At 39.3% G+C, this 72,089-nt stretch overlaps 3 protein-coding genes across 3 annotated transcripts; 2 read left to right on the top strand and 1 right to left on the bottom strand.

Annotated features, from left to right (window-relative positions):
- Positions 1 to 18,780: 18,780 nt before the first annotated feature.
- On the bottom strand, positions 18,781 to 32,161 carry LOC110722393. Its single transcript, XM_021901660.1, has 6 exons — positions 31,789 to 32,161; positions 30,906 to 31,404; positions 28,697 to 28,840; positions 24,734 to 24,974; positions 20,164 to 20,664; positions 18,781 to 19,582 (listed from the first exon to the last, which is right to left on the bottom strand). Exons 2-6 carry the CDS (start codon positions 31,392 to 31,394, stop codon positions 19,134 to 19,136), a joined length of 1,824 nt encoding a protein of 607 aa, XP_021757352.1. The 5' UTR covers positions 31,395 to 31,404; positions 31,789 to 32,161; the 3' UTR covers positions 18,781 to 19,133.
- Positions 32,162 to 35,875: 3,714 nt separating this feature from the next.
- LOC110722465 lies at positions 35,876 to 41,750 on the top strand. The gene is made up of 6 exons (XM_021901736.1): positions 35,876 to 36,181; positions 36,320 to 37,009; positions 37,066 to 37,550; positions 40,482 to 40,770; positions 40,878 to 41,081; positions 41,298 to 41,750. The coding sequence occupies exons 1-6, from the start codon at positions 35,876 to 35,878 to the stop codon at positions 41,748 to 41,750; spliced, it is 2,427 nt and encodes an 808-aa protein (XP_021757428.1).
- Positions 41,751 to 64,607: 22,857 nt separating this feature from the next.
- Positions 64,608 to 67,142, top strand: LOC110722466. The gene is made up of 3 exons (XM_021901737.1): positions 64,608 to 64,758; positions 65,158 to 66,095; positions 66,243 to 67,142. Exons 1-3 carry the CDS (start codon positions 64,608 to 64,610, stop codon positions 67,140 to 67,142), a joined length of 1,989 nt encoding a protein of 662 aa, XP_021757429.1.
- Positions 67,143 to 72,089: the final 4,947 nt, after the last annotated feature.

A 72,089-nucleotide genomic window follows, 5' to 3' on the forward strand; every position in this document is an offset into this window, starting at 1 on the left:
CCCGTCTGGGGCCATGTAGGTTTCGACCTCTTGCGTCGCCACTGTCTCGGTCCGTATGGACCTCAAGTTCGACCAGAGGCTGCTTCTCGTTATTAAGGGGTACAGACTCGTGGGATGCCATTCTGGAAGTACTCTCCCCACAGACAGCGCCAATGATTCGGGGTCTTTTGATGTGTCCTGCGGGAGAGTTACAACACCAGAACTGGTAGCCGACCGCCTGTACCTCCAAAAGCACGAAGATTCCGGTTGGTTGGAGTTTTGCCTCCGACGATCAAGTTAGAATACGTCTGAGTGAGTAAGGATGCGGAAAGTAAATGTTCTCTCGGATTCCGGGAGATTCTACAATTAATATTGCTCAGTATTTGTGTTTTGTATTTATGATTGGGCATGAATGAATAATAAATGAGGATTTTCCTCTATTTATAGTAGAAGAAGAGTTGTCCCCTATTAGGGTTACTCTACCACATGTCAGCATCTGATTGGATCCCATTGGGCCTCTAAGGGGCTGACACGTGTCAGCATGCTATTGGGCCACGTGGCGTGGGTAATTTCACCCCAAACAAATCCCAAAGTATTATCTCAAGTGTCCACAACTTTTACAGCAAAAAACACAAGCGATGAGCGGTGATCATAATTTAGGAGCCAAAAAGTTCAGAATCATTTTTCATCGTGTACACGCTATGAATATTTAATGTTATAATTAATTATTAATAGAGACCCATGTTTACTTTGTTAGTGTTATAGGGGTTCTCGGTCAGGCTTTGTAAAAAAAATCTTATTTCTTCAATTTATCTAAAAGAAATTAAAATAAAATAAAAATATTATAGAGAACAATAAATCAAAATAATTATAAAATTAAAAAAAAAATCATGCATCGCACGGGCTTATATCTAGTCTCAACTATTGCCGATTTATTTCTAGTAATCCAACCGCTTGCCTGATGAAAGGGTAGAATTAATTTTTCTTTAAACGCCACATGTCAGCTCATGATTGGCCTAATATTAAAAAAAATTGAAAAAAAAAACAAAAACCCGATTTAGCAGCCCTCCCCCACCATGAAATCCCAGCCAACCGGAAACCAACCGACCACTGCCTTAACCCCCAAAAAATGGTCGATCGGCTCTCCCAATCCCCAAACACACACACAGCCTCATCGAGCTCACGACGATATCGAATAAACAATGAAATTGGGGCTTTTGAGGGGTCGAATGGTGGCGGCTGGAGCTGTTGCACGAATTGGTGGCGATGGTGGTATCGGTTGCTGCAATTTGAGGCCACTGAAGATTTTGGCCTGCTCTAATTGTTGTGTGGCAATGGTGGTTGGTGCGGCAGCGTGGAGTTTGCGGGCTGAGAGGTGGAGTTGCGCGGATTGCTCTTGTAATACCCTGGAAATTTCCTTCTTCTAAAAATACTCACTTTACTCTAATTAAAACACTTTTTAGGAAATAACCAAAATATTACCGCCACCGTGATAACGTCTAAGGTTAATTCTCAAAGTTACAAAGCGGAAGTCTAAAACATAAAAACCAACTTTCAAAAATAAAACTTGAGTTCACAACCTCAAAACAAATGTAGAATAAAACATTCACAAGTTGGAACTGTTTCGGGGTTTTTTGATGTCCTTCGGGAGAGTTACAATTCCAAGACTGACCTCTGCATGCCTGTACCTGCAAAACAACGGAGACTCCGGTGGGTGGGAGCTCCGCCTCCGACGATCAAGTTAGAACGTGTTTGAGGAGTAAAGTGCGGAAAGTAAAAAGTCTCTCTCGGATTCCAAGAGAGGATCTGCAATGTGTAATTGCTCGGTTTGGGGTGTCAGGTGTCTGACTTACTCTGATGTAGAGTTAATGTGTATGGAATTTTCTGAATAGATGTTCCAAGGAGGGGAACATCTCCCTTTTATAGGGTGTTGGAAAACGTGTCTAATACTAGGTTTTAGTAAACCTAAGGCTGATTAGGCTTTGCCTGGAACTTTGGGCCGTAGGAGGCCACTTGCTTAGTTGGCAATTCTGCCTGCCACGTGTCGTGACCTGATTGGTCCACCTTGGACCTCTCACGAGGTGACACGTGGCAGACTCTAATTGGTCCACGTGGATGACATGTGGCAAGATATCATTGGTGCACGTGGCGGGGAAAAATCCTCAAATCAGGAACCAATTCAAACATGGCCCTTCTTAAAAACCAATTAAAAATAAACACAATATTGTTAGTCCATAAATAATAACCAATAATTCAAAAATATTAAAACTAAGAAACATAATAAGTAACTCTCTGCACTCTATCCCATCATGCTCTTCATGCTTCAAGTACCTGTTACTTCCTCTTTATTTAACCCTCTACTCACCATATATGGGTCATAGTAGGGCTAATCTAAAGGAAAGCCAAACACAAACACAAAGTACATATGCACCACACTAACATGAATATTCTAGCATCAAAATAAAATAATTAAAACATGCTCGCCATACAATCACAAGTCAATTTACCTTTGACTCATAACTAGCAATATTAATTATTAATAATAATTTTGGATTACGCATCATACAGGTTTCCTTCCTTGAAAATAGCCCATTTAAATATTGAGCTTCCAATCAGGGAGCTACCCCAATTGGCACCTACTATGTCACACTTGTGATGGAATTCCAGCACATAAATAATAAAAGAAAGTACAACGTCATGTACCCCTGTAGAAGCTATGGTTAAATATAAAACCCCATAACTCCCCCCATATGTTCATACTCAAGGTATATACATTCCAAGAGTTTTGGTGCGTATCCTCTTACACTTTACGTAATTTACCAATTTAACTTGTGCTCACTCCAACCAATCAATCAAGAATAAACATAGCAACAATCAACACATACTTTAAATTCATTCTGGAATTAATTAGTGAGCATATATTATTTATTTTAATTAGGGTTCCTTGCCTAGTTTTGTGCACAAAATTGCACGATTACTACCTTGGTGCATAAGATGCACTACTAAGATTCCTTGACTCAAACTCAACTTACATGAGTGAGTAAATAAATAAACTAACTTCTTGACTCAACACCAATAATAAATGGGTGAGAAATAAATTCATGAATCATGCTCAATAATTCTAACATTAGCTCTTTAATTCATAAATAAGCCTTGCTTATTAAATACATGCCTTCTTGATACTTGAAAATAAAACATATATACTTCCATGATTCATACATATTCAACTTGTATCATGCCTCAAATAACATATTCACATGCTTGCATAAAAATTCATGTTCAACCAACATCAATTCCAAGCATATAATCAACCAAAAATGCTACTAATTCATCACTTAAATCATACTTTACAATCCTAGCATGATACGACGCATACACAAATATTCTTGTGCACATACGTACCTTGAAAAATGCCTAAACTCGGCCACACTCGCTAGAAATCACCTAGCTCGGAGCTTCCTAGAAATAAGAATACATAACTATAATTAATCCATTATTCTCACAAATTTCCGGCAACTATAATACACTTTAAACCTTAATAATCAACCCAATTTAATGACATAAAAGCCATAAAACCTTTTCTGTAAGCGGGTACCTTAAATCCTAGACTTCGTTTTTATGACTTAAATAAAATTCCAGCATACTTATTTAATATAAAACATCACTAATAGACTAGGAAATCATATTTAAATCATTAAAACCTTTTTCCCTTTTATGGTTAATCAAACCCTAACTCAATAATTAAAAAGTAGCGTGCATAAATAAATTCCAGCATTAATTTAAGGGATTTAAACTCATTAAAAACATGTTTAAACAATTAATTAAACAACAACAACAACCTAGGATCAAACCCTAACCATAAACAATAAATTCCCAAATTCTAGGGTTTGTAAATTGGGGTTTTTTATTGAATAAAAATCTGAACAATTATAAAAATAATTTAACAACATCAAATACCCAAAATCAATACCAAAACATAATCAAAATCATGCATTAAATTAATAAAAAAAACTAGAATTAAATTAGGAAGAGAAAATAGTTTTTTTTTTAATAATACCGAACCACGAAAAGAGGAGAGAGAAGGAGGGTGGCCAGCGGTGGTCGCCGGCTACTGCTGCTGGCCGCCGGTGGCTGGTGGTGGCGCTGGTGGTTGTCGACCGTGAGGGGGAAGAGAAGAAGGAGAGGCGTGGGAAAGAGAGGAAAAAGAGAGAGAAAATAAAGAAAAAACTTTTGAGATTTTTGTGAAATCTGACAAAAATGATTTTAGAGTGAAAAATCTTGAGATTTTGGAATATTTATACTCCACTTTTAAAACAAAAATTCATATTTACAAAATTGCCATTACTAAATCCTACTCCCCCTTAACTTCTTCCTTTGGGGCCAACTTGTTGGGCTCTTAAGTGCTCTTAATTTCCCAACAAGTTGATCCAACTATTTAAATAGAGATGACCCAATTCAAAACACTTTTATTGCTCCAATTAATGACTCATATTATTTTATACACACTTACATAATATTTAAATAATTAATTTCTTTTAAAATGAAATGAATCATTTTAATTTATAAAGATAAATAAATAAATAATTTATATATATAATAATATTATAAAAATACGGAGTATTACAACTCTGTGTTGTGGGTTGTGGTTTGGGGGTGGGAGTGGGCTGACTAGGGTGGTTTTTGGGGTTGGGAGGGGCCAGCCGGCCGTTTTCGGAGGTTAGTGGAGATGGTTGGCATTTTTTGACGAGATGGGGGTTAGCCCTGCCGTTTTGCAATGGCATAAGGGCAGGGATCGGCGACTGTAAGGGTTTTTAGTTATTTTTTTTCTTTTTTTTTTTTAATTTTAGACCAAACACGTGGTGACACGTGTATTGGTTACCTGTTACAACAAGTCGTTGACTTGGTGTTGACCGCTTGGGATCATTGAGGCAAAGTCAAGGCATAGTGAGGATTATTAGGAATAAATCAGCAATAGTTGGGATTATTAAAGTGTATATTTCTAATAAAATAGGCATTTTTCAAGAGTTTTTAGAGCACCACATAACAAAAGGTATTATATCAACCAATGATAAAAGATATTTACATTTTATTTTAAAATTTAAAATTTCAATTCCACGTATGCATAACATAGATTCATATATGTGGCTGGTCACATGTGCCCAACCATAATAGTGGTTACTTCGTTAGTGTTATAGGGGTTACTTGGTCAGTGTTACAAGGATTAATTTGTAAATGTTATAGGGGTTACTCGGTCAATGTTATAGGGTTACTCGATCACTGTTATAGGGATTACTTTGTTTTTTTTACAAGCGGTCGCACATAAGACGGGCCGCAAGCATAGTTAACAAATTAGGTCTAAGAATTTTAATTCAATTGCACGTAGGATAAAGAATAACAAAAGGTGATTTACTACGAAGTATTTAACTTTTTTTATTTTTTACAAAATAAAATTATCTTTCGATTTTAAAAATTGTATCTAAATATATAAATGATGAATGGGAACACGTTAATTTTTTAATAACTTACCCAATAAAAAAAAAATATTTTTTTCCTTTCATATAAAACCTGGATAGCATTTTTGTGGACCTATTTTTCATAAAGGCTAGAATTTTTCATTAATTGTTATAAATTAATTGCAAAAATAAGAGATATTCATTATAATAAAATCTTATACTTTTCTATTAAAGTCTATCGCAATTTGATCAAATTATTATAAGGTTCTTTTTTAGAAACGATTAAATAGTAAAATGAATAAATAATTAAAAATAACTTAGAATCAAATAATATCTTAGATAAATGTATTAAAAGCTCGTGCGGTTTTTTTCACGATTAAAAGGCGTTCCTAAAAACGTTGATGTGCCATGTAGTCCCTTTTTTTGTTGCGCCTACGTCATCTTCCCAATATCTCAAGACGACACATTATCACTCAAACAATGCCACATCACCCAAGCAACCAACATTATATTACTCCATATAAAGATGTTTGGATAAGGAGGACCGAACCCTCAACCAACCTTTTATAAGAGCGATAACTAATTCACCATCTAAGCCAATTATCAAGTATGTTATTAATATATAAAAAATCTATATAAGTGCAAACCACAAGGTTCAATTTAAAAAATATACTAAAAAAAACTCAATTTTAGTTTGACAATGACAATTACAAATTTTAAAAGGCCTTTAAAAAAATTTATCGATCGTCTACAACAGTAGCAACCCGGGGCAACGTCCGGGGTACTCACTAGTTTTATTTTAAAATTAAAAATTTCTATTCCACATAAGCATAACATAGATTCATATATGTGCGTGGCAGGTCACACCATGTGCGCCATAATAGAGGTTACTTCATTAGTGTTATAGGGGTTACTTGGTCAGTGTTAAAGGGATTAATTCGTCAATGTTATAGGGGTTACTCGGTCAATGTTAAAGGATTACTCGATCACTGTTATAGGGATTACTTTGTTTTTTTACAAGCGATCAACATAAGACGGGCCGCAAGCATAATTAACAAATTAGGTCTAAGAATTTTAATTCAATTGCACGTAGGATAAAGAATAACAAAAGGTGATTTAATACAAAGTATTTAACTTTTTTTTTTTTTACAAAATAAAATTATCTTTCGATGTTAAAAATTGTATTTAAATAAATGATGAATGGGAACATGTTAATTTTTTAATAACTTACCTAATAAAAAAATTATTTTTTTCCTTTTATAAAAAACCTGGATCACATTTTTTGGACCTGATTCTCATAAAGGCTAGAAATTTTCATTAATTGTTATAAATTAATTGCACAAATAAGAGATATTCTTTATAATAAAATCTTATACTTTTCTATTAAAGTCTATCGCCATTTGATCAAATTATTATAAGGTTTTTTTTTTAGAAACGATTAAATAGTAAAATGAATAAATAATAAATATAACTTAGAATCAAATAATATCTTAGATGTATGTATTAAAAACTCGTGTATCGCACGAGCTTTCATAAAAAAACTGTTTTTTTAGACAATTACACACGGTAACCTGCAAGTACAATTAGTCAATGTATAGTGACAAACGTCAGTACACATTTCTAACAGGCGTTACGTTGACATTAATGTCGTCACCTAAATCTCTCACTTACCTTTCTCTCACCTACAAATTAAATTTCCTCCTCTTCTAACCCACTGTATTAGCTTAGCTTTTTCAATTTTCACTAAAATTTTTTAAAAATATATTACTAAGGCACTAGTGCCCTATACTTGCAAGGTACTAGTTTTTAATGAACCAATGCCTTTATAGGAAACTTTCTGATTACACACAAAACAAAAACCCCAATATACACAAATCTGACAAACAAATAAAAAGCTATCAATTACCACGCTAAGGATCAAACTCTTGATCTCCAAGACCAATAGTTAGGATGCAAAGTAAAGGTAACCACTGAGTTCTGCTTCTACATCTATCATTCTATTTTCACACAAATATATATATATATTTTTTTTTAACCTTCATTTTCTTTTTTCTTTAAAAATAAAAAATTCTTTTTAATATTTTTCAAAAAATTAGTGGGTTCAATGTACCCACTGGAACCCACCGTGTATCCACCCCCTAAACCACCTCAAACCATGATGTGGAGTATAGAAATTTATATCATCTATACCGCAATACAAATTAATCGAGATAAGAGGCTAGAGTAATTGGCTAAGGAAGTTAGAGTAATTAGCTAGTTCTCTAACTTCCTTAGGTAAGGTTAGGAAACTCGTTCAATGAGTTATCCAAATTATATTAAATATTAATTGAGTCAAGTGAATCAAGGTACGTGTGTGCATTTTCAATTGGTGTATATGTACTCAATTTTCGCAAATATGTACTTTGTTATTGTGTTTGTTCTTGTCTCTGAGAAGCTAAGTGTTTCGGGGTTTTTGGAGTCCCTTGGGAGAGTTAAAATTCCAAGAATGGATGTCGACCATCTATACCTGCAAAAGCACGAAAACTCCGGTTGGGTGGAGTTCCGCCTCCGACAATCAAGTTAGTATGTGTACGGACGGAGTTAAAAGTGCAGAATGTAAAGAGTTTCTCTCGGATTCCGAGAGAGAATATCTGCAATTAATATTGCTCTGATTTGTGTGGATATTTCTGAATGCCCCCATAAATGAGGATATCTCTTTATTTATAGGGTCTGAGAATCAGCTCCCCTTCTTGGTTATGAAACCCAAAAGCCTGGTGGGCTGATTCATGGATTGGGCCAAGAGGGCCACATTTTTCCTTTGGAGTGGGAGTGCCACGTGTCAACAGAGGATTGGTTCATTTTGAACCCCTTTGAGGGTGACATGTGTCACCACCTAATAGGGCCACGTGGACCTAGGTATTTTACCCTAAACATTTTCCACTCACAGGTGTAACGTGGCAAGCCACGTGACACCTGTGATAGGTGTCACGATCTGAGAAGGTGACGATTCGTCTCTTCTTTTTTTTTTGTTTTTTTTGGAGGCGATGGTTCGCCTTCTGGGGGGAGACTCGTCTATAAGTAAGACCCCCCCCCCCTTTCCTTCTCCTCATTTACATCTTTGAAAAAATTTCGGAGAGAGAGACAAGGGAGCTCTGAGACCGGCTGCTATTATATACGTAACCGTCTGCTTCTTCTTGACTTAACCGGTTACCGCCTGGGTACTCATCACTCAAGGCTCATTAGGACCGTCTGAGCATACTCCATCTGATTTCACTGCATTCAACCCACCTACAGCTGGTCAACCGTCTTGGGTATCTTCAAGCAAAGCTTCAGAGAAACGTCTGGATTCTTCAACAACCTCTCTTGCTTTCCAAGTGGGTACATCCAGGCAACTGTCTAGGTATCTAGCAAGCAACTGATAGATTTCCGGCTAGTCAACCTTCTCCACTTTTAAAGCATCTTTGAGGTACCGTCTCTACCTTTTGCAACTTTTTTGAGCTTTTCCGGTTGTTTACTTTGTAAAGAATAATGGACTCACCCAACACACACACGGAAGGGCCTAGGACAGTTGTCAGCCGGTCTCCTGAAACGGCTGAGTCTAGGACTGGGGATGCCGTCTGGGTTGTTTGGACTACCCTTTCTCTTCCACGAATCCAACCGTCTCCGTACATGTGCAGGACAGGATGGCTCGGACGAAGCGGACGGTTGTTGACCCCGACTACAGATCATACGGCTCAGCTGAAGCGCCGGCTGTCATAGAATATTATGATCCTCCGGGTGCACCCAGCACACACCTAGTGACGACATTTTAGAAGAGTCTGAGGATGTAGACGGCGATGAGACCGTCCAACAATCAGACTCAGAGGAGTCTTCTTCATTACAACCGGATGCCCTCTAGGAGGATGAGGAGGCATACAAATGGCCATCCATCACCAATCCTACTGAAGCGCACATGTCCGTCGCGGACATCGTTACCCTGAATGCCACCTTCCCCGCCTTTATAAAGAAATTCCAGGTTGGGGACAAGTGGGAGGTCCTAGTACCGCCCGCAGAGGCAATCGTCGTCTGGGATGATGACGTTGATCACACCGACAACTATTTCGGCTGTTATAAGGCAGCATTTAAAGCCGGCCTCTGGTTCCATCTCCACAACCCCATCAGAGCTATTTTAAGAGGCTATGATCTGCCGATCTGGGCGTCTGGCAGTTAACACCCAATTCTTGGGTGAACATATTAGGATATATTGCCGCCTGCGAGATGCAGGACATAACGCCTAGCTGGGAGGCGTTTGCACATATTCATTACCTCAGTCGTGCCCTAGGCGGTTGGAAGGCGTGGTATACATTGACCACACACCCAGAATATATGGTGACGCTTGACAAGCCGTCAAAGTGGAGAAATTGGAAGAGCAAATTTTACTTAGTCTCCTCTCCTTCCCTTCGCCTGAACCGTCAGCTCCGTCATTATAATAAACAGCTGGCTCTCTTAGGGGAAAAGTGCGCCCTTCCCCGCGTCCCAGAGGAGGCCTGGACGCAAATAATAGAGGTGGGGTTCTTCAAAAGAACCACCATGGGTCCAAAATAATTGTACCCAAGAATTGGGTACCCCATCCGGACTGGCTCAAGGATGAGGCTTTCCTCTCCGTCTGTGGCCTTAGCACCCTTTTTAGCAGATGTATGTAAAATAATTAACCGGCACTTTTATGCCGTCTCTATGGTTTTGTGTTAATTGTATTTGACTTGTCAATTTTCTTGTTGTAGAAAAAGGCTTGGAAATGGTGCCGCTTGAGAAGACGCCGGCTAAGTCTGCATCCCAGATCCGGAAGGATCAGCTGGAAAAGAAAAAGGCGCAACTGGCGGCCAAGGATGATGGGGTAAGCTCCGGCTGTGCCTTTTCTTTGCAAAGATTTGATATTAAAATACAACTATTAATCGGTTGTGGTTATTTTGCTTCTTTTTCAGGCTGGGAGCAAGAATGTTCCTCTCTCTCTCCAAAAGATGCTCAAATGGAGGGCTGAGGAACCCTCCCAAGCTCCTTTCAAATCAAGGAAGGTGGCGTCTGCCCATACTACCTCCACAAGGGCGCCTGTTGTTGACCGTCCGACCTCCGCAGGCAAAAGCTTGAAAGATCTCGGTCTAAACACCGAGACGGTGGACCTTGAGACGGGCGACGCTAAGACGCCCTTGAGCCGGCCTCTTGGCTCCAATGCGGCTAGGGGTAGGGTGACCCCTCAGCCTGAAAATCAAGGTAAAGCTTTCACCTTTGATCCCCCTTGGCCGCTTGGGCCTATGCGAGTCAAGTCCCAAGCTACCCAATCAGGGGATTCCTCTGGCAGCCGGCAGAATATAGGCTCCGCCTATGCTGGTGACTTAACCAATTGCTCTATTGGTGTAGATGCCTCTCCAAGATGGCCTGACCTCCAGCAATACGCGAAGAGGATGTTGAGGACCCACACCCGGTCTGAGAAGGAGGCGGTGCCAGGTGTGCATCAGGTCAACATTGACCGCATCAACTCGCTGCTTGTTGAGGTAAGTTGCCGGTTGGGATAGCTGAACCAAGTTGGCTTTCCACCGACTGGGGTACTGTTATATAATTTATTATTTTGCCGGATGTGTCATCATATAGAAACTAACACTTTGCCTGCTGATTTTGCAGGTCTTGCTGAGAGTGGATGGACATAAGGTCCCCTTGAGGAAAAAAATAAGAGGAGGTAAGGGACGCTAATAGGCGGGCGTCTGAGACAATAGATGTTGCTCACTACAACACACTTATGTATGAAATAGAAACTAAAAGTCGGGAGATGAAACATGAGGAGCTGGTCAAGGAGCTCACTGTGACTGCGGAGACGGCGAACAAGAAGGCGTCTGACTTTGAGCTGCAAGTAAAAACCCTATAGTCCGATCTTAAGGAACTGGAGGATGCCGATAAGGAGAACACCCAACTGATGGCAGACGTCTCCTGGATGAAGAACGAGTTGGCCCAGACGCAGACCGATCACAAGGCTGAGTTGGTGGCTGAACAGAATCGGCTGGTTGCTTAGAACGAGTGAGACTGTGAAGCTCGTATGAAGATGGCCTGGTCTCTTGTTCACCCGGACTACGAATGGGAGTTCTTCGACCTGAGGTATAAGTATGCCATAGAGGTTTACGATGTGCAGGCTCTCGGCCTTGAAAAGTCGGCTCCCTTTGAAGAATGGGATGGCCTTGAGGTCTCTGATGAAGAGCAGGAGGAGCCGAAAGATCAAGCGTCGATTGATGCTAGTCAAGCTCAACCTCGGCAACATGAAGACGCTCCTCCATCCGGCGAGGGCCAGACGTCTCTCCCTCCTCAGCAGTAGTGAACTTATTTCAATTTCCGGCCTGCGTGCCAAGTATATCAAATGTATCTTCTTTTTACCCCGGACGTAGTTCCGGCTGACAATTATTTCTGGTCATCTGACCAAGTTTCAATACAATTTGCCAATTATGTCGGTTTTACTATATTTGCCTCTGATATATGTTGCTCCAAAAATTTTTCAACTTTTGCAATTTTAGTTATTTTTGGATGTGCACGAAATTTTGAGAAGTAATTTACCACATACGGTTTGCCGGATGCAATGGCTTTATCTACCCCTAGACGGGTGTTTGCTTGGTAATCGCCCCACTCCAAGCAGGAAGTCATCGAACGAGCATCCGGACAGAAAGTCAGACGGTCATTGACCACCTTAGAAATCTTGCAAATTAATTTTCGAGTCGAAATAGCAGACGGTTTTGGCTAGGCTTCAACCTAAATTACTCGATTAACCGGCTGTGAATTAGCCCTTAGGGTAATCAGTATTTGCCGGTTGGCCATAACCAAGCGGCATTGGCCGGGTGTAGGTGCCATAACCAAGTTATGTTTTAGCTGCTAAGGTTTTGACTTAGCTTTATTTTTCAATTGTAACCGTCTGTATTGCTTTTGAATAATGATCGGTTATATCCAACCAAGATATCAAACACCATTTTTGTTGCTTTAGAACAATGACGGGTTGTATCTAGGTCTCAATTGATTATTCAAACGGGTGTGAGTTATCTTTAATCTAGACAGTCGGTTAAAGCCGTTTAAGTTATGATTTATAGAACAATGTACCACCCAAATGGGAGATGCTCTCTTCGACGAATTCACCCGAATGGGCGTCGCCGGTTGCCTGCTCATGTTGGAGCAGGCGGTAGTTTGAAGGTTATCCGGCCATTGGCCACGTAAATAGCTGCTAAGCTTTTGGACTTAGCTTATACCTACTCATGCTGGAGCAGATGTAAAATTTTACATTCCCATTTGTGCATTGCACAGATGTATTTGTACAAAAATAAATATGTGAAAATAAAGCTTCTTTTCATTGATAAAATTTATCTACAAAACATTTACAAGTCTTAGAAGTAGTACTTTTTCAAGTTATCTACATTCCAAGTTCTGGCTAGCTGCCTGCCGTGTGGAGTTTCTAGGCGGTAGGTGCCGCCTCTCACTTCTTCATAGATCCGGTAGGGGCCTTTCCAATTGGGAGTTAATTTTCCTTGCTCATTGGCCCTACTGGTTGCCTCCATTTTTCGTAACACAAAGTCCCCCACTTTCAAGGGCCATTTGTGTACTCTTTTGTTGTAGGCTCTCGTCATTCTCAGACGATAAATCTCATGACGCAAGGCAGCATAGCCCCTGCGCTCTGGGAGTGAATCCAATGCTAGCCGCATGGCCTCCCAATTAGCCTCTTCATCATAGAGCATGATTCGAAGTGTTGGCTCATAGTGCTCAATAGGCAGGACGGCTTCTACACCATATGTCATGAGAAACGGGGTTTCACCGGTTGCCCCTTTTTCAATTGTTCTGATGGCCCATAGGACATGAGGCAACTCATCTGCCCATAGACCACCAGCCCTTTCAATTTTCTTCTTAATGCCGTCTGAAATGAGCTTGTTAAAGGCTTCAAGTTGGCCGTTTTCTTAGGGACGGTCGATTGAGGCAAAGCAATGTGAGATCCCTTGATCCCCCAACCAGCTCTTGAGGGTAGGCGTTTCAAATAGAGGGCCATTGTCAAAGACCATGGACATAGATACCCCAAACCGGGTGATAATGTTCCTCCAAATGAAGGAGATGACATCCTTTGTCTTTATGCCCTCGACCGCCTCTGCCTCTACCCATTTGGTGAAGTAATCAACGGCAACTAGAATGTAACTCCGTCCGCCTGTAGCACATTTCAGCAGCGGCTGGAGGTAACCCTTCTTAAAGAGTTGTCCATTATGGATCTCAAAACTTGCGACTCGTTTCCTCAATGCAGCCGCTTCTGAATATGCATCCGGCAAAATGTCGTCTGCCAGATAAGCTCAAATGCCATCCATCCCGAATGAACCCGGCATCCATCAGCTTCTTGCCTCGGCGGCAGTCGCCTAAGATCTCTCCTCATCGTGGTTTCTTTTCTTTTGCCTAACAGGCTTCTTTTTTGGATCCACGGCAAGTTTGTGGACAGCAAGATCGGGGCTGACGCCTGACATCTCTTCCACTTCAAAGGCAAAAATGTCTTTGAATTCTTTCAACAGTTGGTGCAAGTCTGCACCCAACCTTACAAAAGCAGCCGTCCCAACCTTAACAATTCGCTCCGGACGTGCATCGTCTAGAGGGATATCAATATGTTCACAAGAAGGCTGGGGACGGAGATCATTTGACCTTTCCCCGATCAGTGATTGCTATTGTTTTTCCTTTTTGACGGCCACCAACTAGTCTGCCTTCCTCTATTTGCCGGCTGCCTTTGGAGCAGGCGCGGCTTCCTTGAAGTCCTCAAGGTCAATGGGCTCTTTGCCTTGGCCGGATGCAGCCACTGTAGGCTTGACGTCTGAGAGATAACACTCCCTTGCCGTCTTCTGATCCCCATTTAGGGAACCCACTAACCCATCATCCCTCTCAAATTTCAGCAGCATGAGGGATGGGATGATGACTGCCTTGGACTCGTTGAAGGTTGGACGGCCCAAAATCAGATTGTAGGCTGTCAGTTCCTCAACTACTAAGAATTTGACAACCATATGGCGTCCTTCCCCCTTCTCTCCAAGCCGGGTGGGTAGGTCAATCCTCCCCATCGGATGCACTACTCCACCACCAAAACCGACCAGGGGGTGAGAGACTTTGTGCATGCTGTTGTACTTGAGCTTTTCCAATCACCTGCAGCTGATCAGGTCAGACGAACTCCTAGTATCTATAAGGATCTGGACCACTCTTTGGTTGGCCACGTTACATTCAATTACCATGGGGTCATCATGCGGCCGCCTGACCTTGCCCCGGTCTTTCTCACTGATGATGACCTCAGGAAAGGTGTCTTTCGACGCCTGACCTTCATCAACTGAGTTGACCTCCAGCCTTCTGATATAGTCCTTGGTGCCCCGGATGGTAAGACCCCCTCTAGCGAAACCGCCTGCTATAGTATAGATCTGCTCTTGATTAGTGTCAGAGCTAATAGCAAGCGATATGTTTTTTTGGACTGCTGTCCACTGTTTGTTTTGAAGGTCACCCTGGACTTCAGAATGTAGGACTTCAGTACCCCTTTATCAGCCAGACGGTCCAACGACCGCTTGAGGCTATAGCTGTCATTGGTGTCATGGTCTATATCCTCATGGAAGTGACAGTATTTGTCTTTGTCCCGACTTTGACGGAACTTTTCAATGCAACCGGTTTCTCAATGGTCACTCGGTCTTTGATCTCCATGAGGATGGAGTAACAGTCCTTGTTGAACTCGTACTTGGGGACGTACGGTTTCAACTCTTTCTTCTTCTTCTGGGATGGCTGACAAGAATTGTTCGCCACCCAGACTTCTTTTCTTTTCTTGCTCTCTTCTTTTTTAGCCGGCTGAGCAGACCGACTCTCTTTTTTGTCGGACTTTTTAGGGTCCGACGCTGCTTGATGGCACAAAGCTCAGTCGCTTGTACATAGGCTTCCGCCTCCATCAGAGCCTCTTGGAGGGTGGCAACCCTCTTTCCGACGAGGTCGAACTTAAAGGTCGACCCGTCCTTCAGACCTTTGAAAAAGTCTGTGTAGGCCACTTCGTCAGACAGCCCTTGAATCTAAATTCTCATCAGATTAAACCGCCGGACGTAGGACCTTAGCCCTTCTCTATCTCCCTGTTGTATCGCTCCTAAGTCGAGACTTGTTTTCTTGGCGGGAATGTTCAAAGAGAAGTTGGAAGCAAACAAGTACGCAAGCGTCTTGAAGCTATTGATGCAACCGACTGGCAGGTTGCCAAACCATCGTTTGGCTATGCCCTTCAATGTTGCTGGGAAGCATCGGCACCAAGTGGCGTCACCCCACCCCTGTAAATACATGAGGTTGGTATATGCAACTAAGTGGTCTTCTGGGATGGTGGTACCATCATAAGTACCTACCAACACATTTTTAACCTTTGCCGGCTATGCCACCTCGGTTATCTCCTTGGAGAATGCCGATGGCTGTTCCCCAAGTTTTAGCAGCCGGAGCTGCCAATCCATTGGCTGGACATTCTGCACCGCTTGACCCCCAAAGAGGGCCGGCTGCATGTATGGAGATCCATAGGGCATGTATGGCTGCTGGGGCACATACGATGCCGGCTGGATAATCTGAGGGCCAGTATTTGCAGACAAGCCGGGTGGCTGGCTCTCTCGGTTTGTTTCCGAATACCTCATCGAGGTATTCTGGAAACTGTCTGGATAAGTCGACGTTGAAGCCGACACACACAATTGTTGACTTCTCTTCTGCTGGAAACAAAGATTCAGTTTGCTCCAAACTATTATTAAGGTAAATTGATTGAATGTTAGTGCAACATATAGTTCTAAAATATTGTGATCACTTGATTAAACAACAAGATTAAAAAGGAACCTAAACCGGTCGTCCAAATTATCTTATTAAGCGTTATGTTCAATTACATATTCCCATTAACATGCAATATGGTGAACATAAATATAATAAAAATCAACATCAACATTGGAAGCAATTTAATTATAAATCCAACAATTAGTATAAGACAAACATAACAAAAATCGTGAGTAATATAACAGGAACAAAAGGAACATGATTCCTTACTTTGATTGCGTTTGCTTGCAACTATAAAACAATAAACGTGTTAGTAACTTCAAGGAAAATTAATAAACAATAATGGAAATTAAATTAAATTAAAGTAGAGTTGATTTGGGGCCTAACCCTCAAACAGTTCTACCTTTCACGCCTTGGTTTAAGTGTAGAACTTCGGATAAAGTACGAACTCCGGGGAGTGCTTTGAGGAGGAATTTTGTGAATTAGAGGAAAGTGTTTAGGCTAAAGCATAAGAGAGAAAGAGAGAATAATTTTTGTGCCCCGAAACTAAGAAATCAGCCTCGTATTTGTAGAAGAAATGAGTAGGGGTGAGGTACGAAACCCTAGAAATGAAGAACGTCGCGGAGAAACCCTAGAAAATTGTCACGTCCCGGTAGAAATTGTCGTGCCAAGGTGCAATTTTCCTTGATACGGCAGAGACTTCCGTGGTGCAGCATTTCTGCCGTGACAATGAAAGGAATGGTTTCCTTCGAACAAGTGTATTATTCCGATAAAGGGTTCGGAATTAATAAGGAAAGCTAATTATTCAGTAAGGTCAAGTGATCGGAATGCCTAGCTAGAGGCCGCTTCTGATCAGTAATATTAATGTATAATTAATATTGCAGCTTCCTCTTCACTGAACCCTTCGGGTCACACCCAATCGTGTAACCGAACCGAAGCGACAAATTAATTCGAAGGATTAAATGAGTCGATAGTGATTTTACGAATTAAGACATCGGATTGCGAGCTTAGAGCATCGAAGCCGAGTGTCGGAAGTCAAGTCGAATTTAAGAGTCGACGAGACGGAAAAATCAATCAAGAAACAAGTCATCGCGCGCAAAAATCCTAGCCTCGAAATAGCGTAGCCAATCGAGGGCTAGGTGGGCTAGCATGGCTAGCCAAAGCCCTTGCCGCAAGGCAAGGCTTGGTCGGAAGCCCAGCATGCATCGCATGGCCGGGCATGCTAGCCGAGCAAGCCTTGCAGGCAAGGCAGGCCAGCAAGGCCTAGCACCCATGGCGCTGCATCGAGGCCAACAAGCCATGGGCGCATAGTGCACCAGCAAGGCCAGTAGCCAGCCAAGGCTTGTTGGGCCTCGCTGGCAGATAGCAGCCGCCAGCAGCAGCCCGCATGCATGCGCAGCATGCTTGCTTGGCCGCGCGCACACGCAAGCCAAGCTGGCAGGCCCAGCCGAGAACCAGGCCACCAGCTAGGCATGCCTTGGTGCCCAAGGCCGGCGCCAACTAGCGCGTGTTGATTGGGGCCGAGTGTGAGGCGATTTGGCTTGGGGAGCAAGGGAGGTGTGGTCCTCCCTTGTGGTCCTCACCTACCCCCTTGCTCTCCTTGTGCCACTTGTTGTTTGGTGATTGTTTTGCCCTTTTAATTTAATTTAGAACTAAATTAATTTTTTCTTTTGGCATTTTCCCAACTGTCTCACATTGAAAGATGATGGGAATTCTTGGGATCATTTCCTTATAAATACCCATCATTGGGTATTAGGAATTTCACTTGAGTTGGTGAACACAAAGGGATCTCCAAAAGCGAGAATACCTTAGTTCGTAAACTCTAAGTTGTTTTTGGTCTAGTCCCGTCTAAGCTACGAGGTAGGGGTCGGTTACGGTTCAGTGAGTGAGGGTGTGAACCGTCGGAGGTTTCGCACTTGCGGAGCTTGAAGCTTTCAAGTCTGAGCTCATAGAGTGAGCGAAGCACGCGACTAGGGTGAGTTTCTTTCTCTCTCTTCTCTTATGTGTTTGTGTTTTGTTTATTTGCATGCTTTTGTTTATGTTGTAATTATTATGCATGCGATCCGTTTATCGAGTTTTGTTTCCGCGCGGTGTCGAATACTGCAAAACCCAACAAACACGACAATTCTCTTTTCCAAAATTCCGTCCAAATTCATTTTATCTTTCTATTTAACAATTAAGCACGTGTTAATTAGACGTCGTTTCAGCTGTTTCAGATATATTTTAGGTTTAGGGTTTTAATATTATTAATCAAGCTTAATTAATACATAATACGAAATGAATTAAAAAGGGTTTGGGCTAAAATGTGAATTGGACTGATTTGTGGATTGAATATGTTTGACTAAATATGGATTTTAAGCACTCCCAAGATTAGATAATTGACCCGACCAATAATAGCGGTGAAAGGTTGTTCATCGTCGGGTTTGATTTTAGGGAGACATTTTTAGATGTCTAAAATATCAAACACAACAATTATAATGTATTTTTCTAACATAAGACACCGAAATCCAAATACATTCACCTGCAACACCCTCACTGAAACAATGGAGAGAAATGGAGCAAAAGAGAAGAAATGACTAGGGAAGACCAATTAACTGCACTAATTTCCTATAACCACTGATTTTATTTTGAATTTGACAAAGTAATTATGTTTACCTTAGAAAATCTCAAAACCTAAATCGAGTTGAGAAAACGTACACATTCAAGCTATAATGAATAATTCCCAATAATAAAAGACCATTTCTTATCTAAGGTAGTTGGGCATAACATAGCCAATTTACACTAAGATGCATGCTATATGACATGGATAAATAGGGGAAATTACCAATCATGATGGTGTTAGCATAATTTATGCATTAGCCACCAACACCACCACTAGATCCGGGATATAGCTTGCAGAATTATTCGCATTACAAACACTAAACAACTCACAAACAACAGCAACTAAAGCTCTAACTTTTGTTTATTAGGTTCATCAGAACTAGTTGAAGCATCTGATCGCCTTCTCTTCAACTCATTGTCACCCAGTTGCAATGATACACAGATATCTTCATCCGAACCATTCCTCAACGCAGAGAGATTTTCTGAATGCTTAATCTCTTCTTGATCAAATTTATGTAGCGGGGATTGTCTAACAAAACTAGGAATAAACTGATGCTCAACACTTGGGCCGGCCTTCTCTTCATCTTCCAAATTCAGGTCAGTTTCCATTGCTGATGAATTAATATCAGGGCCAGGAGGTCCATTCTCTAGAGGACGATGCTGAATTTGGAGTCCCAAGGGCTGGAATTCCTCTTTGCTTTTATCCAATGGAAGTCCATCAGGAGGAGAGGAATCACCAACTGCAGAATTCATTGCTGTTGCTGACGCAACAATTTGTTCTTGCACTGCCTCTGTAATTATAGGTAGCTTAATTGCATATAATAACAAGATTCAGGGATATATAGTTCTTGTTTTTCTAGATAGCAAGAAAACACACATTATAGCAACAGAATATATATAGCAAATCAAATCCATATTGGTTGAAAATCTAACTATAATACCATAGAAATATATATTTAGTATTGACTAAGGCAGATAAGGAAGCTGGGTACATATAAGCTCTTCTAAATATTTTAAATAGTGTTAGCCTGCAATTAGGTATCCTTCGGATAACAAAGAACACTTCTGTCAGACAAATGGCAAATAAGGAAGTCCAAAAAAATAAAAATGAAAAAAAATCAAATCAAAACACCACCAAAGTGCATTTAGATTGATTGCTAGCTCTTCCAAAATGATATTATGTCTTCTTAAAATCTATATGTATTAGCATGCAATGCTAGCTATCCTTCAGATAACAAAGAACACTTCCGTCAGACAAAGGGCAAAACAAGGAAGTCAACACAAAAAAAAAAAAAAAAAAAAAAAAAAAGGTGCATTTGATTGATATTAGCTAGAGCTCTTCAAATTCATAGCAACATGGAAAAGGAAATACCTTTAAGCCCTTGGCTGGTTGTGATGAGATCAAGCTCAAGCAGATTGAGAAGCCTTCCTAAATCAACCCCACTAGTCCAATTCTCAGGCGCAAAGCCAACTTTTAATTTCAGACGGCCACGATTGGCAGTTCCGCCCCATATTATGCCAATTGGGCGTGGCTTTTCCCCATTTTCCCCTACTAACATAATGAGGCTTCCACTGTCTCCTTCAAGATCAAAGGTTTGCTGATTCTCGCCAACAACAAGAAAATCAGTCAAGAAGCATATTCCCTTCTCATCATTGTACTCAAGTGCATAAGCTAATACAACACCAGTTGTCAGGCCAGAACTTCGACCAACTTTCATTACTCGTTTTCCAATTAAGCTACTAATAGGAGACTGCAAATCTATATGCTTAACATCTCCTATATCCCCAACACCTTTTACAGATGTACTTATGGTTGACATATCAAAATCATCTACAAATGGAATGAATGCTCCATCTGCTCTCACAAATGTCTCTGCGTATGTTGGAAAAACGTATGTGAGGACCTTATCAGCATAATCATACCAAATGAAATATTATATCAACATCCACATAAATAGCCATTGAGGTAGCAACAAAGGACATCAGCATCAGACAATGAGGAACAAACTAAGCCTCAAGACTCTCAACATTCAAAATTTAGGATTGGGTTGAAAATATAACAGAAAATGTATTAATATAATGCAAATCTGGGCAACATACTGAATAAGATTCAAACTTTTGATTAGTCTAAAAACCTTGATATAAAGGAAGAATTTACTTAAAATCTGAATCATTTGTCTTGCGCAATTAATAACATGAGCTCAACGTTTTGGCAGAATTAACAAGCTTTTAAGTTTTAACATTGCTACAATATTAATCCCATAAAAGAGAGATTCTACCTTAATTGGGTGATATACACAGCATCTCCCAATCCCATACTCTTCTGATCTGAAACATCATAATTCAATTTCCAAATTTTCACCAACCAATAGCTTGCTAAAAATTAACGATAAACTGTTGCACACTTCAACCCCTTCCTTCCCAATAATGTGTTTTGGTTGGTAAATATTAATTACTAATAAGTTTTTAACTAGTCAAAACTTAAAGTTCCAAATCCTCTCCCCTTCCCAATTTAATCTTTACACTAGGGATTCGCACAGAGGTTAAGGAAAGCGAAAAGGTAGGGTAACAGTGTGGATAAGTGTGTAGGGGCCGACTTTAGGTTAAAGTAAAGAATATATAACCTTACTTAAACAAGATTGTTGTATATTAGAAAATACTATACGAAAACTGCATAAATAATATTTCTTCTTCCTTTAAGCTTGCAACATGGCAGGGGGTGGGAGAGTGCAGTGGATAGTGGGTAAACTGATAGATGGAAGAAAGAGAAACAAAATTACGAACTTGTACATGTATTAAATAAAGACTAAAGCAACAAGTATTAATAATTAAGGGAATTTACAATGTGAAATGAGATACTTCCTCAGTTCCAAATCAATTGAAACGCTTATACCCTCATACGGCCTATCCTTCTCCTTGCCCAATCAACCGAATCGACGGCCTTAACCACCTTTAATTACTGCTTGAGACAACCCAAATCCTTCATGATCCAAACATTCCAAAGTTCTAGAAGTTTGTACGGGTTTGGATGTGAAATTCATGAGCCATTTTTCTCAATGGTTTACTTCCTCCCTTTTCCTAGCAACAATAGCCATTAGTGTTTAGAAATGCCGTGTGAGTTGCCAGATTGAAGAGGGCTTAAAAGGGGAAGTGGGTGGAGAAGAAGTTTGTAAATAGGAGAGAGAAATGGGGTTGGTGGTGGAAGTGGTTGCGAGGGGGTTGGTGGCCATACCATCGTAGTAGTGGCAGTGGAATTAGTGGAAGATTGTCCTTTGGATTGGAGAAGATGATGAAACAATAAGAGGGGAACTACGGTAAAAGGAGGAGAGAGAAGCAGAAATAGAAAAGCTGAGGTTAAGATTGACAATTCAACGCATAAAAATTACCCAAAATAGACATGTTTACTAAAAAGGAATTTCCCAAAAAGGAACATAGGAAGAATCTGTTTTCCTAATATGAGTTAATTGCGATATTTTTAAAACTTCCTGAAGAGGTAAACGTTGCAAGAAGAGGACAAGGTGTCCTCAAAAAGAGATAGGTTATCAAGACAAGCTAAGCCGATTCCTTAGTATGTTTCCAAGTGTAATTTGGAAAAGCCTCATCAACCTTTGCCAATAAAGAAGCTAATAAAATTATATATCCCACAATAGATCACGTGAGACGCAACACCATTATAAAAATGGCCATTCCGCTCCAACCAGATACACCAAAAAATAGCTATTGTCAAGATTAGCTGAAGCAACTTCTTGCTAGCACAAAAGGCTACATAGAGAATTTGCAACCGCTCTTGTAAAAAGGTCTGAATTTTGACCCAGTACTCTTCATAGACTACAAAAAGTATTTTCCAAAAGTAGCAAAACATATAACAATGAAGTCAAGCAGGTATGGGTCATTATTAGTGCAGCAAAGCAAGCAAATGTAAGGTGTTTTAAAATTCCTGGCTGCTGCTTTTAAAGCATATTGTTTGTATTAACCCTTTCCAAAGCTGAAGTCCACCGAAGGGGGACCTTTGACCCCCAAATGAAGTACGGAAAAGAGAGAGTGTAATTTTAGAACAGCATATATAGGGTACTGCACTCTGCCTTTCAAGTTCCACAAGGAGATGGAGTAATTAAGCATTTACTAGTAAAATTAAATGATATGTCAAAAAACCAAGTTCATAAGGAGTATAGATTAATTGTTGAAGTTGCATAGTACAATACATCTTAAGCAAAATGCAATCATCAACTATCTAAAGTCATTATTCCAGCATTAAAGACTGACTAAAAGGGGAAAGAAACCTACCCTTGCCCTTTCAACACCCACTAAATATAAGAAGGATACAAAAATCCAGGAATGAGAGGCTTCCTTGTGTAGCAAGAGTAATGTTGTTCCATTATAGAAACCATTTTCATGTAAATCAGCAATTTCCTTTACATTTGCACCCCTAACCACAAAATGCGATGGAGCCAACAACACAAGAATCGAAAATGGAAGATCTCAGAGGTAGGAAATAATTTAAAAGAGCAACTGTTTTAGCTTAAGGGTCAAAGTCAGCATTATCCACTATACAAGCTGGGTATTGTTGCATACATGATGCCCTACCTCAAATAGAATGCCTTAATGTAGCCATTGTAGACATCTAAATTGTGTATCCCTAATTTAGCATTCGAAATTACATTGTAATACTTCCTCCGTTCCACAAATATTGCAACAATTCAGGCAATAAGGTTAGGCATAATTGTTCACAAGAACAAAAATCTAAACCTTTTAAAGCATTACCATTTATGGAAGTTTCACAAATATTGCAACATTTCCCAATTTTGCACATGTTTTCTCTCCTCTCTCCTCATCACATGGGTCCATATATTTATTCCTCTCTATCTCTCTCTTCTTCTTAAAATCATGTCCCCCGCCCATGTTGCAATTTTAGGGGAACGAAGGAAGTATTGCTAAATTAGTTAGATTATGTGATTCATCCCCCTGTCTTGTTTGGCCTAATTTCCTAGCCAATCCCATAAACCTTAGCCAGTTCCCAAGTTAGCCCACTTTCCCTATCCCTAAACCCAAAATTAAACTCAAATTATTCAAAAAACATTGAAATTTTCCGTGATCTTATAAGCTTGGATGGCACTTCAAATAAGCTTTACAACAATATATAAGCCTTAATCATGTTATAACAAAGAAATATGAGCAAAATACTAAAATTGAACTCAAAATGGGTACCCCTACACTCTTTTGGCTATGTCTCAAAGTCTATAACTAATATTCGCCAAATATCAATTGGGATGAAAAAAAGACTTTCATAGCTTTCCAATGATATATCATAAGCCCCATTTGTAGTTCATGATCAACAGCTTCTAGGCTCTTTTGCAAGGCAATGAGTTCTCAGGTTTCTTTAAAATTCTTTGGCTGTAGCTCATTAAGAAATGGGTAAGTCATGCACAAAGCTGTCTTGTATAGTGATCAACAGCTTTAGCAATATATTACAAGAAACGAGAATCTGAAAACTTGAAAAATATTTCCTTATAGCATCAAAAGTCGCCCCCCCCACCCCCCCCCCCCAAATAAAAAAAAAATAAATAAATACTTTGCCTAGTATATGTTTCATCCACACTAACATAAAAATTGGTACTGATCTTCAAACCAGGCCTTCAACTTAGAGTTTCAAATGGTCAACTGATTTCTTTGGAAATTTCTCTATGTCATGCAGCTAGTAGAGATATGACAAAAGTGCAATTGTACTAGGTCCGCCGCAATCTTCTGTCATTGCATTAGCAAAAGTCCAAATGCCTCAGTCAGATTGACTGTCCAATATCTCAATCAACCTTTCACATTACAATAATGCCAGGGCTTGCAGTTTTGTAACATTATCATTTAAAATCTTTGTCCAATATTATAAATTTGATCAATTTGTACTGGTACACAATAATGTAAAATGAGGGGACACAAGGTCGCATTACCTGGATTTATTCCAGCAAAGATGCCATACCACAGGTCATCTGTGATGAAGGATGTAGCCCTCTCCACAGCACCCAAATATACACCAGGGCCAAGATTTGGTGGCAGAGGATGAAACATCTTCTGACTTGGATAATCCAAATCAACTGCAACATGCCGGTTCGTCAGGAAGCCCACTTGTCTGCTTCCAGTTTGACTCCTCACAATAGCACCCAGGGTTCCATAAGTCTCTTGACTTGCCACCTACGAATAAACAAATTGTATACGGTAATTATCCTAGATAGCCCGTCATTGTAAAAAAAAAAAAAAAAAAAAAAAAAAAAAAAAACAAAACAAAAAAAAAACCCTCAGAATATCTCCTAGAAAAACATAATTACCAAAAAAAAGAAAAAATGATGAAATCAGAAGACAACCTAACATATACAGAGTAACATTATTATGATGACAAAGGATCTGCAAGCAGGCAACTTTAATAATGCCTCATGTTGACCTTATGATTTTGATAATGACACAACTTAACTTATTTACAAACTAATAAGTGCTTGATTGTTTAAGTGTGTGATCAGATGCATTGACTAGGAGAATTGAGTTGTCTTGCGAAGATTCCATGAGGAACAAGATAGCACAGGACAAAGTAATCCAAAAGAGAAGAGTTCCCTCACCCAGGAACTGTGGGGCCTTGAGAAGAGAAGTTCCTGTTAAGGAAGAGAAGCTTCGGAGTAGAAGCTTCACCAGAGAAGAGAAGTTCCTCTATAGGAACAGAAGCCTCGGAGTACAAGCTTCATCAAAGAAACATGAAGACTAAAATATTTTATGTTTTAGGATTTATGTAAGTATAAGAATTAGGTTTACACTTTAAATTAGTTGTGTGGAATTGGTCTAAAAGATAAGTTTGTGTGTTGCTTAATTTTAGGAAAATAATCTTATCTATTTAAATTATGAAAAAGATTTTATTTTCTTTTATTTCGAAATATCAGTTATAAAATAAAATCTGATTTTGATTTCCAAAACTTGCGGACTACTCTCCATGACTTAGTCTATGTCATGGTCTTGCACATTAAGGAGAACATGCCCTTAATTTTAGGACACGTTCTGTTTAGTGGGTTGAGAGTAGTGGCGATATGGGTAAGGAGCACAAGATGTTTTTCCAAAGCAAAATCGGTCTATAAATAGCTAGTTAATTTCAGTTGGAAAAACTTACCCTTGCTCAAATAGATTTCATCTTTTGTTTTCTTTAATCGAGTCAAGAGTCCAATTCCACATTAGTGAATTAGATTGTTCTTATGTTCTTATACTAGAGTTAAATTCTTTCGAGTTGTATTTTGGGGAATTGGGAAGTTTGAGTGAACTTTTGTTTTAGCTTTGAGTGAAGCTAGGAGAAAGAGAAGAGAGAAAGAGAAGAGAGAGAGAAAGAGAAAGAGAAGAGAAGAATAACAAGTTGGGTGACTTGTTGCTTGGGGCTTTGAGTTCGTTGAGGAACTCGAAGTAAGAGTCTTTAGCTTGTAATAGGTCATTGCCCTGTTCTAGTGAAGAATCTTTTCCTAAAATCCCTTGTGGTCGTGGTTTTTCTCTTTGTTGAGGGCCAAGGAGTTTTCCACATAAAATCTCTCTTGAACTTTAAGTTCCTTAAGCTTGATTGTTTTTGTTTCCGCAAAAAGTTTGACAAATCTGTCATACTACAATTCAACCCTCCCTTCTTGTAGTATTCATTGAAACAACACCTTACTGCAACCTCGAGGCATATGATTATATATTGAAGAAAATTATCAAAACAACTAGGTAAAAGCATCACATCTTAGCATATGCAATTCCATTACTGCTTTTTGGGCATAATTTGCCCATTAATCTGTCATGACAAGCAATATGATTTAATATGGTACATAAACAACCCCACCAGAACAAAGAAGGGTCCAATTGGATAGTAAAGTCAAGCAACACTCCTCCCCCCCCCCCTCCCCCTCTCAATAAATCCCAAAAATGAGAAACTAAAAGGAGAATCGCTGGAGGAAAAATAATCAACATTGAAGACGAGCAAATAAAAGATTCACATCAAAATAATGAGAACATATACTCTTGTTCGCTTAAAATAAGATATTGTGAATTGTCCTTCAAAAGCTAGAGGATCAAGTTGAAGAATCTCAAAAGGCTACAGAAATCTCTTGAAAGATAGAGTGATGCTTTATCTGTGAAAAAATTGGAGTTGACTCCAACCATATACACTACTTCCTCCATTCCAATAATATTGCAACAAGGATGAAATTACACATCACAAAGCACATTTTATATGTTAAATATCTATAATTGTGTAAGAGTAAAAATTATAAAAAGTTAATATTGTGAAAGTATTTTATGAGACGAATCTAACAAGATCCCACATGACTATATTTTGCTTAACGTATAAATCATATTATATGGTCAAACAAGAGTGATGAATAGTGCAAATAGTCCATCGTTGCAATATTAATAGAACGAAGGAAGTATAACATAAGAATGCATAATACTATCAATACTACTCTTTAACATCATGAGGAATAGCATATATCTGATGCACTAATGCATTTGCTTCATCAAGCAACCAGATAGCTTGTTTCAAAGCAATATGGAAAGCCTGGTAGATTGGAACAAAAATGGTAGGACCCCCCCCCCCCTCCCCCCTCCTCCCAAAGACTGCCAAATTGCCCTCCATCATTGAGTATTGTGAGCTTAAGTTCAAAATCCTACCGACATTTTTTGACATGAAAAATTTACAGAATTACAATAAGTATGATCAAGCTATAGCAAAGCATGTGGTAACAATGCGAATGGGATTTGACCAAGACCATAAGAACAAGAGCACCCACAAGCTCAAGCTTAGGAATAATACAGTGCGAATGGGATTTGACCAGGACCATAAGAACAAGAGCACCCACAAACTCAAGCTTAGGAATAACTACAATGCCAAAATTCAGGTAGCATATAAAATTTAACATCAGCCTTTCATCTACATTGATTGAACTCGGATATTGGTATTGGACACAGGTACACAATTAAGTGTCCAAAACTTAAAGACACAGGCCCTGCCTCCATTTGGGCATGATTACAGAGACACCACATTGGAATTTGTAAGATATGTTATTTTAGCTTATACATATACAATTTTAAAATTTTATTCAACTTTAGAACCATCTTCCAGGCCCAACTTGGTAGCTACTGCCTACCAAAGCACAGATATGAAACCCTAGCTTACAAAAAGAGGGCGTATATGGAATAAAGAAAACAATGGTAGCCACACGAGAGATAAAGAAAAGAGTAAAAAAAAAAAAGAAGCCAACCATACGAGAACATCGAAAAGGAAACGAGGGGGAAAAGGAAAAAACATCAGTATAGCAAGAAGTGTTATGAGATTCTGCAGAACATTATTCAAGCTGGATCCAGCAAATATTGAAGACTGTAATGATAAGTTGATGCAGATTAAGGGAAGATTTAGAAGGAAAGTGATGCAGAGCTTCTTTGCCGGCTTGATCTACTGTATTTGGCAACAAAAAAATAGAGTGGTGTGGGAGCTTTGTATGAAAAGGCCTGAATTTGTAATTAGAGATTTGAGCTTTGAGATTTTTCAAAGGATTAGGTTTGTTATGCCTGTTAAAACCAGTAGAAACAATTTCAACTGGTTTAACAGCTTATGAAGTAAGTAAGTTTTGTTCTGGAAGGGTAGTGGGGTTGGCTGAGGGTTTGTGTTTTGTTTTGGCTGCTGTAGAGCAGTTTTTGATGTAAATGTGTTCTTGTTTATAATATATACCTTTTTACTTTTTTTTTTTTTAAAAAAAAAAAAGAAAAAAAACAAAAAAAAACAGCCACATGAATGAGGAAAAAGAAGCTTCTAGAATGGAAAAAAACAGCTGTATTTCTGGAAGGCGAACAATGACCTAGTTTAGCCTCTTATTAATTACAAGAAAACACTTTGTGAAACTTTAAGGAATAAATACCTGTGAACCTGAACCAATACATGAATCATTTCCACGCAAATCATCCACTATCTCGGTGTAAAGTTGTTCCTTGGGTGCAGGCTCTGGAGCTCCAAAATAAGAGAATTCTACTACGTCCACATCACACCATACGCCTCCTGGTCCCTAATAAAAAGTTTCAAGAGTCATCGATAATTGAACACAAAACTCACATGATGTCTCACAATATGGGCAAGTATAGGCAAGTAGCCCATATCCCCAGATGAACATATAGGCAAGTATAGTATGAACCAGACACCTAGTAGTGTAAACTAGAGGCAAAATTTAACAATAGAGAGGCAGTGTCATCCAATCGAAGAGTGCATTTGGTTCGCAAACTAATATTGGTTTGGAATCAGGAATAAAACCATAATGGTATGGGTTTGAAACTTGATTCTTAATACCATATGTGTGGTATGATTATGAAATGAAGAATTTTTTTCTTTTATTTGATACCTTACAGCATTGGTATGAGCCAAACCCACCTCTCCCCTAGGTTTCTAAACCCCATACCTATGGGGGTTTGAGGTATGGGTTTAAAACTCTTAAAATCATAAAGCAAACATAAGGTATGGTTTAAATCATTTTAAACCCATACCTCATATCTGTAAACCAAACACCCTTAAAGGTTTAATAACTTCAGATTTACCTTCTTTCACTTTTATTTACTAATAACAGTGTTAAATTCGAAGAGCATAAGGATGTTATATCCCATAAACAAAAAGAGGGCTAGAGGCAGAAACATCATGCTCATAATTGCCAAAGGAATACAAGTGCCACATAATTTACTAAAGAAAATAAACAAACCAACTTTTCTTTTCTTTTGAAGTTCATATGAAATCACTACATTTCCCCTAGTTCTTGTACTAATGGTGAAGAAAAATTGAAGAGTAAAACTATGGAATATTTTAAGTTCAAGAACAATTGGTATGCCAGAATAAAAGATAGAGGTCCAAAAAAGATGCTGAATTTGGTCTTAAGAATGTGGAGTCCTAAAATAATTGGCCAACAATTGAAAATATAATTAATCTCTTAAACAACAAAGGACTGCAGCATGCTTGATGAGATTTCCATAGATGTAACAAATTCAATCATGCAAAGCAGTTGATATCCATCTCTTATGTGGACTGCAATTATTAAAATTCTTTCAAAGGAAGATATAGACGGCAAAAGTTTTCTTCGTGACTTGCAAGGATGATTAAATTGAGAATACTCCTTTAACATAGCTTGTAACAATTACACACATTCTCCAACAGTTTACCTGCATCTTTTGAGAGAAAGAAACTGGTTTTGTGTGTGCAGACTGGACAAGTGAACAAGAAACTTCAAGGGACAATCTATTAACAAAATTGAACAATGTTTATCAATAAGTAAAAAAAAGCTTATCATATAAAACAATTTTTATCAAGACTTGCATACTGACAAATGTATAATACTTCGCTGCAGGTCGCCTGAAGCATTTTCAAGAAAATTTAAGTGTCATGCTTTGGGTTAACAAATATGCATCTCTTATAGCATCATCCCTTTACAAGGAATTAATGTCCCTAGTTGCCACAGTGCGTTGCAATACTAGTCCCTACCTCCTGCCAGTTTGATGGGTTTACATAAGGAAGTCATTAATCAGTTTTATATAATTGGAAAAAAAAAAGGCGGGGACACACTTTGGAGCTACATGTTGCTTTGTTTTTGAGAAGTGTCAACGTGAACCATGACTGCAAACCATTAAAGTGCAAAACTGAACACTTCCCGCTAGATTATCGTAAGAATTAGTTTTAAAGTTTAGACATTTAAATTTGTTTGGTGAAACATAAAAGTCACGCTGGTTTAAGTTAATTGATACATTCTTGTATATGATGGGAGGATAGGCTGTCTCTTTATGTATCCTTCCTCTATTGATGAATTCTTTTTCTCAACGAAACTAGAATAGAAGAAATGTAACAAGCAAACAATTAAAAACAGGAAGGATACACTGACATTGTATGTTGCTCATGCTCAGTTAACTAGGTCTGACAGACTGACTTATATTTTGACATGCGTAGTTGAGGTGTAATGAAGAGTCCGAATAACATATTATAATATTCGACAGCAGATCCACTAAAATGGATCATAAAGCCTAGTTAGAATTTATATATAACTAATACTGATAGCAATAAAGCCAAGGGAATAAAACTTTTAACTAATAGAGTTTTACCTCCAAAGCAGTAGGTAAACATTGGATGGGGGTCAGCCATTGCTTGTGCACCTTCCTTGACACGAAAACAAGGATGGCTGGTACTTGAGTCAATACACCCTTTCTGATGCGAAAACCAATTGCTGTGCCCAGACTATAACAACGTAAAATTTTGCTGTGAAATGCCCTTATGGTCATCAACTCAAGCAAAGTTGTGGCACGCTGCCCTTGAGGTAACCGGCCAAGAGTTTCAGGGAGAACTCCTTTTTGAAGGTTTGCAAAGTAATTTGCCCTCTCTTCAGCAGCATCACTTATTCGACAGGAAGCCGGCCATGAGAAATAAGCTGCACTACTTTCAGAGTGCTGTCCTGCTGATGCAAAGGGTTGAAGAGGTGGACTCAAAGAAGGGAAATTATGATGACCACAGGAATTCCTTTCCAGATCCAATGCTGATTCTTCTGATGGGATAGGACCCGAGCAACGAGCTCTATGTACTCGATTTCGATCCATCTTCCACTACCTAAGATAAAAACCATGGTTTTTCACATCACCAATCAATCCTCTCACCCAAAATTCCACCAAAATGTCATACATAAACCTGAATTCTTAAGACCTAAAATATTACTTAAAAATCAAATTAACTAAAATCAATTATACCCTCTCTCATTTACAGGCCAAACCCACATCAACTCTTGACAATTATATTAAATTAGTAAATACCCAGAAAATATTTGCACAAATAAAAGGGACCCATTAGCACAAACCAGAGCATAATTGAAAATTAAACAAACAAGCAAACATATTAGATAAATTAATTAAATAAAAACAAAAAAGCAGCCGACACAAAATTTAATTTAACAATTAAAACCCAGAAAGTAGAGACAGAAATAAAGATAGAACTTACTAATCAATAATGGCAGCAAAGAAGATGAAGGATTGAAGATGAAGAAACAACTGTAGAAATGGATACCTTCAACAAAATAAAGGGGTTTAACCAAAATCAACCATTAATTAATTAGTATATGTACATAAAAATTGGTGGGATAAATATATAATATTGATGTTGAAGATTTGAGCTTTAGATGGGATGTCTTTCAGAAACAGTGACACCCCCAATAGAGAAGAGAGTAGTAGTGAGGAGAGATTGAATGAATGAAGGAGAGAGAAAATTGAACAGTGTCAAACTCCGACATTCCAAAAAAGGTACGGACTGTGCAAAGTGGAGTGAAGATTAAAATATTGAAAATTGTAATTCACCCATGTTTGATTTTTCTTCCCATCAAATTGGGATGGAAAAACATTTTAATAAAACAAAGTATTTTAAAGAGTAGCATGTATCACCAAAAACTTTTTAATATACCAAATATCATTCAATTTTATGAAAATGTCACAACTTACCATTAATAACTAACAGACGTTAACATCGTTAGTCATTATGGCTAATAAGGCCACGTGGCAACATATAATTGGTTCCTTTTTAAAATTATTTAAGTTAATTAACAAAAAATTAAAAAAAAAAAAACAACCACCCACGTCCACCCAGCCAGCCACCACCCTATTCTGACAACGCCCGCCAGCGTGGAAGCCGACCAACCAACAAGGAGGGAATCTGATCAACCGGCGCGGAATCCGCTCAGCCAGCCACCACCACTAACCTACCACCTTAAAACCCTCTCCCTCTGATGAGTGACATTTATGTCACTCTTAGGGGTAGTGTTTAGGTCTCTTTCCTCCTATTTTTCTTAGGTTTTTCTACCTCATTTCTTCTCTTATGGCTTCTTTATGTGTTGATGAAAAGTATGCTTATTTGCGCTTGTTTTTATAATCTTTATGCATTATTTTATCATCCCCATGCTCTTGTGATCTTTGCTATCATTTGCAGGTTCCATGGGGTCCTAAGCACGGTGGGAGGCCCCTTGGCCAAGTATAGAGGCATGGACAAAGGCAAGAGGAGCAAAAGGGAAGGAGAAGAAGCAAGAAGAGGAAGTGCAAGAGGAGGTGTGGCCGAACCTCTGAAAGGTTCGGTCGAACCAAGGTGTGGTCAAACTTTTGAAAAGTTTGACCGAACCTCCTAGGTACAAAGGAGGCAGTTTCAACCCAGTTTTCAGCAATTTTGCAGGAGGGGTCGAACCTCAAAAGTTCGACCAAACAAGGATCAGGGAGGTTCGACCGAACCTACCTAGAGTCCGACCGAACCTACCCAGAGTTCGGTCGGACCTTTTCCCGATCTCAGCCAACTTTGTACGGACTATTTAAGTTCCTTTTTAGATCGGTTTTGGAGGAGGAAAGGAAAAAAAAAACAGTAGAATAGTTTTCAGCAAATACTTTCTCTTAGTTAGCACCTTAGTTCATTAAATTAGTTGATGATTTAGTTTGGAAACTCTAAAATCTAATCATTGTAGAAGCAAACTTCAAGGTTCATTTTCAGATTTTCAGCATTTATTCAACATTTTGAAGCTTCAATAGTAACTTCTTTCACTTGTCTCTACTTATTTTCTGATTTTATTTTGTTATTATAAGTCACTTGAATCTCTCTTAATCTTGATAAATTGTTGTTGCATGTTAGTTTTATCCATAGTGAATCACTTTTCCCCAATTTTAGAATTACTTATAATCCCAACTTGGAATTTTGCATGTTACTCACAATGAATTGTGAGTAGTCCTCTTGGCTAGGGGTTGGGTGAAACTCAACCTAATGGTTAATTAAGTAAACTTGGGAGAAGTATTGATGTTTGATTTGTGATTAAATTGATTGTATGAGATTGCTTGATAGTTCTTCATGATAGGAGTAGCTACCCTAGAATTTGGAGCTTGATGGCATGTTATGCTTGGTTTGACATAGAAATGTAGATTAAGTATGTCATTACTTATTGCAATTTGATTATGTATCTCCTATTGCTAAACTAATGTGGGATCTAAGTTTAGGAGTGTGAGTTGTTTTCCTAATTGCATGAGGTTGGTTTTACATATAGTCCTTGCTATCTCTTGTCTCTATTTGCTCCCAATATGTTTGATTACCATGGTTAAGTGGATCCCATTCCGTAGTACTTTTAATTACTTGATTTAGAAAAATAGTTTGTTTGTCTACTTGACGAACCACCAATCAACAAAAGTTTTCGAACTAGCTTGCGTATTAAGATCTTTAGCGATTACATCCCGTTCCTTGTGGACCGAACTCTTACTTATCATTGTTCTTGGTTTGTGAGATGTTTGCTTATAAATGTGTTTGAATGAGTGTGGAATGTGCGACCGTTCTAACGCCCATGAAAATGGCGCCATTGCTGGGGAACGGTGTTGTTGATTGCTATCTGATTGCTTGAGTCTAGTTCACTAAAAAAAATACAAAAAGAGTTTTCTTCTTGGCTACACTTGTAGCCTTCTACTCATTGCACTTGTTGAGTGTGTATGCAAAGAACCCATAACAGGATTTTGGTGCCTTACGATCTCGAGATTGAACAAACTTTTAGAAGAAGAAGGAGAAGGAGATCCGGTTCTAGGCCGTTAACTACTTCCCCAACTAGAGAGTTCAACTTCGAGGAACAACAAGACCAAATGGGTGATCCACAGCCACCACCTCAAAGACCTTTGAAGGAGTTGGAAACTCCGGGAGCTTATAGAGCTTCGAGTGGGATTGTTCCCCCAAACACCTCGGCCAATGATTTTGAGATTCGGCCCGCAATGATAAATTTGATTGAGAGGAGACAATTTAGTGGAGCAAAACACGAGAGCCCTCTTGCACATTTGAACGAGTTTGAGAAATATTGCAACACGATCAAGGTGAATGGGGTCACTCAAGAGTTTGTGAGACTAAAGCTATTTCCTTTCTCCTTAATAGGAAGGGCTCTTGAATGGCTTGAAAGGAGGTGAGACCCAATTCCTTGAGAACTTGGGATGAGCTCACCACGGCTTTCTTAGGGAGATTTTACTCTCAAAAGAAAACTGCCGAAGCAAGGGCGTTGATCCAAGGTTTTCGGCAAAGGGCTAGTGGGACTATCTATGAAGCTTGGGAGAGGTACAAGGAGTACCAAAGAGAGTGCCCTCACCATGGAATCCCAACATACCAAGTTTTACAAATCTTCTATGGAGGCTTGAGTCCTCAAGGCAAAACAAGCTTGGATGCGGGAGCCGGTGGGCCAATCATGAATAAAACCGAAGAGAAAGTGATTGAGATCATTGAAGATGTGGTAAGACACCACATGGATTGGCAAGAAGGAGAGAGGGAGTCTTCAAGCAAAGGAGGGAGTGCGGTTTACTTTGTTGATCACCTCAATGCCATCAATAATTTGACGTCTCAAATCGCCAACCTTGGCAAGGAGATGACATCAATCAAGGCAAAGCTTGAGTCCTCCTCTTCACACCAAGAGCGTCCCTCCCAATCTAAGGGGAGAGGTATGAGTTCTAACCCTTCTACTTCTACATCTAATAACATGTCAAATGGGTGTTTATTTTGTGAAAATTGTGGATCATATGATCATGACACCTCTTCTTGCACTTATGATTCTCAACCCCAACCCCAATATGAGGATGGTAATGAACTTGAAAATGAACATGTAAATGCTTTGTCTTACGATAATAGACCTAGGAATGACAATCAAAGATATTTACCACCTAATCAAAGAGGGCAAGGGGGAAATTTATATTATCAAATAGGAAATGATTATGATTATCATAACCAAAATTCATGGGGTGGTAGAAACCAAAGGGACCAAAATCCCCAAGGTAACTACAACCAACAAGGTGGTTATAGTAACCATAACCATAATAATCAAGGGAATTATGGGAATCAAGGCCAATACCACCAAGGGGGGAGTTCTAATAACCGGAACAATTGGAATAATAATGGTAATAGAGGCTTTAACAATCAAAATGCTCAAAATTCTAATGTGAGAGGTCCTAGAGCGCAACAAGACAATTTTTACACTCAAGCACCTCCACAAAAGTCTAGCCTAGAAGAGATGATGGAGAGCTAAGCCAAAATGTTTAATACCTTCATGGCCACTAGTGACAAGAAGTTCAATGAGGTTATGAATCACAACAAAATGCTAGAAACCCAAATCTCCCAATTAGCCAATGCAATTAAAGAGGGAAATAGTGCTTCTAAACTTCCACCACAAGGGCTTGACCCCAAGAGACCAGTGAACGCCATTTCTACTAGGAGTGGGAAGTTGTTGAAGGAGGGTGAGCCAAAGAAAACCAATGAGAGAGTGACCATGAATGAGCCCTCCCTTGAGAGTGAGTTTGAGCAAGAAGATGAGAGAAGTTGTGAAAACGAAAAAGGTGATGAAGTTGAGAAAGAAGTTGGAGTTGAAAATGAAAGAGAGATTGAAAAAGAAAAGAGAGTTCAAAAAGAGAAAGAGAAGGAACCAACACAATTGCAAAAACTTCCATATCCTCATAAGTTTGTGAGACACAAGCTAGATGTGCAATTTGGTAAGTTCCTAGAAACCTTGAAACAAGTCCACCTCTCAATACCCTTTACCGATGCCAAAAAACAAATGCCCAATTATGCTAGGTTTCTAAAGGATATTGTGAGTGGAAGGAGAAGTTGTGATGTTGTTGAAACGATGAACCTCACCGAAAGTTGTAGTGCTATCATAATGAACAAGATGCCTCCAAAGTTAGGAGATCCGGGTAACTTTTCCATTCCTTGTGCCATAAATCGAATACAAATTGATAGTGCTTTATGTGACTTAGGGGCTAGTGTTAGCCTTATGCCATATACAGTTTACCAAAGACTTGATATAGGGGAGCTTTTGCCTACCAACACTACCCTCCAATTAGCGGATAGATCAATCAAATTCCCTAAGGGTAAGGTAGAAGATGTTCCTCTAAGGGTTGGAAAGTTTGTTATACCGGTTGATTTTGTTGTGCTTGACATGGATGAGGATGTACATAGTCCTATCATTCTAGGGAGACCTTTTCTAGCTACATCCGGTGCTTTGATTGATGTAAAAAGTGCTAAAATTACACTCAAAGTAGGTGAAGAGGTTCTTGAGTTTGATTTTAGTGCAAGCATGAAATATCCTAGTTCTACTTTAGAGAAATGCATGAAAATTGACACCATTGATTGTATTGTGAATTCTATGCAAGAGCACTTGCTCTCTACAAACAATGCCCTTGAGAATGTCTTGTTAAACAAGGAAAAGATAACAATGCCCTTGAGAATGTCTTGTTAAACAAGGAAAAGATAGGTGATCAAAGCAAGGAAATGGCGTTGTATGAAGAGTTGCTTGATGAGAATGTTGAAGGAAATGTTGAGCAAGCTTGCATGGGAATCACACCCAAACATGCTATGGAGATTTCCCCTACAAAGGAAGGTAATGGTGTGCCTATGGTAGAACTAAAACCTATACCATCACACCTTAGGTATGAATTTCTTGGACCCAATTCCACGTTTCCCGTGATTGTGAATGCATCTTTTAATGAACACCAAACTCGAATGTTATGTGGTGTGTTAAGAAACCACCAAAATGCCTTGGGATATACCCTTGATAATCTCAAGGGTATTAGTCCCGCTATTTGCATGCATCACATAACATTGGAGGAGGGTGCAAATCCATCCATAGAGAGGCAAAGAAAACTCAACCCTCAAATGGGGGAGGTGGTGAAGAAGGAAATCAACAAGCTCCTAGATGCCGGCATCATCTTCCCCATTTCGAGCTCAAGGTAGGTTTCCCCCGTGCATGTTTGTAACACCCTAGAAATTCCTTCCCTTTTAAAATACCTGTTTTGCCCTTTTTAAAATACGAAAAAGGAAAATCTAAGACATTACCGCCACCGTGAAAAGGGCTAAGGCAATTATCAAAGACACACAGCGGAAGACTACCTTTAAAACTATTTAAAATAAAGTCAACTTTAAAAGTCAAACCAAACGAAAGTAAAAGTTAAACAAAGTCAACCGAAGTCAACCTACAACTTGGAACCATTGTAGGCCCTTAAACCAAAACACTTGTAAACCTCTTTGCGTTAGTCTCACAATTAACATAATTAAATAATAAATTAAAGCAATAAACACATCATATTCTAACGAGAACTAAGCATGATTCACTCTTCACTCATGCCCCTTCATAATTATGCATCATCACCTGAAAAGCTTCTCTCTACTTGTCCCCACTACTCGCCATTAGAAATGGGTCGTCGTAGGGCCAAGGTAAAGACAAGGCCAGACAAACACACAATACACACAGTACAATCAGCAAAGCTGAGTACATAAGCGTAATTAACACACACTAACATGATTTCATCCTATCACCATACAACTTACCTCGATGCACCTGTTTACAAGCACACAACATTCATCATTTGACTCGACTACTAATTAATATTTATTTAATTTTGATTACACATCGAACGAGTTTCCAACCAACTACCTGCCTCAAATAAATTGAGGTAAACTACACCGGGAGCTAACCGGGTAGGCAAATGCCACATGAAGTGAATGGATCCTGCGCATAATAAATAATAAAAATGGAAAGTATAGCGACCTGTACCCCCAGTAGGAGTTATGGTCAAATATAAAGTCGCATAAACCCCCCCCATATGTTCATACTCGAGGTATATACGTTCCAAGAGTTTTGGTGTGTAATCTCTTTCACTTTACGTGATTTACAAATTATTAGACTTGGTGATGACTCTCAAACGCAACACACCAAACATTACAATCCATTCAAGCAATCAAACAAACCAGTTTAAACTCTTAAATATTTAGTGACCACATAACTTTAGTGTGGAATCCTTTTTAAACTACCTCGGTGTTAAAATAACACCTTAAGTGCATAAGGCACCGCAAATCCTATCCTTCGGTGTTAGAAACACCTTAAGTGAACTTAGGCACCGCAATATAACTTTTCATGTGTACTAAGACACTTAAATAGCTCATTCCTCATGCTTATAGCATTAATAAAAATTATATGAACCATAATAAAATTCCTCTTCCATAATCCAAACCAAGATAAACATCCAGTTTAACCAAACATGCTTTCTAACATGCCAATAATAAAAGTATGGTTCATAATCAACATGCCAATACAATTAATTCCAATCACTAATTCACCATAAATAAATCATACATCACCAATCATTCACCAACATCAATCCAATCAACAAATTCCATCCAACACCTATCATGATACTACTTGGAATTAATTTAACAAAGCCTAACATGCTTCTATACACTTAAACTTTACCAAGTACGCGAACGTACCTTGAATATGATCTTAAAATAGCCACGATTACACGAAATCGCTAACTTGGAATTCTCCTATAAACCACAATTATAAAAGAAGTATTAATACTCTTTTAACACAAAATTCGAGCATTATTAAAACTTATAAAATTGCTGTAATTTGGCTTATAAATATTAATTTTAATAATTTCAATCAACCACAATCAAATTCCATCCATAAAATTAATTTAAAAACCTAGGGTTTCCAATCTTGGGGCTTTTTAATTAAAAACCAAAATCTAAAAATTATAATTAAAATACTTGTTATTAAACATCCTATGAATCATCACAAAACCCAAAAAAATAATTAGATTTAGGGTAGATTTAATTAAAATAAGAAAAACAACATATATCTTTCGTTAAAATCAAAAACTGCCCGAAAACCATATTTAGAAGTTGAACTTGGCCACGAAAGGGTGGTGCTCACTACCATAGGTAGTGAGTTTTGTTTAGAATATTGTTTACACACTAAAAACACTATTTTGTTTTTAAAAATCGGACGAGTTAGAATTTAATCGTGATTACATCGAGATTAAGAAAATTACAAACGGAGAATACACAATATGCAACCACCTGGCCGCCGCTGCCACGCTGCCTGGTGGCTGCTGCCACCGGAAAAGGTTGGTGGTGGTGGCCGGCGTGTGTGGTGGTGGTGGTGTAAACAATAAATAAATAAATTAATAAATAAAAGGGGAAGGGGAAAATTAAGGAAAAATAAAATAAGAGGGGAGAAAGAGACTGTACCTTTGGGTGAATTTTCACCCTAGGCACATGAGGAGTATTTATACTCCCTCTTAACCCTCCTACTTACTTCCCTTAATAATCCCTTTCCTAATCGGATTAGGATTTGACTTTCTTTAAAACTTGTCTTTTTAAATTATTTAATATAAAATAATGTGCCCCAATATTTTAAATCATAAAATCCAATATTTTCAAGATTATTAAATAATAAAATATATTTTTAATTAAAATCATTCTTTTTGTATTGAAGAAACCCTAAATAATTTATTTCATATTGTTTAAATACTTAAAGAAATACTTATTTAAATTTAAAATACGTATAAAAATGTGGGGTATTACAATGTTGTTCCTAAGAAAGGGGGTATGACCGTAGTTGAGAATGAGTAAGGTGATCTCATCTCAACTAGGACGGTGACCGGTTGGCGGATGTGTATAGACTATAGACGTCTAAATGCATCTACCAAAAAGGATCATTTCCCCATCCCCTTTATAGATCAAATGCTTGAAAGACTAACTAGGCACAAGTATTATTGCTTTCTCGACGGTTATTCGGGTTTCTTCCAAATTCCCATAAACCCGGATGACCAAGAGAAAACAACCTTTACTTGTCCTTATGGAACTTTTACTTACAGGAGAATGCCATTTGGTCTATGCAATGCACCCGGGACGTTTCAAAGATGCATGATGAGCATATTTGGTGACATGCTCGAAGAGGAAATGGAGGTGTTCATGGATGACTTTTCGATTGGTGGCCTTTCATTTGAGGAGTGCTTGACAAATTTAGGCAAGTGCTTGGCAAGATGCGAAAAAGTCAATTTGGTCTTGAATTGGGAGAAGTGCCACTTTATGGTTGAGGAAGGAATTGTCCTTGGGCATAAGATCTCCAACACAGGAATTGAGGTTGACAAAGCCAAGGTTGAAGTAATCGAGAAGCTACCACCCCCTATCAACGTGAAGGGAGTAAGATCATTTATTGGGCATGCGGGGTTTTATAGAAGGTTTATCAAAGACTTCTCACTAATTGCTAGGCCCTTAATGCTCTTCTTCAAAAGGAGGCTGATTTCGTGTTTAATGAAGAGTGCCTCAATGCTTTCAACAAGTTAAAGCAAGCTTTGATTTCTACTCCTATTGTGCAAGGGCCGAGATGGGATTTGCCCTTTGAGCTTATGTGTGATGCTAGTGATGTAGCTATTAGGGGTGTGCTTGGACAAAGAGTTGAAAAGAGACTTCATGTGATGTACTACATGTCCAAGACCTTGAATGAAGCTCAATGGAACTACACCACAACGGAGAAAGAATTTCTTGCCATGGTACATGCTTTTGAGAAGTTTTGGAACTACCTCATTGGTTCCAAAACTATTGTCTACACCGATCATGCGGCTATTAGGTACCTTGTGGCAAAGAAAGAGTCCAAGCCTCGTCTTTTTTGTTGGGTCCTATCACTCCAGCAATTTGATGTTGAAATCCGTGACAAGAAAGGGGCCGAGAATGTAGTTGCGGACCATCTCTCCCGTTTAGAGAATGTGCAAGCAAGTGATGATGAGGTCCCTATATGTGATGAATTGAGAGATGATGTGCTTTATGTCTTGAATGAGAAAGAGCTTCCTTGGTTCGCCGACTTGGTGAACTACTTAGCATGTAGGGAGTTTCCTCCCGATTTCTCCAAGAATCAAAGGAAGAAACTTAAACGAGAAGCAAGACATTATGTGTGGGATGACCCCATTCTCTACAAAAGGGGAGTAGATGGTTTGCTCCAAAGGTGTGTTCCAAATGAAGAAGTTCAAAGTGTGCTAGAGATGTGCCATTCCAATCCTTGTGGAGGCCACATGGGGACAAACAAAACAGCCTTGAAGATCTTGCAAAGCGGTTTGTGGTGGCCTCACATCTTTAAGGATGCTTGAGGGTTTGTGAAGACTTGTGAACGTTGTTAACGAACCAGCAACATATCCAAGCGAAATGAGATGCCTCAACAACCAATACTTGAGTTAGAGGTATTTGATGTATGGGGTATTGATTTTATGGGACCATTCCCTTCTTCTCATGGAAATCAATACATCCTTGTGGCGGTCGACTATGTCTCAAAATGGGTTGAATCCATTGCGTCCCCAACTAATGACCACAAGGTAGTGATGAAATTGTTGAAGAAAGTCATATTTCCAATATTTGGGATTCCTAGAGCGGTGGTAAGTGATAACGGTTCACATTTCGTGCATAGTGCTTTTCAAAGAATGTTGAGGAAGCATGGAGTTCATCAACAGTTTGGTTCAACCTATCACCCACAAACTAGTGGACAAGCGGAAGTGTCCAATCGTCAAATTAAGTTGATTCTTGAAAAGACGGTTGCAAGGAATCGAAAAGATTGGTCGGAAAAACTTGATGATGCTCTTTGGGCATATAAAACGGCATTCAAGACCCCTATAGGCACAATCCCATATCGACTTGTGTATGGCAAATCTTGTCATCTTCCGGTGGAGCTTGAGCACCGAGCACAATGGGCCATAAAGAAAATAAATTACGATTTGGCAAGTGCAGGAGAGCAAAGATGGCTGGATTTGCATGAGCTAGAAGAGCTTCGATTGGATGCCTATGATTGTGCTACCATATACAAGGCCCGGTCAAAGGAATGGAATGATCGGCACATTGAAAAGAAGACATTTCTTGTGGGTGACAAGGTACTTCTCTACAATTCAAGAATGAAATTGTTTCCCGGGAAACTTTTGTCAAGGTGGAGTGGTCCTTTTGTCGTCAAAGAAGTTTTCCCTCGTAGAGCCGTGGAAATTTCAGATTTAGATGGACTGAGATCGTTCAAAGTTAATGGGCATCGCCTCAAGCTCTACTATGAGGGTGCTCAGGTTGGTTTAATTGAGTTGGTACAATATAATCTTACCTCCTAAGTGAGGAGGTCGTCAAGCTATTGACGTTAAACAAGCGCTTCCGGGAGGCAACCTGAGTTTCTAACCCTCCTCTATTATATTTTCTTGAAGTTTTTCATTCTTCTTTCTACAACTTTGGATTGATGGTTTTGTGTGTATTTGGTTTGTGTTGGTATTCTTGTTTGTCTTGCCTTCAAAGGGAATGCATTTTCCATGTACTTTTGGCATGATTGTGTGGTATTTTAGAGTGTCTTGAGGAGAAGTTTTGTGCAAATTTTTCAGAATTGAGGATTTTAGGGGAGTTCGACCGAACTCCAAATAGGTTCGGCCGAACTTTTCATAAGTTTGATCGAACCCCCATGAGTTTGGCCGCTCCAGCCCTAGAACTCAAAATGGGCTGCAATTTGCCAGATTCTAGAAAATCCGGCAGTTCGACCGAACTTTTCAAAATTTTGGTCGAACCTCTGCTGGTCCGACCGAACCTCCCAAAGGTTCGGCCGCTCCTGTTCTAGAAGTCAAATTGGGCTGCAATCTGGCAGGTTCTGGAAAATCCGAAAGTTCGACCGAACTTTTCAAAAGTTTGGCCAAACTTCTGATGGCCCGACCGAACTGTTTTATGGTTCGGCCAAACCTTTTTCGAGTAAGTGACCTTAATTTATAAAGCGAGTGCCGCAGCTTCTCACTCCTCCTTTATACTTTCGGCCCTCTCTCTCTCTTCTCTTCTCCTTCTCACTCTAAAACTCCATTGTCACCCCTCCTTTAACCTCAAATCTCCATAAAAATCACTCCAATCTTTTCTCTTTCCCACTTCATTTTCATCCACTACTCAATTCCTACAATCTCCTCAATTTTTCCCCAATTTCTAGGGTTTGAGTGACTTGAAACTTTTGGATTTCTACTTGCTTCCAACTAATTGTGGTATGGTTATTCTAGCTTTTGCAAGTTCATTTCTTCAATTTCTCTTAGTTTTACCATGTTTTACATGTTCAAGTATGAATTGTGGTATAATTGAAATTGTTAGTCATGGCTTGTTTGATTTATGTGGTTCTTAGGATTTCCTTGTTGTAATTGGTTGGTTGTTGATAGTAGAACTTGTTTCATGATAAATATGCATGTATGCCTTGATTTTTCATGATTTCAATTTGTTTGCTTGAATATATTAATCTTTCACTAGGTTGTTCATGCTACATTTTGATTGAGAAATTCTTGAGTTGGATGTAATTTTGTGACTATTAATTTTGATGAGTTTTGAGTGTATTTCATGAATTTTAGGGGACATCATGCCCAAATAGGTTTTCTTAGGATTTGCATTTGATTGCCATAGGACTTTTAGCTCATGCCTTGGTTTATAAGTGTCCATTAATGCCTTGAATTGTATTGTTGTTACCATCTACATCTATTTCACAACTCATGGCTTTTACTCTCATTGCATACACTTTTAATCTTGACAAGCTTCTTGTGTCTCCTCTAGGCTTGAATCTTCCTAATGTTAGTTCTTGGTGATTTTGTAGATTCACAATGCATCTTTTTGGCAAAGGCAAGTCCAAGAGGAAGAGGACAGGTGAATCTTCATCGTCCAATTTTCCACCTCCAACCGGCATCAATGATCATGGCATCATCGCTCCGAACAAGCACTTTTGGGATGTCTATAAGACCCTTATAGACCGTCCTATACGATCTACAAGGTTCTTCTGCGAGAACACCTTAAGAAAGCTTGGCATCATGGATGAAGTAGTTCGGCTCGCACAAAACTTTGGTTGGGGCGAGTTCATTGAACTCCACGCTCACACCTATGAACGCGTCACATTGGAGTTCCTTGCTTCCCTCCGCAAGGAAGTCATTGAAGAAGATGATGAAGGGAATGAATCTCAAATCGTTCTTCACTTTCGCATGTTCAACGAAGACCATTCCCTAACCGAGAGTGAGCTCAACGACATCTTTCATTGGCAAGCAACCGGGTTATATCGACCCTCCGATATGACCTCAATGTGTCGCATCCCCTATAATGAACAAGAATGGTGGCGGAGCATCTCCACCAAGCCCGTTTTTCGCACTAACACCGCAAAGGTCAACAACATCATTCATATTGCTTTGAGATACTTCGCCCGGCTCCTTCAATATGCCGTATTCTTCAAGGCAAACCTCGGCTCTATGGTGAAAGATGAGGTAGCTTTCCTTTACTTGGCCGACAATCCTCAGCGTTTGAAGTTCTAATGCTCCACCACTTTTATCTCGAGATTGTTGGACACTCGAGATGGGCGGCTTGGTGATGAGATACACATAGGGGGGGCATGATCACTCTCATTGCCCTTTCTTTGAATGGTGGAGCTTACAAGGAACAAATTGATTTGCTCCCCCATGTGCTCCAAAACAAAGAAGAAGAGGTCGTCGGCTACCCTCCATATGCTCTTTCTATTGTTGCACTCCGCAACCAACGCTTCATCAACTACACCACCCAGAATCGCAAATTTATCCACTTGGTCGATAATGGAGAAGAATGGTGTGTCCTCCCGGATCCCCCTCACACTTCGGTAGATCCTTCCAACCCGCTAAGGTGGAAGATTGCGCGGAAATTCATCCCTGATGAATTAAGGAAAAATCAAGTCCGCGGTGCAATCTCTCACTTTCAACCGGTTTACCAAATGGAGCATCCCATTCCCCCCCCTAGTGGGGGAGGTGAGACATCTTCTTCTTCTTCCTCTTTTCCTTTTGATATGAGTGCCCTCCGTAGTACCCTCGATGTTATTTGTCATGATAATCAGGCTTCTATTAAACAATGGGGGTGCTACAGAAGGATGAACTATGATAATCTTGTGCAAGCGGGCGTTCAAACGCCCTATGTTAACTATCCCTACCACCCGCCTCAAGAGGGTCCGGTTCCACATTGGGACCCCTATGACCCTAACAACCCCACCCCCAACACCTATGCTTATTGGGAAGGTCCTATCGACCCATCCCAACGTGTTGGTACCCCACCATACAACCCATATCGGCTGGGTGGGTGTGACTACGCCTATGATCCGACATGTCCATCAACCCCGAATCCTTTTGATGGTGGTTGGGGTACCCAAGGGTGGCCCTATGAGCACTTTAACTAACCCTTCCATCCATTCATGGATTGCCCCGGGTTTGATTTCATCAACCCTCCTAAGGAACGGGAGGATAGAAACCCCCAATGAGGGTTCTCTCCCTCCCTTCCCTCCGGATTTTCATGCCTTTCACTTTTTCTCGAGACGTGCAAAAGACTAGCGTGGGGGAGGATGTTCCTTTTGGTTGAAGTGTACATAGGAGGGTAGTGTGGTAGGATGGTAGCTTGTGCATATGGAGAACCATCGAGGATAACGAATTTGTTGTAGTTAGTGATGATTTTTGGTTGGCTATATTTTTTTTTATGATGATGATGATTCTTATGATGATGATGTTATGATGTAAAAAAAAAAAAAAAATTAATAAGTTGTTGTTCCCTCTTCTCTTTTGATCTAATGAACAAATCCCATAATCCAAATTTTGTAGATGGTTTTTTTATGTCAGTCATTTTCTTTTGTTCATAATTCCAGTCTTTTTCTTTTGTTCACTAACTTTTCTTTGTATAGTTGTAGTGTTTCTTTTCATTTGGCTCACTTTCCTTGTAGATTGAAAACGGAAACACAAAAAGATGGAATAAGGAGCAACTCAAGCTCCGGAACCTTGGTGAGATCGCAATATTTGTCTTGTGTTCTAATTCAAGCAGCATTTGGTGAGATCTTTCCATACTTTCCTTTATTTTCCTTTGTGTGCATAGTTAGTTTAGACTAGGATGGAGTTGATTGTTCGAGGTTGTTTGCATCTGATTCCACGGAATCTGGTGATCGTTGGTATTGATGCCGAACGATCTTTGTTTGTCGATTGGGAATTGTATTTTTCTAGCCTCTTATCTCTCTTGTACTCCTTCCTTTAAAAGATTGAATATATATATATATATATATATATATATATACGAAAAATGTGAAAAATGAAAAAGATTTTCCTTTTTGTTCAAGGCAAACCACGAAAAGCTTAGTTGTTTCATTTTCATTTCGAGCATAATAAAGTTGACTTGTGTGTTTGAATGCTTTGCTTCTTGAGTGTTATAAGTTTGCATGCTTCGGGATTGCCATTGGTTGACTCTAGGACATGTTCATGCTAAGGTAGTTGTTTCTAGAACTCGTAAGGCCAATCGAACCCAAATTCACTTGTTTGTGGTAAGAAGGTGTTGCTCTCATTAGGGGATTTGAAGCCCTAGAGATGGTTTTTGTAACCCGATGTGAGCTTTATTGTTCAAGCCTTCAACATTACTTGTATGAGCGGCGTAGGATCCTCACCAAGGCATGCTTAGATCTAGAACTTGGCATCTGGCTCCCGAGATCGAGACCGAACTAACCTATGAATGACAAAGGCATTCTTCATTTGCTGACTATTTTTGTTTCTAGGATAAGCTTTTATTTTTATTATATTTTGTATTTTTGGCTGCATTTTCCCTTACCATGTTGAGTCTTCCCCTCCTTGATTATAGCACATCACAAGCCCATGGCCCTTTTGTTTTACTTTCACCCTTAGAATCGTGAAGCTCAAGCCATGAAAGCTTATTGTAGTTTTGATTTAAAATTTGGAAGGGAATGGTTCTAAATGGAAAGTAAAGTAGTGATTTTGTGAATATGTGTTCAATAAAAGCGAATGAAAATCCTAGAAAAAGCCTTCAATAGTAAAAAAAAAAAAAAAAAAAAAAGAAAAAAGAAAAAAAAGGGAGAGTTGATGAATGAAGATGTAAGAGGAAAATGAAAGCTCAAAAGTGTTTGGCAATGTAGTTCAAGTTTGTGGCAACGTAGTTTGAAAATTGGTAGATGATTGATTTTGAAAAAGAGGCTTGATCACCCTTTGCTTCACGATTAGGCTAAGTACCAATTTCCAAATTTTTCCACACCCTTACCCCCTAGCCAACGTTACAACCCTTTCGATGCTCTTTTGACTTAGGTTGGTTGAGTCGCTAGTCGGTGGAGGGAGCTGGATCTCAAGCATATGGAGAGGGCATGACTTGGTAAGATGTCGGGTTCCTCTATTTTGCAATGTTTTATCTTTGTTCCGGCTCCTTTGAGGAGTCACTTGATTCTATCTCCAAGGGCGGATTTTAATCTAGATGAGGGAACGCGGTAAGATTGTATGGAATGCGGGGGGAGTGGTGCATGTTAGAGTTCTCTATGCTTAGCATGACTTTTCCTTCAAATAACCTTTGGCATCCCCTTGCATGCTCACTTCTACTACTTAGAAAGTTTGGCATTCATTCATGTTTATTATCTCTAAAAGCTTAACTTGATTACGATTTGTGTTGGATTTGCTGTTTCTCTTACCCTTGTTTTTGGTTTGTCTTAAACACAATTTTGTAAGAGTTGTGGGGTATGCTCTTTGGAAACCCTCACGAGATCACAACTCGTCCTCATCGGCGACATTGGGGTTTAAATAGCTTGTTGCTTTTGCTAAAAGCAACTTTCGGCTTTTCTTTTGTTTCTTGCTTGTTTGAATAACTAAATCTTTCTCCCTTGTTCATTTTCTTTTGCTTTGCTCGAGGGCGAGCAAAGGCTTAGCGTGGGGGAGTTTGATGAGTGACATTTATGTCACTCTTAGGGGTAGTGTTTAGGTCTCTTTCCTCCTATTTTTCTTAGGTTTTTCTACCTCATTTCTTCTCTTATGGCTTCTTTATGTGTTGATAAAAAGTATGCTTATTTACGTTGTTTTGATAATCTTTATGCATTATTTTATCATCCCCATCCTCTCGTGATCTTTGCTATCTTTTGCAGGTTCCATGGCGGTCCTAAGCACGGTGGGAGGCCCCTTGGCCAAGTATAGAGGCATGGACAAAGGCAAGAGGAGCAAAAGGGAAGGAGAAGAAGCAAGAAGAGGAAGTGCAAGAGGAGGTGTGGCCGAACCTCTGAAAGGTTCGGTCGAACCAAGGTGTGGTCAAACTTTTGAAAAGTTTGACCGAACCTCCTAGGTGCATAGGAGGCAGTTTCAACCCAGTTTTCAGCAATTTTGCAGGAGGGGTCGAACCTCAAAAGTTCGACCAAACAAGGATCAGGGAGGTTCGACCGAACCTACCTAGAGTCCGACCGAACCTACCCAGAGTTCGGTCGGACCTTTTCCCGATCTCAGCCAACTTTGTACGGACTATTTAAGTTCCTTTTTAGATCGGTTTTGGAGGAGGAAAGGAAAAAAAAACAGTAGAATAGTTTTCAGCAAATACTTTCTCTTAGTTAGCACCTTAGTTCATTAAATTAGTTGATGATTTAGTTTGGAAACTCTAAAATCTAATCATTGTAGAAGCAAACTTCAAGGTTCATTTTCAGATTTTCAGCATTTATTAAACATTTTGAAGCTTCAATAGTAACTTCTTTCACTTGTCTCTACTTATTTTCTGATTTTATTTTGTTATTATAAGTCACTTGAATCTCTCTTAATCTTGATAAATTGTTGTTGCATGTTAGTTTTATCCATAGTGAATCACTTTTCCCCAATTTTAGAATTACTTATAATCCCAACTTGGAATTTTGCATGTTACTCACAATGAATTGTGAGTAGTCCTCTTGGCTAGGGGTTGGGTGAAACTCAACCTAATGGTTAATTAAGTAAACTTGGGAGAAATATTGATGTTTGATTTGTGATTAAATTAATTGTATGAGATTGCTTGTTAGTTCTTCATGATAGGAGTAGCTACCCTAGAATTTGGAGCTTCATGGCATGTTATGCTTGGTTTGAAATGGAAATGTAGATTAAGTATGTCATTACTTATTGCAATTTGATTATGTATCTCCTATTGCTAAAAAAATGTGGGATCTAAGTTTAGGAGTGTGAGTTGTTTTCCTAATTGCATGAGGTTGGTTTTACATATAGTCCTTGCTATCTCTTGTCTCTATTTGCTCCCAATATGCTTGATTACCATGGTTATGTGGATCCCATTCCCTAGTACTTTTAATTACTTGATTTAGAAAAATAGTTTGTTTGTCTACTTGACGAACCACCAATCAACAAAAGTTTTCGAACTAGCTTGCGTATTAAGATCTTTAGCGATTACATCCCGTTCCCTGTGGACCGAACTCTTACTTATCATTGCGCTTGGTTTGTGAGATGTTTGCTTATAAATGTGTTTGAATGAGTGTGGAATGTGCGACCATTCTAACGCCCATGAAAATGGCGCCGTTGCCGGGGAACGGTGTTGTTGATTGTTATCTGATTGCTTGAGTCTAGTTCACTAAAAAAAAATACAAAAAGAGTTTTCTTCTTGGCTACACTTGTAGCCTTCTACTCATTGCACTTGTTGAGTGTGTATGCACAGAACCCATAACAGGATTTTGGTGCCTTATGATCCCGAGATTGAACAAACTTTTAGAAGAAGAAGGAGAAGGAGATGCGGTTCTAGGCCGTTAACTACTTCCCCAACTAGAGTGTTCAACTTCGAGGAACAACAAGACCAAATGGGTGATCCACAGCCACCACCTCAAAGACCTTTGAAGGAGTTGGGAACTCCGGGAGCTTATAGAGCTTCGAGTGGGATTGTTCCCCCAAACACCCCGGCCAATGATTTGAGATTCGGCCCGCAATGATAAATTTGATTGGGAGGAGACAATTTAGTGGAGCAAAACACGAGAGCCCTCTTGCACATTTGAACGAGTTTGAGATATATTGCAACACGATCAGGGTGAATGGGGTCACTCAAGAGTTTGTGAGACTAAAGCTATTTCCTTTCTCCTTAATAGGAAGGGCTCTTGAATGACTTGAAAGGAGGTGAGACCCAATTCCTTGAGAACTTGGGATGAGGTCACCACGGCTTTCTTAGGGAGATTTTACCCTCAAAAGAAAACTGCCGAAGCAAGGGCGTTGATTCAAGGTTTTCGACAAAGGGCTAGTGAGATTATCTATGAAGCTTGGGAGAGGTACAAGGAGTACCAAAGAGAGTGCCCTCACCATGGAATCCTAACATACCAAGCAGATTGACTATCACAAAATAGGTGCATGCCATTCTCATGTTGCACCCCTAAGTCTCTAAGTAGTTGTTTCAACCACTTTAATTCACAAGTCACTGCAGCCATTGAACTATACTCTGCCTCTGAAGAAGAGCGCAATCGTAGGTTGTTTCTTAGTTTTCCACGATACTGGGGAAAAACCAAGAATCACCAACCAACCACTCAACGGTCGCCTAGAAAGAGGACAACTTGCCCAGTCTGAGTCACACCATCCTTCCAGCTATAAGGCGCTGTCAGATATCAACAAAATACCCTGACCTGGATTTTTCTTCAGATATCTCACAACTCGCATAACTGCATACTAATGTTCTACTCTAGGATTTTTTATAAACAGTGATAAAATGTGAACAGAATATGCCAAATCTAGTCTCGTCACAGACAAATAAATCAAACGACCAACAAGTTTGCGATATTTCTCAACATCATGCAACAGTTCACCGTTGCTAGAGCCAACCTGTGATTTTGTTCCATAGGGAACTTTGCTGGCTTCGCATCAGATAATCCTGATTTTGTAACAATATCCATGGCATACTTCTTTGAGAAATAAAAAATCCCTGACTATTTCGGGCTACCTCTAAACCCAAAAAATATTTCAGCATTCCCAAGTCTTTCATTTTGAAACACTTTCCCAAGTATGCCTTAAAATTAATCAAAGCAGCCTTGTCATAGCTAGCGATGATTAAGTCATCAACATACACTAACACATTTACCTGTAAATTCCCTTTCGTTAAAGTAAATAACGAGTAATCAGAATATGATTGTTTAAAGCCATAATTTTTCAATGTTGTGGTTAGTTTTTCAAACCAACACCAGGAGGCTTGTTTCAAGCCATACAATGATTTTCTCATCCTGCAAACTTTGTCAAAGTTATTATTTCAAAACCAGGAGGAATTTTTATGTATACCTCTTCCTCCAAATCACCATGAAGAAAAGCATTATGGACGTCCATTTGATGAACCTCCCAATTTTTCACAGCAACAACTACGAAAGTCCGTACTATTATCATCTTAGCCACCGAAGCAAATGTCTCATTATAGTCCAGACCCTCGATCTGATGATGACCAAATATGACAAGCCCCACCTTCAATCTCTGCAAATTTCCATGTTCATCATATTTTTCTTTGTAGACCCATTTACTCTCAAGAGCTTTATTCCCGGGTGACAATTTTTCTAGAGTCCACGTTCCTTGCTCTTCAAGAGCATGAATTTCATCAGCCATAGCTTTTATCCACCCCTCGTTCTTCATGGCCTCTTTAAAATTTCTCGGTTCAGTGCCTCCTGTTAGTGCCTCCTGTAATTGCAGCTACATATGTTCTATGTTTTACATAAAAGCAATGAGGATCGACAAAGTGTGTTATTGAAAAATCAGTACCTGAGAAAGTTGATGTCGCGGGTGAAGATGGACTTTTATTCTGTATGGTGTGAGTAACATAATCACGAAGTTTGACTGAAGGGATCTTTTCTCGCATCCCCTTTCCCATATTTTGCTGCGTTTCAAGCAGCTCATTTACCCCTAAGCTTGCCCTTGTTAGCTGCTTAGAGCTGTTGGAGGTTGCCCCTGGTGAGTCACGACCTTCGCTGGCTGCATCTGTACACGCACCAGCACCCGCAAGCATCTCAGTAGGCTGGCTAGATGCGAGAGGGATGCTACTGCCAGGCTACTCCGCAGGGTGCCTACGGTTTCCCTCTGTGTGTCATGGGCTGGTCGCGAAGGGTACTTCCTGGTGAGCATCCCCCCCTAAACCTCGATTCTCCCTGCCCACAGCTTCATTCTCTTGGTGGTCTGCAGCATCCTCATGCTCACACCACTTATCATCACTATAGCACTCATCCACCACTTGGTTTTGTTGATGAGGTTCACTATCCGGGTCGGCAAACGGGAATATATGCTCATGAAAAAGAACATCTCGAGTGACAAAAAACTCTTTAGTCTCCAAATCATACACCTTCCAACCTTTCTTCCCAAAGGGATATCCCAAAAAAATGCATTTCCGACTCTGACTAGCAAATTTATCACCTTTGCTATGTTGATTATAAGCATAACACAAGCACCCAAATACACGCATATAATCATACGAAGGAGTTTTAGCAAATAGAACATCAATAAGAGTTTTGGCAACCTAGAAGGTGTTCTATTTATCAAATGACAAGTCGTTTGCACACATTCACCCCAAAATTTTAAAGGTAGATGAGCTTGAAACCGTAAGGCCCTTGCCACATTTAATATATGTTGGTGTTTTCTCTCAACTCTCTCATTTTATTGAGGAGTACCCACACAAGAAGTCTCAAATAATATTCCATTTTCAAAGAAATAATTTTTCAAGGAGTAGAATTCCGTTCCATTATCACTTCTAACAATTTTAATTTCTTGATTAAATTGACGTCTAACCATAAAAATAAAATTGAGAAACATATATTCAACTTCCGTTTTATTACTAATAAAATAAGTCCAAACACCCCTAGAAAAATCATCTACGATAGTAAGGAAATAATGATCACCACAAGACGATGGAGTCTTGTAAGGCTCCCACAAATCCACATGAACAAGGTTAAAAACACGACTAGCTTTACTATAGCTAATGGAAAAAACTACTTCTATGTTGTTTTGCCCTAGGGCATACATCACAAGCTTGACTTTTAAAAGTACTACTAGAAATACTAACAACCAGAAGATATTGCATAACTTTTGCTGAAGGATGTCCCATTTATTGATGCCAAAGCCGAAACGAAGATTTCCCGTCTACAACCAAAGCCTTCACCATAGGAACACCACGAAAACAATAAAGTCCATCTTGCCGTTCACCCGCTCCAATCACCTTCCTCGTCGTTAGGTCCTGAATAACACAAAGTTTGTTAGTTATTGCATAATGCAATTAGATTCATCATTTAATTGAGTCACATAAATTAAATTGCAATTTAATTGGGGTACAAAAAGAACATTGTCAAGCTTCAAACCCCCTTGCAAAATCACCGAGCCAATTTTAGATGCATTGGCATATTTCCCATCTGGCAATCCGACCGGACAACTTTTCACATTGACCATATTAGTCAAGAGAGATAAGTCACAAGTAACATGATTTGAGGAACCAGTATCTATATTCCAACCCCAATCATCCTTACCATGAAGCTTGGGCTTGATTAAATTCAAGTGATCCAAAAGTTGGTGAATCTGGGCCGAAGTCACGCCCATTAGTGCATTCCCATCCGCTGCACTACTAGAGCCACTGCTTGTGGGCTGTGAAGAGGCTTGCCCACCTGTTTTGCTGGCTCGGACAGGTGGAGCAGCCCCCCCTTACCCACGGGTTCCTGCACTTGCTCGTCCCCCTCCACGATAATTGTTGGATGCACCACGTCCCGGGCCACGACCACCCACGGGGTCTGTCACCCCACCACTCCGGAAAACCATGCAATTGGTGAAAGGAATGGTGTCCTTCGAACAAGTGTATTATTCCGATAGAGGGTCCGGAATAAATTAGGAAAGTTAATTATTCAGTGAGGTCAAGTGATCGGAATGCCTAACTGGAGGCTGCTTCCGATTAGTAATATTAATGAATAATTAATATTACAGCTTAATCTTGACTGAACCCTTCGAGTCACACCCAATCGTGTAACCGAACCGAAGCGACGAATTAATCCGAAGGATAAAATGAGTCGATAGAGATTTTACGAACAAAGACGTCGGATTCCGAGCTTAGAGCGTCGAAACCGAGCGTCGTAAGACGAGTCGAATTTAGGAATCGACGAGATGGAAAAATCAGCAAAACAACAAGTCACAAAGTATAGCTCTAGCCTCAGAATGGCCGAGAAATCCGAGGGCTTGGGCTATATGGCTGGCAAAGGCTGCCAGCATGCGAGGAATGGTTGCAAGCCTAGTCGTAGTATGCGCATGCTGGCTTGGGGAGCTGCGGCATGCTGAGCTAGCTAGCAGTTAGCATCGCATGCTAGCAGCGCTAGCTAGCTGGCGCAGCAGGCCAGCATTGCTGGCGCGTGAGGCGTGCTAGCATGCTAGCAACACACGCCCAGCAGCCCGCAAGCACACGTAGCTTGCTTGGCCGAGCGTCCGAGCGTGCGAGGCCAGCTAGCAGGCCCAAGTAAGGGGCCAGACTGCTAGCAAGGCAGCCTTGGCGCCCAAGGCAGGCCTCCCCAGCTTGTGCGCTATGATTGGGCGAGTGTGTGGGAGCCGTTTTGTGGGTTTTCTCGGGGAGCAAGGGGAAGGTGGTCCTCCCCTTGTGGTCCTCACCTAACCCCTTCCTCTCCATGTGACACTTGTCGTTTGGTGAGTGTTTTGGCATTTTAATTTACTTTGAAATTAAATAAATCTTATTTTTGCTTTTTACCAACTATCCCACATTGAAATATGATGGAAATTCTTGGGGAGACTTCCCTATAAATACCCATCATTGGGTATTGGGATTTTCACTTGAGTTGGTGAACTCTAAGGGATCTCCAAAAGCAAGAAAATCTTTGTTCGTAAACTCTAAGTTATTTTTGGTCTAGCCTCAACTAAATTTCGGGGTAGGGACCGGTTATGGTTCGGTAGCGAGGGTGTGAGCCGTTGGAGGTTCTCGCACTTGCGGAACTTGAAGCTTTCAAGTCCGAGCTCAAAGGTTGAACGAAGCACGCTATGAGGGTGAGCATTCTTTCTCTCTATTCTCTCTCTTCTCTTATGTTTATGTTTATTTTGCATGCTTTTATATATGTTGTGATTATTATGCATGGATCCGGTTATCGGGTTTTGTTTCCGCGCGGTGTTGGACACCGCAAAACCCAATAGCGGTATAAGAGCTTCTTGCATTTAATTTTTACAACTAAGAATTTATTAAGGTGATTTAAAATGGATTTAAATTTCTGGTTTTGCTTCTTAATTAGATTAGGAACTCGTTTTTAATTGGATTAAAATCGTATTTATGCTATTTTTAGCCTACAAACTTAGATTTTGACTCAAAATTAGTAAATTTTGGGTGGAATCGACATTCTAAATTATTCTTTACCCATAAAGTATTTAATTAAATGGCCTTCCAGAAGCCAAAATCCACCTAGAAAGTGGTTTTTTGAGGGATTTTTCGTTTTTGACGAAAAATTTTAAATCTTTAAACCTTGATTAATTATGGCATGCAATTGTTGGATTATGTGTTTGATTATACCTTTAATCTTCTACTATTTTAACTCTTATTTAAGCATGTTTATGAAGTCATAATTGGTGCTTAATTTGGTTAGCTCTTATTTTTCACATAAACTTGCAATTTCACATTTTTGCCAATTAATTGCTTGGAGTGTGAATGTTTATGGTGAAAATGTATTTTTGAAGCCCCTAAAATGTTAAAGATTCAATCTTTAATTGTTTATTTGGTTGGATCTTAACTTTCTAAAATCCACAATGAACTAAATTTCTATTTTAATAATTTTTAAGTTGATTAAGATCTTAAATGTTCAAACTTGTGCTTGAAGTATTATTGTTCTTCATATTGGAAGATAACAATATGAAAATGTGCACAAGTGAGTGTTGGATAAAAAATTTTCATTAGATGAATAATTATTTATTCAACTATTTTGTCAAATATCATTATTAATTTATGTTGGTTAAATTAATTATGAGAATAGCCCTCAATTTTGTGGCATCAAGTTGAGCCAAGAATAATTTAAAGAATGGTTCTTGAATTAATTTTGATTTGTGCACTAAAATTGAATTTAATTACGTTGGACTTGTTTTATTTTCATATTGCTTAATATTGGTTCTAAAAATAATTTAGCATTAATTTTTTATGTCACACAAAAATCGGAATGAAATTCCGAAGCACTAGCACGTAAAACGAGGCATCAAGCCTTGAGCACAAACTCTCGGCCAGCTGGGCTGCTTGCGCAACCCGCATGTTGCTGCCGAGAGTGTGTGCTGTGCTGGTGAGTTGGTGTGTGCGAGCAGCACCCTTGGTGCAGCAGCTTGGTGCGGCATGGGCTTGTGTGTGATGCGGTGTGCGGCTGCTAGGCAGCACGAGCCCGCACAACAGCATGGCTTGCGCGACCAGCACTAGCGTACGTAGCAAGCACGCTGCTAGGGCTAGCAAAATGCACGAGCGATGCTGTCAGCCACTAGCAGGTGGTTTGGCACGGCTGTGGCTGTGCGGGGCAGCACCCACGCATGGCAGCCGGGGCTTGGTGCCTAGCAAGCCGAGCCTCGTGGCTTGGATGCTAGGCACTCGGCCGTAAGGGGCTATTAATTTTGCGATTTTGCGGTTTTTTTTTGTTTTTAATTAAAACGAGGCTAGGCCTCGTTTTTTCCTAGCATTTGCAAAATATTTTGGCAAAATTTTGGGTTAACCGGCTTAATTATTTTTAATTGGATTATTTTGAATTAAGTTGGATGTGGAATATAGTGGGAGCTTCATTAATCGTTTTGAGCCATTATTATTGCGTTAATTCACATAATCAGATAACAACTTTGACTAGTTTTAATTAGGCGCGTTAATTGGATTAACCACCTAAGTTAGTAACTAGTTTTGCACTCGTTTTGAACTGTTGCTTGAATTATTTGAAAATTACATGGGCCATTCACATTAGTAAATGGATGAATGGAATAGATATTCAAAATGGCAACTAGTGGGGCCCGACTAGGATAGTAAATACGAACTACGTTCCATTTTGTATTTTTGTAAATCTAAATACGCACTGTGTGCCGTTAAGTATTTTTGTACTTAAATTATTTAGATTAGTCCTAGCTTTTCTAGTAGTTGCATAATTGATGGTGATGTCTCGATGACGGCGTTTCTAAGAAGACAAAGCCAAGAAGATGCAACGAAGGCCCTTGGAGATTTGAAGACTCAAGTTTCAAGGGGTCATGCTAGTTGCCAAAATGCATCTTTATTTATGCCTTATATATTTTGTTTATATATATATATATATATATATATATATATATATATATATATATAATTGTGATATTAGATGCATGTTTAGGATTTCGAATGTTGAATGATTAGTTTAGCTCATTTAAATCGACCAACATAGAAACCCTAAGTCCCAAAGAATATTGAGTTAAATCTGCCATTCCAAAATGACACTAACGGAACTAATGAGAATAGTATTGGGCTGTGCCAAAACAAGACATTACTACTTTCCTAGGGAAGTAATGTATGTTGGTGTGCTTGACAAAGCAAGACATCATATACACGTTAGTTTTAGTTAAACTCAACGATATCAGTAAGGAGTCCTTAGATGTCGTGGCAATAGAGATAAACGTCAAGAACGCATTAGATGCGACGTTTTATCGAACCAAGAGTAGCTTAGAGCTATTAGCAATTGGATTGCTTACCTTAAAATATTATGTTTTAAGACAAGCCAAAGCATGCTTAATCACTTTTTCATTTTTGGGATCTTGGAATCGTTTTATTCTCGCCTAATTGGGACAAATTTTAAACGTGTGGATAAAACGCTTAATAAGATTGAAAGTTTGCATTTATGCTTTAAATTTCAAACTTATTATGTTATTATCTTAATAAATGGTTATACTTTGCACTTATATTTGTAGTATTCTAAATCAAACTATAATGTTTCCAACGATTGGTAAAAAGAAATATTTTGAGATTGGTTCTCAAGGAAAGAAACGTCATTTCTAAAATACAAATTCTCATAAATGACTTTTATGGTTTAGTCCGAAAGGATGGTTGGACATCATGTATTCAAAATACTAGGTAGTTTTGATAAACATGAAGTATTGATTTGAAAAACTCAATAGTTGACAACCAACATATCTTTTCGCTTCATACACTAATAAGTAGGACTCATTTATTTAGTAATTCAAGTACGAATTAAAGGAAAAGATGGATGTTTTACGGCGTATTAGATGCTTTATTATGCCTAACAAAATATAAAAGTCAAAACACTTAAAGAAATGGTTCTTAAAAGTTATGAGATGATGTATGATAAGAAATATAGGAAACAAGGAACATTGGAAAGGAATACGAGATTCTAATTCTACCTAAGAGTTCATGTTATTGTAGTTAAACTTAGCAACTCATTATCTTCATAAGTATTGAATACATCTTGAGTGTTCCACTTTTAAAGTGAACTCAAACCATTGAAGTTAAGCTAAGTTATTGACTTACAAGCTTGGAATGAAGCAAGTAGTGCTACATCAGTTGTAAGGTCATCTGCTTTGGTTAAAAAAGACCTTTCAAAGCTAAGGCTGGAACAAATAAATGGTTATTGTGTTCTATAATCAGCAAACGATCCGTTTACACACGAAAATACTCACATTCAAAGTAAAAGAGCAATAGTTGTTGGTTTTATTTGAATGGCATGGTTGTTTAAGCCATGAGTCTAGGATGCTTGATTATAAACAAACATTTCTCTAACATGAAAACTCACAAAGTTCAAGTCATGGAAAAAAATTTGTGTTCCGAACATCTTTAGCAATGTCACATCGACAAGAAATTACTCAAGGCTCTATTAGATAGACTCTTGAAAGTAGATCAATTCGGAATCATTCTAAGACAAGCAAGTCTTACTTGTTGAAATCGACAAAGAAAAGAGCTGTTGTGCTTGGTATAGACAATTGACTCCAAAATCTAAAGAGGATTCCATTACTTACAACGTTTTCACAAAAATTTGTAAGAATATGACTATATTCATCAAAAGTGAACAAACTGGATCTTGAGTAGCTCAAAAGTTCTGTGAAGTATAGAATCGATTTGGCAAGATATCAAAACATCTAGATTATATCGAGCGATGTTTGCTTGAACCAAGAGTGATCATATCAAGGTTATGAAATTGGAATTTCATAATTAGCTCCACAAAGAATATAGTATGTCTTCACGGAGACCTCGATGCCATTTAGAAATGACTCGAACGATGATGGATCACATCCCTTCCTATAAAGTTCTTAAAGATTTTCACAAATGACTAATGTTACACTAAATAAAATGTTGAAGCTAAGAAAGGACACCATATCCAGTTATGGATAGAAATAGTTTCTAGCGTCTTTTCAAGTATATGTCTAGGGCTCTAAGCACAGTGGGAGTTCATTGGCTCAGTGGGAGCTAAGTGGCTCAATAAGGGCTAAGGTAGCTTGAGTGGGAGCTAATTGTTTGTTCAAAACAAACTTTTACCCAAAGATAATATACATATCTCTTTGTAAGCATTCAAATGAGACTACGGGCACTACTTCCACAACCTAATTGAGAACATATTATTTGTTGCTCTAAGTGGTGTCTTTCTGGAAAGTAACATATTTCCAAAACGACAAGTGGGAGGAAAATGAACTCGATGACCATCGAGATTAGCAACAAACTAGAACTGAGAATCTTGGAAGATTTTAGAAGGGCTTCATGAGAATGATTGATCAAGAAAACTCAAAGGACTTTACAAGTGCCTTCAGAGAGAATTCTATACTCACAAAACTTTAGAATTGTGGGAGTAAGATCAATATAATCAAAGGGATTTAAAAGCGCCTTGAGACTCAGTGTTTGATGCAATTACCCCGTATAGGTATAGAATTCACCAAAGGCTTGGATTGAATCCTATAAAGTATTAAGTTAGAAATAAACCTAAGACTTACAAGCATACTATTTACTATTGGATGGTAAGGGAATAGTGTCTTGTAAATTAGTGATAAGCGCACTTTAGGGCGCGCTTTAGAGCATATAATAGGAAGATTTTGGACGTATTTAGGACCGTTTTGGTCGTTTATTGCCTTGTTATGCTTATATCCCTTGTATTACGTGCTTCACGGGTTTCGGGTTGTTTTTGATGTGTTTTCAGGTATAATCGACCGAGTTTAGTCGGGTCCCGAGCCATTGGTACATGATCGAGCCAACCTTGGTCGTATACGAGGAACTAAGGGGTTTTTCAAGAGTTTACACAAGATGCACAAGTAGCACGGCCGTGCCACACTTGGCACACCCGTGCCAGGCAGCTCCAGCAATTCTGACAAGGAAACACGGCCGTGCCGAGATGAAGCACGACCGTGCCATTTTCCATGCATCAGCACGACCGTGCCAGATTAAGCACGGCCGTGCCAAGTCAGGCCAGTGCCCGTGTCAGCCAATTTCCATGCCCGTGCCAAGCATTAGCACGGCCGTGCCAAATTCAGCACGGCCGTGCCAAAATTGAAGATATTGCGGATCAGCTACTGCCATGTTTGCACGGCCGTGCCACTTCTAGCACGGCCGTGCTGACTTACGAAGGGCAGCCTGCGATTTACTTTCCGATTTAAAACACACACACACATATATATATATATATATATATATATATATATATATATATATATATATATATATATATATAGCCCGATTGTAAGGGTTAAGAGAGACAGATTTTGAGGTAGATTAGAGACGTATTTTTCAGAGAGCACTTCTGTAGTTGAGATTCCATAGATTTGATCTAATTAATCGTAGTTTTCCGGATTGATTCGAAGCAAGATTCGTTGGGATTCTTTGTATTATTCATTGACATTGGATATCAAAGTTCCAAACTTTGTCATTGATTCGCATCAATACAATTGGTATTATTCATTCTTGTTTATTAATCAAGCTTTATTATTCCTTAATCAGAATTCATGTTTATATCTATTATGCTTTTGGAATTCATTATTGCGTTGATTATGAATATGTGTGAGTAGTCTCCTAGCTAGGGTTTCGGGATGAAACCCGACCTAGGTAGTCTATGTAATTGAGGGTTGATTTTGATAAACGAATTGTGATTAAATTGATTATATGCGATTGCATGTTAATTCATTATAATAGGAGTAGCTAACCTAGAATCTTGAATTTGATTGCATGATATTCTTTATTTGAACAAGAGATTGTGAATTGAGTATTTCATTGTTGAATGTGGTTTGATTATGTATCGAGTAATGTTAAGTTCATGAGAAATCCAAGCTTAGTATTGCCCGTTGTCTTCCTACCACATGATATTGATCAGACTTATAGTCTTTGCATATCCCGTTTGTCTCTGTGATTCCTTGTTGCTTAGTTACCAATGGTTAGGCGGATTCCCGTTCTCCCTAGTGTCTTAGTTTATTGATTATTTCATCTTATTAGTAGTATTTTAGAACACCATCTTCCATTGATTTCGAACTAGCTTAGGTTATAGGATTGATTAGCAGTTACTCCCGTTCTTCGTGGACCGAACCTTTATTTGCCATTATACTGGTTATTGGATGCGGGAGCAGGTGGCCCTATTATGAACAAAACCGAAGAAGAAGTCATTGATATCATAGAAGATGTGGTACGACACCACATGGATTGGCAAGATGGAGAGCGGGAAGCTACGAGCAAGATTGGAGGAGCGGTCTATTCGGTAGATCACCTCAATGCAATTGGAAATTTGACATCACAAATTGCGAATCTAGGTAAGGAGATGTCTATTATCAAAGAAAAGCTCGATGCCCCACCGCATCAAAATCTTCCATCCCATTCTAAGGGAGCAGGTCGAGTTCTAACTCCTATAATATGCCTGCTGGATGTACTTTCTGTGAAAACTGTGGATCCTATGATCATGATACCTCTGCCTGTAACTTAGATTCCCAATTCCAATCTAATTGTAATGATGGTAATGATTGTGATAATGAACAAGTTAATGCCTTGTCTTATGATAATAGACCTAGGAATGACAATAACAGATATTTACCACCAAATCAAAGAGGGAACAATTATAATCAACAAGGTAATAATTTTGATAACCAACAGCAAAACCAGTGGGGAAACAGGAACCAAAGGGACCAAAATCCCCAAGGTTCCTATAATCAACATGGTAACTTTGGTAATCAAAATCAATACCAACAAAATGCAGGTAATCAGGGTAATCAAGGGCAATACAATCAAAACACGAATGCCAATAATAGGGGAAACTAGAATAACAATGGTAACAGGAACTTCCAAAATCAAAATCCCCAACAACCTAATGTGCGTGGTTCCCGAGCTTCTAATGACAATTACTATGCTCAAGGACCAGCGCAGAGGGCTAGTTTGGAGGAGATGATGGAAGCACAATCTAAAATGTTCAACACTTTCATGGCCACTAGTGATAAAAAGTTTAGTGAAGTGATGACACATAATAAAATGCTTGAAACCCAGATTTCTCAGTTGGCTAGTGCTATAAAAGATGGGGTTGGAGTTTCAAAACTCCCGCCTCAAGGTATTGACCCTAAAAATTCTGTGAATGCTATCACCACTAGGAGTGGAAAGACTTTGATAGGGAGCGATAATGTAATACTGATAAGCCTTCTTATCATGGGTTGAGAGAAGCATTTTAGGGTGTGTTTTGATGCTTTATATGTACTTTTGTTAGCTTTTGTGAGTTTTGGGCTGTGATCTCACTTATGTGCAAAAGGCGGGATTTATGAGTATAAGTGAGTGAGTGAGCTCGGGAACCAATGAAGAGTTATGTAAGAAGGATGGACCTTGGCTCGTGATTTGAGAGTTGTGATGGAGCATGGAAGAGCAAGGAAGAAAGCTTGAGGAAAAGGTGAAGCAAAGCAAGAAGAAGAAGCAAGGAAAGAAGGCGAAAACAGCAGGAACCGCTGCCAGGGCCGCTGGCAGCTGGCCAGAGCCGCTGGCAGCGGGTATACCAGAGTGAGGGGCTGCCAGAGCAGCTGCCAGCGGGTCTAGAGCAGCTGGCAGCGGCTCTGGCAGAAATTCGGGCTGTTTTGGTTAATTTTCAGCAATTTGGCTTTGTTTTGGCTCGTGTTTTGGATATTATTTTATTATTATTATTGTGTTATGTTATTAAAATATATAAACATATAAATAGCTTAGTTTTAATGAAGTTTTAAGGAAAAAAGGAGAATTAAGTTTTGAGAAAAAAAGCTTTCTAGGGTTTTCTTGGAATTTTCAGAATTCTTTGTTTTGGAATTAGAATCCATGGAAGCTTAATCTTCCGGATTCTTGGTTAAAGATTGAAGCTTTTAGCTACGAATTGTGAGATCTTTCTTCTCTTAATATCTATTGAATATATATTGTTCCTTGAATTAATTTCATGATTTGCTTTAATCAATTGCTAGGTTAGAATTATTGGATTCGCTTGCATCTAATTAATCTTTCCAAAGTAGCAACTTTAGGTTATTGATGCATGCTTTTGGTTGATAACTTGAAGAGGGAATAATATTATTGAAGAAATTAGACCGCTTGTGTTAATTTATTCAATCCTTGTTGATTTCTCCGTTTATTTTCTTCTTGTGGATAATTTAGAGCGCTTGTCTTGAATTGTGCATTGGAAAGGGTTAGGAAGGAGCGCTTTGCTATTTCTAACTATTTATGAGAATTTAGAATCTAGGAATTCTACAACAAGGTGTTCAATAGAGCTTGATTGAGGAGACTTCTATGATCAATTTGTATGTTCATTAGTGGATTTCGCATAACCAAGACCGTTCTTCTCATTGATTACCTATTCATTACGTTCGTTGTTCTTACTTAGTTCATTTATCATCATTGCTCGTGAAAACCCCCCTCGTTACTTAGGTTACTACCGTCCTAGAGTATTTCCACTTAGGTTTCCAGTTATTAGTCCCTTTTTCCCTGTGGATTCGAACTCGACTTCCCTAACTACGTTTATTTGCAGTTAGCTTAGTTGTGATATTTTTGGTTGCATACGACTGAGGCACACCAAATTTTGGCGCCGTTGCCGGGGAACTTAGGCGTTACCGTTTAATTGTTTATCTTAGTAGAATTTATTTTAGGATTGTTCTTAGCTATTTTTTTCTTTGTTTGTTCGCTAGGGTATGATAAGTACCCGTTCTGCTAACAAAGAAGTTTTGCAGTTTGATCCAGAAATTGAAAGAAATATTTCCAGGTTGCGAAGAGAGGCAAGAACAAACCCCAGTGAATCAACATACATCTTCAACATTCAAGAAGAGGAAGTGATGGCAGAAAATCGAACACTGAGAGAGCTAACAGCTCCTAACTTGAACCAACAGCCGTTGTGCATCGCATATCAGCAGTTGGAGGAAGGTGCTAATGTTGAGATCAAATCTGGTCTAATTCATCTATTGCCGGCATTCCATGGCATGAAGGGTGAAGATCCAAATAAACATCTGGCAGAATTTCATGTGGTATGTACTAGCATGAAACCGATTGGGATGACTGATGAGCAAATTCAGTTGAGAGCATTTCCTTTTTCTCTCAAAGATGCAGCGAAGGATTGGTTTTACTATCTTCCCCCAGGGAGCATAACAAATTGGGCAGGTTTGAAGAAGTGTTTCTTAGAGAAGTATTACCCAGCCACTATTTCTGCAAGCCTTAAGAAAGCTATCAGCAATGTGGATCAGAAGGAAGATGAGTCCTTGTATGAGTATTGGGAGAGATTCAAGAGATTGTGTGCTAGTTGTCCGTACCATGGGTATTCCGATCAAGACCTCATCCTATACTTCTATGGAGGTCTAACAGATGATGATTTGAGGATGGTGAATGCAGCAAGTGGTGGAGGGCTAGTGAATAAGACTCCAGGAGATGCAACTAGGCTGATTGCAGAGCTAGCAGAGAATTCTAGGCAGTTCAGTCAGAGAACTCCCACGCGCCGGGTGAATGTAGCAAATTCAAATACAACTGAGTTAGAGAGTCAAGTAGCTGATTTGACTTCTATGATGCGTGAGTTCATGGTGAACTCAAGGAATCCACAGCAACTGAATGCTTGTGGTTTATGCACCTCCATGGGACATTCCACTGATGCATGTCCTCAATTACAAGAGGAGCAGAATGAGCAGGCCAACACCTTAGGTTTTCAAGGGCAAGGTCCGCAGAGAAGATATGATCCCTTTTCAAATACCTACAACCCAGGATGGAGAGATCATCCAAATTTGAGATATGGGAATTCCCAAGGAAACCAACAACATCAGCATGCTCAAGGTCAACAACAGTTTCAGCAATATAGGGCACCGTTCCTAACACCTCAAGGCCAAAGCTCTAATTCAGGTAATATGTCAACTGAAGAAATGATTAGATCACTAACTTCTAATGTTTCTACCATGCAGCAGAATATGATGCAGTTTCAACAAGAAACCAGATCAAGTATTCAAAACCTGGAGAATCAAGTCAGTCAAATCTCAAGTGCAGTAAGCCGACTTGAAGCTAAGGACTCTGGAAAGCTTCCATCCCAAACGGAGTTGAACCCTAAGCAACAAGTTAATGCAATAACATTGAGAAGTGGAAAAAAGTTGCAAGAAACTGTAGTTGCACCTAAGAAGGCTAAAGACTTGATTGGAGTTGAGGAGGAGGAAGTAGAACAAGAAACTAAGGCGAATCCGCCAACCTTTACCTCTTATGAGCCTGTGCCACCTTTCCCAGAAGCCTTGCAAGATACTCGAAGGTATGAGAAAGACAAGGATATTTATGAGACTTTCAGCAAATGTGAGGTAAATATGCCCCTCTTGAATGTGATTAAAAGTGTTCCTAGTTTTTCTAAGTTTATGAAGGAACTGTGTACGATCAAGAGAAAGCACAGGTTGGGAGGAAAAGAAAAAGTGAAGGTGAGTGCTCATGTTTCTGCAGTTTTCCAAAAGAAACTCCCAGAAAAATGTGGTGATCCTGGTATGTTTACTATTCCTGTTACAATAGGAGACACCACATTACACCGAGCCATGTTGGACCTAGGTGCATCAATCAATGTCATTCCCTACTCCCTGTTTAAATCTTTAGAACTTGGGCCTTTGCATGAAACTGGGGTAGTAATTCAGTTAGCTGATAGGTCCAATGTATATCCTAAGGGGGTAGTAGAAGATGTACTTGTTAAGGTTGATGGATTGATCTTTCCTGCTGACTTTTACGTCCTTGACATGGAACATGACAAACAAGCAGCCCCCATCCTGTTAGGAAGACCTTTCTTAAAGACTGCTAAGACAAAAATCGATGTGTCTACCGGTTCTTTGACTATGGAGGTTGATGGGAAAGCAATTGTGTATAACATTTATGATACCATAAAGTATCCTGTTGATACTCATTCTTTATATTCTATAAATGTTGTCGATCCAATATTGCATGATGTTTCTAACATTGATCATGGGGATGAGCTCCTCACACCTATTACTAATGTTGTGTCTGGTGATTTCTTGGATTCTTCTATACCTACTAATGTGCAGGTGAAGGTGGCGGAATTGAATGAACAGTCCAAGCTTCCACCTACACCACTAGGGGCAACACCCACCCCGTCATCATTTCCGGGCAAGAAATTATCCCAGGTATACCACAAAGCAAAGAATAAGGTGTGGCATGACAAGATGAGCTCCCGTTGGAAGGGTCCAATTCAAGTTGACAAGGTCTATCCGCATGGAGCGGTAGAAATTCGGAGTTTAGAGACCAACAACATGTTCAAAGTGAATGGAAAAAGGCTCAAACCATACTACGAAGGGTTCAAGGTCGAGAATTTGGAGAACATCGATCTCTACGAGCCATCAATTGATTAACGAAGTTTCATGAGTTGTGTCGAGCCAACGACGTAAAACAAAGGCGCTAATCGGGAGGCAACCCGAAAACTCTTCCCCGTTTTCATTTATTTTAGTTTTTATTGTTTTTGTTTTGATGTACCAAGTGCTTTTGGTGGATTTATGTAGGAGGATGCTTTGGGAGTACGTATTGTGAGCAAAAACAGAGCAAAACAGGTAAAAACAGGCTTTGGGAGGCAGCCCCTGCAGGAGCCGCTGGTAGCGGGCTGGCAGCTGCTCTGTAGCCGCTACCAGCGGCTCTCCAAGCAGCCAAAAAATCCCAAAGTTCTGCCCCAGCCGCTGGCAGCGGGTCTGGTGCCGCTGCCAGCGGGTGTCCTTCAGAAAAAAAAAAAAAAAAAAAAAAAAAAAAAAAAAAAAAAAAAAAAAAAAAAAAAAAAAAAAAAAAAAAATTTTGCAGCAGCCGCTGCCAGCGGGTCTTCCAGCAACATTCACCCTAAATTCCTTCTTAAGCCGCTGGCAGCGGGCCCCAAGCCGCTACCAGCGGCATTCCCTGCATACCTGAATTTTTGCCCTTTTAAACCCCTTTTTCTTCAATCCTACAATCCAATTCATTCTAGTCTTTATCCAAAACCCCAATTAATCACTTCCCTCTATCCCTTAGCAAGTATTCTTTATCCAAAACAACCCATTTGCCCCATTTTCAATCCAAAATTCAGAAATTTAAAAACCCCTCGTCTAACCTCTTTTCCCTCAATTTCAAGTCCAATTAAACCTTAACATTGTTTCAATTTCTAAAGTCTAAACTTGAAATTTGAGGAATTGTGTGAACCTTGGTGTTTGGAGGTTTGGTGGGTTGCTCATTGTATTTTGAAAGAGGAGGTGAGATTTGTGCAATTCGTTCTTGTGCAATGGGAAGACATAACAAGTGAAGGCAACCTCTTCACCTACAAGGGTTGCAAGGGGGTAGACAACAAGGGGATACTTCAAGGGAGGGTGTATCACCCTCTTTTCCCCAAGCAAATGACTTCATGGGCATTCGTCTAACTACGAAAGAAAAGACTACATGGGTTCAACTTCAACAGCCCAAAAGAATGGTGCAATGCACAAAAGTCGTCGATTTGGAGGCATTGCAAGTGGTTGGTTTGGAGGAAGTGATGGAGCACGAGCGCACCTACTTATGTGAGGTATAGATGAATTCCTTTCCACTTTGACTAAGGGATGTCAAGAATTTCTTTCAATTTTAACAATAAGAACTATGTCATGCCTTATGCGGTAATTAGAAATGCGTTTGGTTGGAATAATCTTCCCATGGGCAACACTTGGGGTCCCCATAGTTCATTTTTCTTCTCGAGAGTTTTGAAATCCTTGATAATGTCGAATCTTCCAACTTCGGGAATCCTTCCCATTAAGGTGGTACTTATTTCTTCCCTTTCCCTTACTTTTGTTTTTATTGTTGTTGTTCTTGCATTGAGGACAATGTCTCATTCAAGTAGGGGGGGGGAAGCAATTCTTGCATATATTCTTTGAATTTTGTATAGTTATCTTGATTTCATGTTTTGTATAACTATCTTAATTGTGGTTCAATGAAGCAAGCTTGAAAAAAAAAAACAGAAAAAAGTAAAAAAAAAAAAAAGAAAGAAAGAAAAAAAGAAAAAGAAACCCGCTAAGTCGAAAACCTGAAAAGGCGGCTTAGGCAAAAATGGGGGCCCGGTTAGGTTGAAAACCCGAAAGGGCGACCTAAGCAAAAAAAGTGGCTAATGAGTGGGTGAGAAAGTGAGATTTGGAAAAAGATGAGAGGCTAGGATGAAAACCCGAAAGGGCTCCTAGGCAAAATGAGAGAAAAAAGAGAGAAATGTTCATGAATTTGATTTTTCAAGGAAATTTCGCATCTATTTGCCGGAGTCGGTGTCATAAGGGGAGGAGATATAAGGAGGTGTCGGGGTAGGTTTCATCTTGGTGATTTTGGGAGATAGTTGAGATTTTGGGGGAATTTGTTGATCATCTTAGGAATTTGAGAGCATGAGTTGTTTGTTTTCACTCTTGAATGTGGAAGTGTTTTTATGAGATTTTTGGTTAAGTTGAGTTTTTGTTTGCCCAATTTTATCAAAAATTTCATTTCTTTAGGCGGTTGAGAATATTCATACTCATGGCTATGCGTTTATCGTTCCAAGTTGATTTTGGGGATGAATTGATAAATAAGAAAAAAGGGAGATTCAAAGTGTGAAGTATGGGGGAGTGTGATTGTGATTGGTTGATAAGTACTAGGATGTTTTGTTGAGTTTGAGTGCATAGAGCTAGTTTGATTCCACCATCTTCTGTTTTGAACCTTAGTGAGGAGGATGTTTTATTCTCTAAGTTTACTCGAGGGCGAGTAAAGGTTCAAGCATGGGGGAATTTGATAAGCCTTCTTATCATGGGTTGAGAGAAGCATTTTAGGGTGTGTTTTGATGCTTTATATGTACTTTTGTTAGCTTTTGTGAGTTTTGGGCTGTGATCTCACTTATGTGCAAAAGGCGGGATTTATGAGTATAAGTGAGTGAGTGAGCTCGGGAACCAATGAAGAGTTATGTAAGAAGGATGGACCTTGGCTCGTGATTTGAGAGTTGTGATGGAGCATGGAAGAGCAAGGAAGAAAGCTTGAGGAAAAGGTGAAGCAAAGCAAGAAGAAGAAGCAAGGAAAGAAGGCGAAAACAGCAGGAACCGCTGCCAGGGCCGCTGGCAGCTGGCCAGAGCCGCTGGCAGCGGGTATACCAGAGTGAGGGGCTGCCAGAGCAGCTGCCAGCGGGTCTAGAGCAGCTGGCAGCGGCTCTGGCAGAAATTCGGGCTGTTTTGGTTAATTTTCAGCAATTTGGCTTTGTTTTGGCTCGTGTTTTGGATATTATTTTATTATTATTATTGTGTTATGTTATTAAAATATATAAACATATAAATAGCTTAGTTTTAATGAAGTTTTAAGGAAAAAAGGAGAATTAAGTTTTGAGAAAAAAAGCTTTCTAGGGTTTTCTTGGAATTTTCAGAATTCTTTGTTTTGGAATTAGAATCCATGGAAGCTTAATCTTCCGGATTCTTGGTTAAAGATTGAAGCTTTTAGCTACGAATTGTGAGATCTTTCTTCTCTTAATATCTATTGAATATATATTGTTCCTTGAATTAATTTCATGATTTGCTTTAATCAATTGCTAGGTTAGAATTATTGGATTCGCTTGCATCTAATTAATCTTTCCAAAGTAGCAACTTTAGGTTATTGATGCATGCTTTTGGTTGATAACTTGAAGAGGGAATAATATTATTGAAGAAATTAGACCGCTTGTGTTAATTTATTCAATCCTTGTTGATTTCTCCGTTTATTTTCTTCTTGTGGATAATTTAGAGCGCTTGTCTTGAATTGTGCATTGGAAAGGGTTAGGAAGGAGCGCTTTGCTATTTCTAACTATTTATGAGAATTTAGAATCTAGGAATTCTACAACAAGGTGTTCAATAGAGCTTGATTGAGGAGACTTCTATGATCAATTTGTATGTTCATTAGTGGATTTCGCATAACCAAGACCGTTCTTCTCATTGATTACCTATTCATTACGTTCGTTGTTCTTACTTAGTTCATTTATCATCATTGCTCGTGAAAACCCCCCTCGTTACTTAGGTTACTACCGTCCTAGAGTATTTCCACTTAGGTTTCCAGTTATTAGTCCCTTTTTCCCTGTGGATTCGAACTCGACTTCCCTAACTACGTTTATTTGCAGTTAGCTTAGTTGTGATATTTTTGGTTGCATACGACTGAGGCACACCAAATACCCCCCAAAGAGTCAACCTCCACCTATCACTGATAATGTTGTAGAAAGTGAGGATGAGAGGACCAGAGAGAATGATAAAACTATTGAGGTCCTAAAAGAAAAGGAAGGTACGCAAGTTAAAGAACCTAATCTATTGCAAAAACTTCCTTACCCCCATAAGTTCGTGAGACACAAGCTAGATGTCCAATTCGGTAAGTTTTTGGAGACTTTGAAACAAATTCACCTTTCCATACCATTCACCGATGCTATAAAGCAAATGCCTAACTATGCTAGGTTTTTGAAAGATATTTTGAGTGGTAGGAGGAATTGTGATGGGGTGGAAACTGTTAACCTCACTGCGAATTGTAGTGCAATCATTATGAACAAAATTCCTCCTAAATTAGGAGATCCAGGTAATTTCTCAATCCCTTGTGCTATTAAGAAAATGAAAATTGATAATGCATTATGTGATCTTGGGGCTAGTGTTAGTCTTATGCCATATTCTGTATATCAACGTTTAGGGGTAGGAGAACTTCTTCCTACCAACATTACCCTACAGTTAGCTAATCGTTCGATCAAATTTCCTAAGGGTAAGGTGGATGATGTTCCCCTACGGGTTGGGAAATTTGTGATACCTGTTGATTTTGTGGTTTTGGAAATGGATGAGGATAATCATATACCCATTATTCTTGGACGACCTTTCCTAGCTACCTCAGGTGCTCTCATTGATGTGAAGAGTGCTAAGATTTCTTTAAATGTAGGAGAGGAGGTCCTTGATTTTGATTTGAATAAAAGCATGCAATATCCATGTTCTAGTTCCGAAAACTTCATGATGATTGACACTATTGATTTGATTGTTTCTAGTATGCATACACAATTGCTCTCTTCTAACCATGATCTTGAGCCAAGTGATACCGAGGAGGACAGGGACATGGAAGAGCAATTTCTTGACGGAGATGAAGGAGAACACAAGCACATGGAGATCACAACCAAGTATTCTCTTGCTATAGCCGCTGCAAAAGAGGTAAATGAGGCCCCAAAGGTAGAATTAAAACCTCTACCAACACATCTAAGGTATGAATTTCTTGGTCCTAATTCAACTTACCCTGTCATCGTGAATTCTTCTTTAGATGCGGATCAAACTCGGAAGTTATGTGATGTATTGAGAGAGCATCAAAGTGCCATAGGCTATACCATT

The sequence above is a fragment of the Chenopodium quinoa genome, unplaced genomic scaffold (assembly GCF_001683475.1).
Source record: "Chenopodium quinoa cultivar QQ74 unplaced genomic scaffold, ASM168347v1, whole genome shotgun sequence".
Classification (NCBI taxonomy): Eukaryota; Viridiplantae; Streptophyta; class Magnoliopsida; order Caryophyllales; family Amaranthaceae; genus Chenopodium; species Chenopodium quinoa.

Excerpts from the sequence above, each read along its gene's own strand:
- LOC110722466 (XM_021901737.1), top strand. The coding sequence starts at position 64,608 with ATGGCAGAAAATCGAACACTGAGAGAGCTAACAGCTCCTAACTTGAAC. Across the intron at positions 64,759-65,157 it reads GGCATTCCATGGCATGAAGG|CAAGTGGTGGAGGGCTAGTG; the intron begins GTGAAGATCCAA and ends TGGTGAATGCAG. Across the intron at positions 66,096-66,242 it reads AGACTTTCAGCAAATGTGAG|AAACTCCCAGAAAAATGTGG; the intron begins GTAAATATGCCC and ends GTTTTCCAAAAG.
- LOC110722393 (XM_021901660.1), bottom strand. The coding sequence starts at position 31,394 with ATGGATCGAAATCGAGTACATAGAGCTCGTTGCTCGGGTCCTATCCCA. Across the intron at positions 24,975-28,696 it reads GTATTGGTTCAGGTTCACAG|GTGGCAAGTCAAGAGACTTA; the intron begins GTATTTATTCCT and ends GTTTATTCGTAG. Across the intron at positions 20,665-24,733 it reads CTTTGCTGGAATAAATCCAG|AGACATTTGTGAGAGCAGAT; the intron begins GTAATGCGACCT and ends CAACATACGCAG.
- LOC110722465 (XM_021901736.1), top strand. The coding sequence starts at position 35,876 with ATGGCCACTAGTGACAAGAAGTTCAATGAGGTTATGAATCACAACAAA. Across the intron at positions 40,771-40,877 it reads TTGACAAAGCCAAGGTTGAA|GCCCTTAATGCTCTTCTTCA; the intron begins GTAATCGAGAAG and ends ACTAATTGCTAG. Across the intron at positions 41,082-41,297 it reads GAGTTGAAAAGAGACTTCAT|CAATTTGATGTTGAAATCCG; the intron begins GTGATGTACTAC and ends CTATCACTCCAG.